We start from the raw sequence: 72089 nt of genomic DNA, 5'->3' as shown, positions 1-72089 counted from the left end.
CTCTTAATGTTGTGCCCGCGATTCTGTGAATGTCATAACTTGTGCAGAAACAGCCAACTAAAAAAAAAAGACTAGCATTTATTTTGTGCTTTTTCACAATCACAGGAGACTTCCGAACACTTTACAGCCAATGAAGTACTTTCTTGAGTGTAGTCACTGTTATGTAGCAACTAGGCAACATCAGTGGGAATGATATTCTCCCCTGGATGCTGGTTTCATTGGCACTTCCAGAAGAAAATCTACAACCATTCCTCCTCCCCTCAATGACTTTGTTAGAAATTGGCCAATGTCTGGTGTTCCCCTATATCCTGGTTGTGTGTAGTAAGTATCAAACTCCTGCCATCTCTGATAAATTTGCCATGTATACCAACTCCTACAAGAATGGACATTTGGAACAGTGAAATTTGTGCAATGTGCTGAAATTCTTTAGCTGATTCTTATGTGCCTCTCTCAGAGAGCACAATGTGAGAACTGACCTGGAGAAAAATTAGCAGCAGTATAAATGCAAAATAATTAAATTGAATTCATGTTTGTCTTGTGGAATTTACACATGTACATTGAAATAGGGACCAACTTTATTGGAAAATAAGAGCAGAAATTGCTGGGAAATCTCAGCGTATCTGTGGAGAGAGAATAGAGCCGGCATCCGAATCTGGATGAGCCTTCGTCAAAGCTGAGGGGAAGTAAAAAGAAGAAAAGGAAGAGAAGAATTTTAATTCTCTTCAGCTCTGACAAAAGATCATCCAGACTCGAAATTCCAGACTCGAAATGTTGGCTCTACTCTCTAAGATGTGGAGGTGCCGGCGTTGGACTGGGGTAAACACAGTAAGACTTCTCACAACACCAGGTTGAAGTCCAACAAGTTTGTTTGATAGCAAAATCTACTACTTTTGGAACATTGGTCCTTCATCAGGTAAGTGGGAGTTCTGTGTTAAGTGTCAGAACTCCCACTTACCTGACGAAGGAGCAGCGCTCCGAAAGCTAGTGGACTTTGCGACCAAATAAACCTGTTGGACTTTAACCTGGTGTTATGAGACTTCTTACTGTGTCTACTCTCTAAGCACATGTGCTATCAGACCAGCTGAGATTTTCCAGGATTTTCTGTTTTTGTTTCAGATTCAAGCATCCGCAGTAATTTCCCTTTATCCTTATTGGAAAATATTCTCAGTTCTCTCTCAAGAGGTAGATAATAATCATCTGAGAGATTGACATGTATACAGCTGCATTACTCATTGCAGGGATACCTATGGTGCAATAAAACCAGATAATAAATGGTGGGAATGTCTCCTGATGGATTGGTCCTTTCTGATCTCAATCTTTGGCTTTATAGTTGATTGATGGGCCTATAAAAGATTTCAAAAGCTTGAAGAATCTGGCAAAGTGAAAGTGTCCTGATACATAGCTGCATCAAAGGAGAACTGTGCAAGAGATTAAGATATATATGTACAAATTGGCACAGGAAAATCTAAGAGGCTTTTAAAATCTAATAGTCTATAGGGAAATGCCATGCCCCCTGGTTGAAGAGTCAAGTCAACTTAAAATTCTTACCAAGGGATGTGAAAATTTTCTTTTAACTGTAGGCTGTTGGAGTTTGGAATACCTTACCACCGAAAGTGATAGAGGCAGCTTTTCTCTCAGGGAGAAATCAGAATGATATTTGAAACGGGGAAGGAAAGAACATTCGACACTTGGGAATTATCTTTGGATTGCCTTAGCAAAGAGCTGGTTCTACCATACTGAATATGCCTTACAGAAAGGAATATAGAGCGGTCATCCCTAATATTATGAGCTCCCTCTTACCAGACTTGTACGTTGACTCTGTTCCAAGGTTAGATGAGTGAATGAATGAATTACCTTAGACATCATAGTGACCCCTGTTCAATTCCAGCCTTGGGTGGCTGTCTGTGTAGAGTTTGCATGTTTTCCCTCCGTCTGTGTGTGTTTCCTCCCACAATCCAAAGATGTGCAGGTTAGGTGGATTGGCCATGGTAAATGTGCAGGTTTACGAGTTAAAGGAAGAGGGATGGGCCTGGGTGGGATGCTCTTTCGGAGAGTTGTTGCAGGCTGACTGGTCTTCTCCTGTGTTGTAGGGATTCTATGATAATACGCTGGCCTAGTAAATATATAAAATTAGCAAAGGGACTGGAAGCTTACACCTGCCACAACATTTGTACGACAAGTACCTAATGTTTCCATGAAGATATCTCATTTAAGATAAATTAGTTAGCTCCTTTATAAACTAGCAGTATGAGGAATTCTAACAAATTGTTTGGTGCCATTGCTACCATCCCCAATCTGCTATTTCTGGCCATAATTAGGAAAGAAAAGGTTGTCTTTATATAGTCACCTTCACAACCTCAGGATTTGTGAATGCACTTAACAGCCTGAGAATTACTTCTAAAGTGTAGTTGCTGCAACAAGGTAGAAAAAGCGACAGCCAGTTTGTGCACCGCAAGCTCCAACAACCAGCAATGCAATAGTTGCTGGATGATCTGCTTTGCTGATGTTGAATGAGGGATAAATATTGACCAGGATGCCTGGGAAGAGACTTCCCCTACTCATCTTCAAAATACTGCAGTGGCAGTTTTTCTGACATTGACATGAGAAAGCAGGCAGCTCGCTGGTTTAGGCTTTAACTCGAAAGACAGCACAGCGCTCCCTCAGTATTACACTAGAGCCTCAGCATAGATTTTTGTGCTTCAGTGTCTGGAACGGGGACTTGAACCCACAACCTTTTGGTTTAGAGGCACAACACACAATGCCACATCTGTTTTAATTAAGACAATTGCAGACGTCTTTCGAGTCTCCTGTTAAGTACCTTGCACATAAATTAATGTACTCATTATAGATCTCTTTATAGAGGCCTATAAAATAATGGGGGGCATAAATCAACTAGATCTTTTCCCAAACGTAGGGGAGTCTAAAACAAGAGGGCATAGGTTTAAGGTGGGAGGGTGAGACACAAAAGAGTCCAGAGGGGCAATTTTTTCACACAGAGAGTGTCTGGATCAAGCTGTCTGAGGTAGTAGTAGAGGCAGGTACAATTTTGTCTTTTAAGAAAGCATTTAGTTTCATGGGTGAGATGGGTACAGAGGGATATGGGCCAAACACAGGCAATTGGCACTAGCTTAATGGTAAAAAAGAGGGTGGCATGGAAAAGTTGGGCTGGAGAGCTTTTTCCACGCTGTAAACCTCTAAATGCACGCTTCAGACTCACAGGCCAGAATTTTACCACCTCACCCACCACGGGAATCAAAGTGGGCGAGGAGCAGATCATGGAAAGATCAATAGAGCTTGGGCAGGATTTTATAGTTTCAGAGAAGAGGCTGTAAAATCTTGCCCACAGTTTCTGATTAATTGCAGTCTCAGCATCCGATATTATGCACTAGCTTCCCAAGCATCTTGAAGTGCAGTTGAAGTGTGGGCCTTATTTGATTTCAACGTAATTACATTTCCTGGCATTCGGAAATGTAAATTACATCCAAGTAAGGAAGGGTGAATAAGAATATGCTGCATATTCTACATTGCACTTTTTTAATCAGCCAGAATTGTTAGTCTTTGACACATTGCTGGTCCATTGCCCATTTTCATTTTCCATTGTAGCGATGGAACAATGAGTAAATAGTCTCTAATGAGCAGGAGAGGTGATGACAATGTTATAAGTGAAAGGAATTTTATTCATGGTTTTGCTTTCATGGCATGAATATGCATTGAATTAACCATGAGCCTGCATGGTCAATTAATTTAGCAAGTCGAATTTCTTGGATTCGTCGTCTATTTTGGAACTCCATATAAATAAGCCAAATCCCACAATATCAGGCATTATATAATTAACTGAATGACTTGACTCCTAAGGTTCTATGCATTGAAAAAGAATTAGAGGCAACAGTGAACATAACATTTAGACTTGAAGAGCATTAACATGTCAAATCCCAGCTGTGATGTGTGCAAGTTCATGTAAGGCTTGATTGTGCCGCTGCCTTGAGTGGTCCTAACACTGAAAGGATTCACTTGTAAGGAACAGCATGGTGCAACCAGTGGGAAAACAACAGTAACAATTTGATATAAATTGCCCCTGTGGCAAACTGTTTAAGTGTATTGAGGGCCCGGTAGGAAAAACTAAAAGGAAAATGGTAACATTATAAATTATTTATTTGGCACAAACTGTGGACATTTTGCTTCATTGGTAAGAGTTGGTCTTTTTATTTCCTGATCTAAATTTGTTCTCTTTTATGACTAGAAGCATTGAACTGAGTCACTCATGCATGTTATTGACTGAAATAGGGGGATGGCAGCATCATGATTGTTCTGCAGACTCAGTGGTGGGGGGGAGGTGAGTCGGGGGGAAGGATATTTTTTGCCTGGCTACGGAGGCTTGTTTCAATCCTCGAGAGATCAAATCTTTTTCAAAGGAGATCAGTGGGAATGTGTGGGACTAGGAGTGTTGTCATAAAGGAGGGTAGAGAAGACAAGGATTCAGTCGGGGCAGTGGAAAGGAGTGTGGGCACAAAACCTGAGTCATTCATTCACACTCACTAACTGGTTTTCCATTTAGGCGTGACCACCATACAGTCCAGGAGGACCAGGCAGGTATTATAGGAGTCCCCTGAGTCATTCAAGCTCACTAACCGGTTTTCCATTTTGCATACTGGTTTTGCTTAGAAGAATGCAGCCAGAACCATATCTGTGGCACCACAGGTGGCTCAGTTACACAGGAGGGGAGAAGGTAGAAGAGTGATAGTGATAGGGGATTCAATTGTTAAGGGAACAGGCAAAGATTTTTGCGGCTATAGATGTGAGCAGAATGGTATGTTGCCTCCATGATGCCAGGGTCAAGGATGTCGCTGAGTGGCCGGAGGACATTCTTATGGGGCAGCAGTCAGAGGTCATGGTCCAAATGTGGCACCAGAAGCATAATCAGAAACAGTCTTGAAAGCAGATTTTAAAGAGCTAGGAAAGAGACTAAAAAGTAGGACTTCAACCTCAGGATTGTTCCCAATGCCACAAAATAGCGAGTACAGAAATAGGAGGACAGAGCAAATGAACATGTAACTGGAGAGAAGGTTCAGGAGGGAGGACTTCAGATTTCTGAGACATTGGGACGAGCTCTGGGGTAAGTAGGACCTGTATTAGAAGAACAAGTTACACCTTCACAGAACTGGGAACAATGTAGTCATGTGAAGATTCAGTAGTGCTGTTGGGGAGGGTTTAAATAAGCTTGGCACAGAGGGGTAGGAGCGAGAGGAGGAATTCAAATAGGAGAGAAACAAAGAAAGTAATGGTAATAAAATCATAAAATTCTACAGTGCAGAACGAGGCCATTCAGTCCATCGAGTCTGCTCCGAACACAATCCCACCCAGGCCCTATCCCCATTACCCCATGCATTTACCCTAGCTTGGTCAATTTAGCATGGCCAATCCACCTAAGCTGCACATCTTTGGACTGTGGGAGGAAACCAGAGCACCTGGAGGAAACCCACGCAGACTCAGGGAGAATGTGCAGACTCAGGGAGAATGTGCAAACTCCACACAGACAGCGACCCAAGCCAGGGATCGAACCCGTATCTCTAGCGCTGTGAGGCAGGCAGTGCTAACCACAGTGCCACTGTGTCGCCCATAAGAAGAAAAGCGCTGTGCAAAATTAGAAGGCAATGAAAACAAATGCCACCACCAAATATGTTCAAAATGCAAAAAAATGTGAAAAGGGGTAAAATTAAATGAACTCTATCTGAATACAGGCAGCTTTTGTAACAATGTAGATGAATTGACAACATAATTGGAAATGAACAGGTTGGATTTAATTGCCAATACGGAGATACAGCTGCAATGTGACCAAGGCTGGGAATTGAATCTCCAATATATATTCAACATTTAGGAAGGATAGACAAAAAGGGGAATGAAATGGGTAGCATTGTTAATAAAGAACTGAGCCACGACAGATCAGCCATGATCTTATTGAATGGCGGGGCAGGCTCGAAGGGCTAGATGGCCTACTCCTGCTCCTATTTCTTATGTTCTTATGTTGTTATGTTCTTAGGACCAGCTCAGTAGCATTAGGACTTAAGAAACAGCAATTGTTGGTTAAATTTGTTTGTATGCCGCCAAACGGTTGTGGTACTGTAGGGCATGATATAAATCAGGAATTTGGATGTGTTGGAACATGAGTTATACTGTAAACATGGAAGGGCTACAATTTATATATAGATTGGGTAACGCCAATTTGCACCAAGACCATGGAGGGCAAATTCCTAGAATGTATACAAAATGGCTTTCCCGAACAGTATATTGAGGAATCAACTAGCAAACAGGCTATTTTAGACCTAGTGTTGTGCAAAAAAAAGGGGATAATTAATAACCTCATTGTAGAGGAATCATTAGGAAAGAGTAACCATAACATTAAAAAAATTACATTAAGTTCGAAAGTGATGTAGTTCAAAATGAAAATGATGGCAAGTTGTTTATGGTAGATTGGAAAAGTACATTAAAAGGCATAATGGCAGACTGACTAGCATTTAAAGAATTGATTGATGTTTTACAACAAATATACATTCCTTTAAAGTACAAAAACCCAATGGGAAAAGTGAGCCAAACCTAGCTTGCAAGAGGAATTATAAATTGTATCAGATAACTCGTAAAGTTGCTAAAAAAAATTAGCAAACCTGAGGATCGGGAACATTTTGGAATCCCGGAAAGGAGGGTCAAGTACCTGATCATGAAATAGAAAATAGCATTTGAAAGTTTAAGAAAGAAACTGGGCGTAAGTGCTTTAAAAGGTATGTAAAGGAAAAGGTTAGCAAAGATAAACGTGGGCCCATCACAGGCAGAGACAAGAGAATTTATAGTGGGGAATAAAGAAAAATAAGAAAACTAACCAAATCTTTCTAATGGAATTTTCCCATTGCGCCTGCCGCAAAAATCATAGCAGGCGGGGATGGACATGCGAAGTTCCATTGACTTTGGGCGGGATTTTCTGGTCTTGGGGTGAGTACAACTGAAAAAACCCAACCTTGGTGTCTATCTTCACAGAGGGAGATCCAATAAACCGGTCAGAAAAACTAGAGGGCAAAGCAACTATCAAGAACGGAGAACTGAAAGAGATCAGTATCACTAAAGAAGTAATACGGGAGAAATGATTGGGATTGCAAATTAGTAAATCTCCTGGACCGAATGATCTTCATCCCAGAGTGTTGAAAGAAGAGTTGTGGGGATAAATGACCACATTGGTGGCCATCTTCCAAAATTCCGTGGATTCTGGAACTGTTCCTACAGATTGGAAGGTAACAAATGTAACCTCAATATTTAAGAAAGGATGGAGAAAGGAAACAGGAAAATTAAGGGCTTTCGGTCTCTATCTTGTCTTCCAACAACCCCCCCCCCTCCACCCAGTGCCAACTGCTACATTCTTCTTGTCCTTTGACAATCTGCACCTTTGATCTACCATGCACACATTCCAATCTCTTAATGAAGACTCTTCGTATCTTTCTCAGCCTTCATCATCACCACTTACATTCCCTTTGTCCAAACACAAACCCCCCCCCACTCCCGCAAACCCGCCCCCAGCACAAATAATTGAAACCTTGTCTGTTTTTCTTTGTCTTCAGCTCTGATGAAGGGTCACCCGAACTCAAAACGTGGAGTGAGATTCTCCAACCTCTCGGCCGCTTGTTTCCCGATCGGTGGGAGGTGGCGCGTTATTTGTAGTGGCGGGATTCTCTTGAACCAACACTGTCAATGGCAATTCCCACTGATGTCACCCCACGCCAGTGGGAAACTCTTGGGCGTGAGTGCACTGCAGGCAGGACCGGAGAACTGCACCAACGTGAATGGCTGGGGAATTCCGGCTCTCTCCATAGATGCTGTCAGACCTGCTGAGCTTTTCCAGCATTTTCTGTTTATATTTTAGATTCCAGCATCTGCAATATTTTGCCTTTGGATTTACAAAAAAGGCAGCAAGCCATCTATTGTCACCTGAGTAAGACTGTAATCCCTTGTACAACTGGATTATAAAATAAACACTTGTATAAAATAAGCCACTTGCTATGACTATGATCATTCCAGAAATGGTTCATAATGGGAGATGATCCTTTTGCTTTCTGGTTTTCTACATCTTGACGGGCTGACTAGTCAGCTTTTAGTTTCCTCTCCCTTAAGATTCAAAGCATCATCATTATTAAGCAACTGCGACATATGTAGCATTTCTTTTTTGAAAGAACAGAAACAGGCCATTAAACCAAATATTTTTCTTCCAGTACCTTGTCTCGCATGAGAACAGGTTGAGCGAAGCCTTCAGGCGCTGTGAAATAGGTTTACCATGCTTTCCTGCTTACATTTGGGAGAGACAGAGATAAAACCTGAAGGATTGCTTAAAATAGTCCAAAAACACAGAGAAACAAACAGAATTATTAAAGTTTGGGCCTTTGAGGGCTGGTTGGAATTAACTGATTGAAAATCCATGCCTCTGTATTCACAGGAGAAAACTCAACCTTCACTTGATTTTCAGACACGTTATTAGTGGTTGAATGCCCATAGTCTCCACTTTGATTTAGGGTGGCACAGTGGCACAGTGGTTAGCACTGCTGCTCCCCCATAGCGCCAGGGACTGGGTTCGATTCCCAGCTTGGGTCACTGCCTGTGTTGAGTCTGCACGCTCTCCCTGTGCCTGCGTGGGTTTCCTCTGGTTGCTCCGGTTTCCTTCCACAGTCCAAAGATGTGTGAGTTAGGTGGGTTGGCTATGATAAATTGCCCGTTAGTATCGGGGGATTAGCAGGGTAAAGGATAGGGCCTGGATGGGATCGTTGACAATGCAGGTTCGATTGGCCGAATGGCTTCAGGATTCATTCTATGATGGTTAGAAAAGGTTAGATTACAGAAAATTATAACAGAGGGTAGTGAATGGACCTCAGTTTAGACAGGCCCAGTATTCAGGCTTTGCTTCTGGTCTTACAACAATGTAGGGTTCCCCCAACCCAAAAAATACTAGGTGGGGGTAAAGGATGCATGAATTTCAGGTGCCTTGTAATCTTCTTAAGCTTGAAGCTAACATATAATGTAAAAAGATCTTTGTCGGAGGGTCAATAATTAATTTGTGTTGGGAATTCTCCAGGGTCCTGTAAGGGGTTGAATCTACTCAGCAATGTAGGAATGGGTAGAAATTCCTCACATCAGGAGTTCCAGAATTCCTGTTCTCAGGTCTGAGGCTTCCAAACACGGATGCCATAGATGGACCCAAGCAGACAAGTTGGAATTTAATATTTTTAACCATCCCCTTACCAAAGGGAACCTGAGGCCATTATTATACAGTGCAGTGCGGGGCCTGTTCAGGGAGGCCCTGACATATGCTTTGTATATTGCTATTGCTATGAAAATAATAGCCACACAATCCGACTCAACAAACTTTGGCAGGATCACCGGTGGAAGTCCAGTATGTACATCATTCAACAATGGAGGAAGCATCTTATTGTATCACTCAGAAACATCTGAAAGACCATTATGTGCAGTGGGTTATTTCCAAATCATTGTTACGTAGGAAAATAATTAGCATTACGCACCTTTCCTGACCAAAACGATAGACAGGATATATGGATGTTCTGGACCACGTGCTGATTGAGAGGTCACTGGGCAAGATTTCTGAATATGAAACTCCCAATATGGGATACACCACCAATGACAAGCCCTGAGACAACCATTCCCGTAACCTCAAAAACCCCTAATGCTCTCCTGCTAGAAAATAGACAAAGATGATCATAGAATCCCTACAGTGCAGAAGGAGGCCATTCAGCCCATCGAATCTGTACTGATCATAATCTTACCCAGGCCCTATTCCTGTAACCGCACACATTTACCCTGCTAATCCCCCTGACACTAGGGTAAATTTAGCACGGCCAATCAAACTAATCCACACAGGTTTGGACTGTGGGAGGAAGCCGGAGCACCCAGAAAAAGCCCACACAGACACGGGAAGAAAGTGCAAACTCCACACAGACACTGAGCTCCACACGGAACTCACCCGAGGCCGGAATTGAACCTGGGTCCCTGGTGCTATGAGCAGCAGTGCTGACCACCGTGCCACCATGATGCCTGTGCCCCTGATCTGGGGCATTTGGCCTCTAATTATTCCCTGGATATAAGAAAATGCATTGCCACCCTACCTTTAGTCCCCAAGGCCACACATCAACAGAAGCTAAAGCATCTTCCCTTAAGGGCAGCAAATCTTAAGAAATTATTCAGAAAAATTTGTGCCTGTGAAAGGCCACATCATTGTCAAGATGGAACTGAGTGAGCAAACAGCGGAGTTGCCTCCTCCCGTGGTTCTGAGGAAACTTCCCAGCTCTCTTTGGGCTATCTTGGTTGGAGAAGATAGAGCACTGTAAACCAACTGATCGATGCCAACAGATCTACAGCACATCCTGAACAAATATAAGAGTGTATTCGAAGATACACTTGGCTCAATGGATGGAGTGCAGGTGAAATGCAAAATTAAGCCAAATAGCCAACTGAAAAGCCGTAAGGCGAGAGCGATGCCTTATGCAATTCGTTGGAAGGTTGAATCAGAGTTGACTATGATTTTCCAAAAATCCTTATATTCGGTAATGGTCCCAATAGATTGGAAATTAACAAATATCACAGCACCTTTCAAGAAAGGTGGGGGGTGGGAGGGGAGACAGAAAGCAATGAATTGTCTAACTTCAGTTGTTGGGAAAATGCTGGAAGCTATTAGTAAGGATGTTTTAACAACACACCTAAATAAACTTAGATTGACTAGAGCATAATGCAAGCAAAGTCTGTTGGATGGATGAAAAAAGTGACCAACTTACATGAAGTTTATTCAAATGGGGGCAGTGAAAAAAAAATAGATGAGATAGGGAGGAGCCTGTTATAGCCAGGGGGATAGATACAGCTCTCAGCAGCTGTGACAAAGGTTATGCGGCCTGCCTAGTGCCAGGATTAAGAAAATTCCACGCAGCTGGGGAATTGTTTCGGATTTTGCTGACAGAGGTTTTGGAACTAGTGTTAGAAGTATGAGTTTTTGTAAAATGGTTATTTTATGGTTACTGGTACATTATGTAATGGAACAAGCCATCCTAGATCTGGTCCTGTGTAATGAGACAGGAATAATTAATGATCTCACAATTAGGGATCTTCTTGGAAGGAGCGATCACAGAATGGTTGATACTAAAATATAGATGGAGCATGAGAAGGTAAAATCCAATACCAGCGTCTTGTGTTTAAACAAAGGAACTACAATGGGATAAGGGAGAAGCTGGCTAAGGTAGGCTGGGAACAAAATCTTTATGGTGGAACAATTGAGGAACAGTGGAGGACTTTCAAAACAATTTTTCACAATTTTCAGCAAAAGTATATACCAGTGATAAGGAAGGACTGTAGAAAAAAGGATAATCAGCCATGGATATCGAAGGAAATAAAAGAGCAAATTGAAAGAAAATGCATACAAAGTGGCAAAGATTAGTGGGAAATTAGAGGATTGGGAAATCTTTAAATGTCAACAGAAAGCCATGAGAAAAGCTATAAAGAAAAGTACGATAGATTATGAGAATAAACAAGCTCAGAATCTAAACACGGATAGCACAAGTCTCTACAAGTACATGAAATGAATAAGAGTGACTAAGGTAAACATTGGTCTTTTAGAGTATGAGAAGTGGGATGTAATAACTGGAAATGAGGAACTGGAAAGGCATTGAACAGATATTTTGTGTCGGTCTTCACAGTGGAAGTCACAAATAAATGCCAAAGAATGATGTCAAGAAGGCTATGGCACGTGAGACCTTAGAAATGATCATTATCACTGAAGAAGCTGTGCTGGGCAAGCTAATGGGGCTAAAGGTAGACGAGTCTCCTGGTCCTGATGGAATGCATCCCAGGGTACTAAAAGAAATGGTGGAAGAAATAACAAATGCGCTCGTGGTAATTTACCAAAATTCGCTGGACTCTGAGGTGGTTCCTGCAGATTGGAAAACAGCAAGTGTTACGCCACTGTGATCTCCCACAGTTCTGCCTGTCAAGCCTATGTGATCTAGTTGCCATGAAGGCCGGGAGCCCAGGTGAAGTTTCATGGAAAGCCAAGTTCCAGTTTTCACAGCTGAGGAAGCAACTCCTTGTATTTGTGCACATAGACTCAGGCAGTCAAATTCAGAGACCCTAGAGACAGAGAGAGATGGAAAGAGAGAGAGGGGGATACTACTGGATGCAGACAAAGGGAAACTATTGCTGTGAGTGTAGAATACTGATAAAAATGGAACCCTGTTTAAAAAAAAGGACCCGTGAAGAAAGTTGAAATCTGAGAAATTGCCAGATTATTTCTTGCCGCTGGAAGTCCATTGAGGTGTGCTCAGGAAGATTGAGTGAAGGAACTTTTAAAAGGATTCTGGGAAACTTACCCAAGCAAAGCAGGGGAAAGAGATCCTGTTGATAAGTGGGAAGAAATTCGGGAGTTTAGAAGCATAACGTTACTGCTGAGAGTGCAAGGAAATGTATTAATGTGATGTTGGGTTATTGGCCACATTAAGAATTTAATAAGGAATATATTTCTGCAGCTTAGTGTATTCATTGCCTTCTAAGTAATATTTAGTCAATGTTGATTTTATTGTGTTTGTTACAGTAAAAGTTGCAAAAAAATGAAATTTTGTTGTGTGGTGCTTTCAGTTGGTGACTGGGAGATACATATCTCTTGGTAACAGTTATTGGTCCCCCTAAGTTTCCTAACACTAGGAACCAAGTTGATAAGCACAATCTCAAAACTAATAAGCCTTACTATCTGAGCCATATGCAAATTGGCGTAGAGTCAAACAGTTCAGAGAGTTGAATGTGTAGCAACTTAGGACAGGGATGAGGAGAAATGCTTGAGGATCCTTTGAATTCTCTAGCCAAGAGTTCAATGGATGCTCTGTTATTGTATATATTTAAAGGTGAGATCAGTAGAAGTTTACACTTTAAAAGAACCACAGGATATGTAAATTATGAATTGAGCTCAAACATTAGTCATGATCTCATTGAACCGTGAGACAAGCTTGAAGGATCATTATCTCAGTTGCTATTTCTTACATTCCAATTACATTTCTGCTGCAATGGATCTGAATCATAGAGTCCCTACAGTGGAGTACTGTGCGCAGTTCTGATCACCTCACTATAGGAAGGATGTGGAAGCTATTGAGAGGGTGCAGAGGAGATTTACAAGGATGTTGCCTGGATTGGGAAGCATGCCTTATGAAGATAGGTTGAGGGAGCTGGGACTCTTCTCCCTGGAGAGACGAAGGTTGAGAGGTGACCTGATAGAGGTTTATAAAATGTTGAGAGGAATAGATAGGGTGGATTCTCGGAGGCTATTTCCCAGGGCTGAAATGGTCGCTACGAGAGGACACAGATTTAAGGTGCTGGAAAGCAAGTGCAGAGGAGATGTTAGGGGTAAGTTTTTCACTCAGAGGGTGGTGAGTGAGTGGAATCGGCTGCCATCGGTGGTGGTGGAGGCAAACTTGCTGGGGTCTTTTAAAAGACTTCTGGATGAGTACATGGGATTTAATGGGATTGGGAGTTACAGATAGTTCTATGGCCTAGTAGATATAGATATGATCGGCGCATCTTGTGGGCTGAAGGGCCTGTTTGTGCTGTAGTGTTCTATGTTCTATGTTAAGCCATTCAACCCGAAGAGTCTGCACCAACTCTCTGATAGAGAGAGTCATAGACCCTATCCCCATATTTTTACCCTGCTAATCCACCTAATTTATACATCCTGGGACAATAAGGGACAATTTAACATGGCCAATTAACCTAAACCATACACATTCTCTCCGTATCTGCATGACTTTCCTCTGGGTGCTTTGGTTTCCTCCCACAGTACAAAAATGTGCGGGTTAGGTTGATTGGCCATGTTAAATTGACTCGAGTATCAAGGGATTAGCAGGGTAAATATGTGGGATTACGGGAATAGGGCCTGGGTGGGATTAGAACTATCCTGGCTGGAGACAATATACATCTCTTTAACCTGTGCTTAACCCTCTCTCCACTCACATTGTCTGTACCTTTAAGGTTTAATTACCTGTAAAGACTCACATTCCAACCATTATGTTGTAAATTGAGTTTGTGTCTTTATATGCCCTGCTTGTGAACAGAACTCCCACTTCCCTGACGAAGGAGCAGCACTCCGAAAGCTAGTGGCTTTTGCAACCAAATAAACATAAGAACATAAAATAAGAACTTAAGAAATAGGAGCAGGAGTAGGCCATCTGGCCCTTCGAGCCTGCCCCGCCATTCAATAAGATCATGGCTGATCTGTCGTGGCTCAGTTCCACATTCCCGCCCTCTCCCCATAACCCTTAATCCCCTCTCTTGTCTTAAAAATATTTAGCGAGGTAGCCTCCACCACTTCAACGGGCAGAGAATTCCAGAGATTCACCACCCTTTGAGTGAAGAAGTTCTTCCTCAACTCCGTTCTAAACTGCCCCCCCCTTTATCTTGAGGCTGTGCCCCCTAGTCCTACTGTCCTTTCTGAGCGGGAAGAGTCTCTCCACCTCTATCCTATCCATCCCATTCATCATCTTATACGTCTCAATGAGATCTCCCCTCATTCTTCTAAACTCTAACGAGTACAAACCTAGTTTATTCAGCCTCTCCTCATAGCTCAACCCCCTCAACTCCGGCATCAGCCTAGTAAACCTCCTCTGCACTCCCTCCAAGGCCAAACCTGTTTGATTTTAACCTGGTGTTGTGAGACCTCTGACTGTGTTTACCCCAGTCCAATGCCAGCATCATGGGATTGTGTCATGCAGATTCAATTGACGGAATGGCTTCCTCCTGCACTGTAGTGATTCTATGATACGATATTTAGAATGTAGGAGGAAGCCCATGCAGATATGCGGAAAATGTGCAAACTCCACACAGACAGTGATCTGAGGCTGGAATTGAACCTGGGTCCCTGGCACTGTGAGGCAGCAGTGCTAACCACTGTGCCACTGAGCTGCCCTTCTGGTAGAAAACCATAATGAGTATCTTCGATTTCTGTATTAACACATCTTGTGTTTGAAATGCTTTGACTTGAAATGATTTGTATGATTTGATGCAATAGTGCCTGGAAGGGTTTTTGGTGGCTGGCTGTTGTTTTTGTCCTTTGTTGAATTATTCAACAGGCTCCCTGCAGGTTTTAGTACATTGCTGCAACATGTTTAACGCTGGTTACAATATGCAGAGAGATTGTGCCTTCTCATGCATTAAGTTTAGTATGTTACAGCAGTTGCAATGTCAAGAAAAGACCCGTCCTGGGTAGAGATGGAATACATTGAAATGTTGCTTAGATATCATTCACCAAGATTCAATTGGGAAAGAATTAATTGTTTTGAGTAATCACAATTGCTGGGGAACTTTCAGGTTCTTAAACTCAGAGATAAGACCCTTTCCTAACATTTCATTTGAAGTTATCCTTTCTCACAAACACCCTGGTCAGAGGGAATAGTCTTTTCCAATTCATCCTTTTCTGATTCATACTTTAAAAGACTATTCAATCTTCGTGCCTGCCCCTGTGTCACTGGGACTGTCGTCCGACTATTTCAAGTCTCCATTCACCTCTAGTGTCTCATTACTGGTGAATGTATTCTTATACAGTCTGTGTGTCTTTTACGCCCTTTCTCTAATGGGAAAAGGAAACTCAGAATTTTACCTGCACGCCTGCCCTGATTCCAGGGGTGGTGGGGAGGGTCAGAGAACAGCATTCTCCGTTGGCCTCAGGCGGGATCGTACGAATCTTGGGTGGATGTGCCGATAAAACTCGGTCCAGTAATTCCAAGCAACAAAAACAGAAAATGCTGGGAAATCTCAGCAGGTCTGGCAGCCACTGGAGAGGGAACAAGGCCAATGAAGGCGTATGGCCTTCATCAATCGTGGCATTGAGTGAAGGAGTCGGGAGATATTGTTGCAGCTTTATAAGACCCTAGTGAGACCACTCTTGGAATACTGTGCTCAGTTCTGGTTGCCTCATTACAAGAAGGATGTGGAAGCTATTGAAAGGGTGCAGGGGAGATTTATAAGGATGTTGCCTGGATTGGGTGGCATGCCTTATGACGATAGGTTGAGGGAGCTCGGTCTTTTCTCCTTAGAGAAACGAAGGATGAGAGGTGACCTGATAGAAGTGTATAAGATGTTGAGAGGTATAGATCGGATGGATTCTCAGAGGCTTTTTCCAAGGGCTGGAGTGGTTGCTACGAGAGGACACAGGATTAAAGTGCTGGGGAGTAGGTACGGAGGAGATATCAAGGGTAAGTCTTTCACTCAGAGGGTGCTGGGTGAGTGGAATCGGCTGCCGTTGGTGGTGGTGGAGGCAAATCCGATAGGGTCTTTCAAGAGACTTCTGGATGAGTACATGGGACTTAATAGAATTGAGGGTTATAGGTGAGCCTAGTAGGTAGGGATATGATCGGCGCAACTTGTGGGCCGAAGGGCCTGTTTGTGCTGTAGTTTTAGATGTTCTATGTTTTGGGTCTGGAGAAGCTCTGACCATGTGTGGAACATGTCAGAGTGGTGGATGATGCCCAGTGGCCTGTTTACTTCTCACCTCTTACTTTCAGCTTTCACCACAGGCTAGCAGTATAACTACCGAGTGAGCCAAGTGCATAAGCTCTCTTGCGCAGTACAGAGCCCTGTCGTGAGCAAGTCCAATGTTGTCCTTCTCCATGGCAAAATATATATTGTGGGTACCTTACAGATCCAGGCTAAACACCAGGGACTTGAAGGGGCCTGGTTTCAGACAATTAGCGTACAGCATGTGGTTATGCCTTGGTGCCCACATACGAGACCCCAAGATATTGGTAAATAGACCCCCCCCATGCCTGTTGCGTAACTGGGGGGAAAAGGCAGCAAAGGAAGTAAACCCTGACTGATAATCCAGGATGGAGGCCCATAGGCAGTAATGTGTCATCTAGAATCACAGAATCCCTACAGTGCAGAAATAGGCCATTCGGCCCATTGAGTCAGGGTGGCACGGTAGCACAGTGGTTAGTACTGCTTCCTCACAGCGCCAGGGACCCAGTTTCAATTCCTGGCTTGGGTCACTGTCTATGTAGAGTTTGCACGTTCTCCCCCTGTCTGTTCTGGCTTCCTCCAGGTGCTCTGGTTTCCTCCTACAGTCCAAAATAGGTGCTGTTTAAGTGTATTGTCTATGCTAAATGCTCTCTTTATGTACCCGAATAGATGCTGGAGTATGGCAACTTGGGGATTTTCACAGTATAGAGTCATAGAGGTTTATAGCATGGAAACAGGTCCTCGACCCAACTTGTCTATGCCACCCTTTTTTTAAATCCCTTAAGTTAATCCCAATTGCCTGCGTTTGGCCCATATCCCTCTATACTTACATTGTAAGCTTACTTGTGACACTCATAAATAAGCTTTAAACTTTAAACTTTAGCATGCACCAACAACAATCCCACCAGGTGCTATCCCTGTAACCCCACACATATACTCTGCTAGCGCCCTGACACCAAGGGCCAATTTAACATGGCCATCCAACCTAACTCGCACATCTTTGAACTGGGAGGAAACCGGAGCACTTGGAGGAAACCCACGCAGACATGGGGAGAACATGCAAACTCCACACAAGCAGTGCAGAGGCCAGAATCAAACCCGGGTGCTTGGCACAATGCTAACCACTGTGCCACCACGCCACCCATTTCAGGCAGCTTTCTGGCAACAGAGCTGGTGCTAGACAGTTCTGATTTCATCCTTTTCTTTGGACAATAATAGCGATGCTGACAAGGGGGATCCTGATGTTTGGGCCAACCAGAGTCTCCATACTATTTGCCCAGGCTTGTGCCTTGAATATGACATTCCAGCTTTATGCTTTGTATTGTCACAGCACAAGATGAAACAGTCACCAGTTATAAGCTCACACTTGATTTGCACAGAATGTAAGCACCAAGTGTCAATATTTGGGTTATCCTTGCTCAGAATCAGAGCCCCCAGAGTCAAGCAGTCAGGAGTTGTGTGGAAAAAACAGACAGCAAAATAAATGACCAGGCAATAAACAAAAGAGCCCAATGGAAGGAAACAATCTTCAGTCTAGCTGGTGTCAATGAGTCATAGAATCCCTACAGTACAGAAGGAGGCCATTAGACCCATCGAGTCTGCACTGACCACAATCCCATCCAGGCCCTATTCCCCCATAACGCCACACATTTACCCTGCTAATCCCCCCGATGCAAGGGGCAATTTAGCATGGCTTGAAATACTAATCAAATCCAAAGATGTGCGGGTTAGGTTGATTGGCCATGTTAAATTGCCCCTTCATGTCAGGGGAACTAGAAAGATAAATTTGTGGGGTGACGGGGATGGCACCTGGGTGAGATTGTGGTCAGTGCAGACATGATGGACCAAATGGCCTCTTTCTGCACTGTACATTCTATGAATCTAGAATCTCCTTTGCACTGTCTGAAGTGTGGTAAGTTTTGTTTTGGTGGTATCATCACTGATGTCAAATGTCACAGGATATTAGCAGATGTAAAGGTTCTGTTAGGGGCATGCATTCATTACAATAAGCCCCTGAGTGAACACTCAAAGATGTTTTGAGTACCAGTGTCTTTTTCTCTGTGTTAAAAAGCTTCTGAGGAGTCCAGGCAATGTTGAATAAAATATGATTTATACTGATCTAAATGAGCAGGAAAGGAAGAACACAATAACTGATTTCAGTTTATTAGAATTCCATTTATGATAACTATGACCTTTGAAAGTGTACTGGGCTTTGTCCGCACGCAAGCATAATTAGTACGACCGAATACACTCTGAATTTGTCTGACAGGGCGACACAGCTAAGTCCTTCAGTGGTCCCCAGGCTGCTGTTAAAGTTCTGAAATAAGTCACTATGTTTTTAAAGTTGTCCCAGTTCACTGTGACTCTGAAAACATTGGCGTATGTATGTATGTATGTGTGCGTAGAGCAGATAACTGGCTCTAATTATGGAACATTAACCCAATTTCAAAATTCGTAAACTGCTGATTTTACTGGTTTCCAATCATAATCACCAAATTGGATTATAGCATTAAAAATCACCCATTAAACTTTGCAATTAGTGCTTCAGAATTACACAGGCAAGCTACAGTTAGGAGGTAGACATTGACTGAAATCTTCAGAGACATCAGTATGGCCTAGAAATCAGATCTCAGCTTATTCTAAAGGTTCTATTATGGTGGGCATCATGCACGTGCTCATTGTATGAGTCAGACTTGTGCCAGCCGCCATATTGGTAAAGGTTCTTCTGTAGCTGTCCTGGAAGGTGCCTGAAGCAGGCACTGAGAGCTTTCACACATGGAAATATGGGGAATATGGTTTCCAAGGCCTTCTATATGTGACATCAATTTTAAACACATGGACTGCACACTGGTTATAAAAGAGTGATTCTTTATTCAAACTTTTATGAACATTAGTGGAAAAGCTTAACTTAGATGAATGAGCAGTTTACAATTAATAATTACAACTGATTCTCCAGATTCACCAGGTAACTGTTGTAAGATTAACTCCTGGACCTGAATTTTATGTTCTGAAGAGTGGTGCATGCAATGTTGATGGTTGGGGGTCCTTAATGCTGCGATTCTTCATTGTTGGATTCTGCTCTTGCTTCTTGCTATTGCATAGCTCTTCTCTCTCTTTCTCCCTCTGTCTCTCTGTCTCCCAAGTTTCTGGCCTCCCTAACTTCTCTAACCTGTGCTCTGATATCCAGGCTCTGCCCTCTCTGTTTGAGCCTGGGCTTTGACTTCTGTCTCTGCCTTCAGTTTGCTAAGGACAGTGAGATCTTTCAAGGAGGCGAGGTTTCAGAGGGTCATGTGACCCACTCAGTCAACCGGACTGAAGCGCACAAATCCTAGACCTGAGCGTAGGCTGTCCCAGGCAGTCTGAAGACTGGAATTGAAGGAATTGGTAGCATCTTTCTCACTCTCTGTGTATATTTATCCCTGTTAATAAATAGTTACTCTACTCTTTCCAGGATATTATAGCCACCTTTTCTTGTCTCCAGGGAAGAGGCCCACAGGTTCAGTGCCCAGTGTCCTCCCAAACCAATTACCTGTGCAGACAGGGACCCAAATCTCCCACTATCAACATTCTGGACTTTACCATTGACCAGAAGCTGAACAGGATTAGAATTGTACTGTGGCTACAGGAGCAAGTTGGAGACTGGAGCCCTCCAGTGAGTAACTCAACTCCTGACTCCCCAAAGCTTACCCGCTATCTACAAGACACAATTCAGCAGTGTGAAAGAATACTCTCCATTTGTCTGGATGAGTGCAGCTCCAACAACACTCAAGAAGCTCAACACCATTCCGGATGAAGCAGCCCCCGCTTGACAGGCAACCAATCGCTAAACACTCAGTCCCTCCCTCGTTGACGCACATTAGCAACCATCTATAGGATACACTGCGGGAAGTCACCATGGCTCTTTAGACAACACCATCCAAACTCATGACTGCTACCATCAAGAAGGGCAAGAGTAACGGACACATAGGACCACCAACAGGAAGTTCCTCTCCAAGTTACTCACCATCCTGACTTGGAACCATCATGCCATTACTTTGTAGTCCTGAAGCCTAAACCCAAAACTCCGCCCCAGCAGCACTGTGGGTGTACCTGTGCCACATGGACTGCAGTGGTTTAAGAAGGCAGCTCACCACCATCTTTTCAAGGGTAATTAGGGATGGGTAATAAATAGCGACCCAGCCAGCGAGGCCAACATCCCATGAACGAATTTTTAAAAAGTACCCGGCAAGTGGGTGATGACCGACATCTGACCTCGTTCCAGAGCTGGACACTGGGACACCGAGGTTTCCCCTACCCACGTTTCCATTAGATTGCACATGACCATAGCATGCACTTTGTATGATATGTTATAAGTTTGTCAGGTGCTTAACAGGGATACTAGCTGGGCACCCCCCCCCCCTCCCTCCCCACCCCCCCCCACCCCCCACCCCGGGGGACTCGTTGAAGGATGGCATTAGAAAGATTGAATTGAATTCAGGGAAGCGACAGATGGAGGGGGAAGATCAGGACTATTTGGCATAGAGGGGAATTGGGAATTGGTTGGAATGGGGGTGCTATGTAGGGCTGGCAATAATCTTCAGGACAGCTGAGGTAAACACGTGTGCTGCTCTAATGAGATGCATGTCTTTGATTGGCAATATGGTTTCTATAAATTATCACAGCTCATAGTTTCTGTGAGAAATAGATGAAGAATGTAGTAGAGGAGGCTCGGATTGAATCATATTGTTGGGGCATGATGAGCTTAGCATTGACCTGTGGCTGTAAGTGTTGTGTTGGACTGTACTTGAAGCAAGCCCTGGATGTATGGTGTGGAAGACATTCCATATCATGAGACCGCCTTCATAAAATTCATCAACCAGAAAAGAGCAAGCACAGAAAAATTGAATTTCTCTTTTGGCAGCTGTTAATTATTTAATGGAAATCCACGTCAACCCTCGTCCTATTGATTCAGGAGTTCTTTTATGTGATTTCAGACTACCTACAGATTATCTACAGATATCTAGGCAAGACTTTTAATTTCTATTCCCAAAGATTTCAAGCTGACACAATCTGATTGGTGCTTTGGATTTCTGGGAGTACACAGGAATCTGAAGAGTCCTCCAGTAATGGGGAGGGGGGAAGATGGGAAGAAAGAATTGAAATCGGTGCATTATCAGCAGCTTGGCACAGTCTACATGAAGCTTTGAAGAAGGCAGCTGTGTTGTGCAATCTGCACACACACACACAGCTCAGAATCCAAATAGCCTGCGGTTCAGCTCCCACGCCTGTTTAATATTAATTTTATGTCTTACAGGGCACAATTTGCTGCTTGAAAATTTTGCTTCTAATGTTCTGACTGACTTAAACAAGATAGCAAAAGGCTGGCAGTGAAATTGTGCTTCGAAAACAGGGCAGCGAGGGCAGTAGTGAATAGACATACTCAATTCCATTTTTCTAGCAACTTCACTGGACAAGAAAATAAAGTGGGATTTAAGTCAAGTTCCCAGTTTACTATGGCTTGGTTCACACTATCACTGAAAACCAATTTCACACTCATTGGAAAGACTATAAAGGAATAGCACTGATACTAATTCACCAAAGCATGGAAATCATTTTACCAGGTTACAAATACAAACTACATTTGCTGGAATCCTACCACCTAGTCTGCTATGGGGATTGGAGAGGGCGAGGGGCGGACAATGGAAAGGTCTGTGACCTTAGGTGGGATCTTCCAGGTTGAGCAAGGCTGTAAAATCCCACCCATTGTCTCATTTCTTTAACTACTTCATATGCTGGGAAATGGCAAAGGAGGAATGAGAGTTTAAAGTTTACTCATTCGTGTCACGAGTAGGCTTACATTAACACTGCATTGACGTTACTGTGAAAATCCCCTAGTCACCACACTTGTAATGCCATGAATATATATAAAATCATGTGCCTAATCTCAATAAATGAACATGTTTACACTATCCTACATGAGTGATTGGTATTTGTATATAATTATAAAAAACATGTCATGAATATGGTAAGCACAGTAAGAAGTTTCACAACACCACGTTAAAATCCAACAGGTTTATTTGGTTTCATGAGCTTTTGGAGCATTGCTCCTTCATCAGGTGAATGGGCCTAATGAAGGAGCAGTGTTCCCAAAGCTTGTGATACCAAATAAACCTGTCGGACTTTAATCTGGCGTTGTGAGACTTCTTACTGTGCCCAACACAGTCCGACGCTGGCATCTCCACATCATGAGTATGGGTAGAGGGGGGTCTTATGGAGAGTTTCCCACTCTCTCTTAATTAAGCTCCCAGCTTCCCACATATTGAATCAAAAATATTCACCCATGTTTACAAATCTTTCCAGCGACTCAATCCTCCAACCTTCTTTGACATTACTACTGCTTTTGCTCTGCATTGTCTTCCTGATCACTTCCTCTTGGCTACTTCTTTCTTCAACTCCACAGCCTCCTATTTCTTTGACCCTCCTTAGAACATAGAACATAGAACACTACAGCACAAACAGGCCCTTCAGCCCACAAGCTGCGCCGATCATATCCATACCTACCAGGCCCATCTATAACTCTCAACCCCATTAAATCCCATGTACTCATCTAGAAGTCTCTTAAAAGACCCCAACGAGTTTGCCTCTATCATCACCAACGGCAGCCGATTCCACTCACTCACCACCCTCTGAGTGAAAAGGATACCCCTGACTTCCCCTCTGTACCTGCTCCCCAGCACCTTAAACCTGTGTCCTCTTGTAGCGACCATTTCAGCCCTGGGAAATAGCCTCTGAGAATCCACCCTATCTATACCTCTCAACATCTTATAAACCTTTATCAGTTCACCTCTCAACCTTCATCTCTCCAGAGAGAAAAGACCTAGCTCTTTCATATTGGAAGCTCTCCTCCTATTGCAGCTTAGTGGCCATTTTCACTCTGATGAAGCACATTAGGGTGAAATTGGCTCTTCAGTCATAACAGGTCATAGGTTTATTTTACATTCTGTCCAAAATTGCAGGAGGTCAAGTGGGGTGTTTGACAGATTGCTTGTTCACTGTTGCTCATTTCACAGGACCCTGCCACAGACTGATCCACCCTCATGTGTTATGTCGAAATCTCATTCTTGTTTCAGTAGAAAGTTCTAGATGTGAACGTAATAAAACTGTCATGATTCATAATAGCTGTTACTATAATGCTATCAAAATCCTAACATTGTATTTATTTATTTATTAGTCACAAGTTAGACTTACTTTAACTTTTACTGTAATAAAGTTACTGTGAAATTCCCCTAGTCACCACATTCCAGCACCTGTTCGGATCAATGCACCTCACCAGCACACCTTTTAGACTGCGGGAGGAGGCCAGAGTGTCCAGAGGAAGCCCACACAGACACAGGGAGAATGTACAAACTCCACACAGAGAGTGACCCAAGCCAGGAATTGAACCCGGGTCCTTGGTGTTATGAAGCAGCAGTGCTAACCACTGTGCCACCTCACCATCCTTTATTAATAAACAATGAAAAATATTATTTCTTGAATGCTATACAGACAAAGGCACACTGTTCATCGAGAAGGAAAGGAGAGAGTGCAAAATGTAGTGTTATGTTCATATCTGAGGTGTGGAGAAAGATCAACTTAGTGCACAGTAGGTCCATTCAAAAGTCTGATGGCAGCAGGGAAAAAGCTGTTCTTGAGTCAGTTGGTATGTGACCTCAGTCTTTTGGACTGCAGGAGGAAACCAGAGCACCTGGAGGAAACTCACACAAACACAAAGAGAATGTGCAGACTCTGCACGCACAATGACCCAATCCGGGAATCAAACCAGGGTCCTTGGCACTGTGAGGCAGCAGTACTAACATGTCTCAATACTGAGATTCCACTGTGATCTCTCTGAACTTTTCCGTATTTGAAGAGGTTGTCTGTAGCCTTCGTTATGTGAAGATAACTATTCACAAAGATTAGCATTGAAAAGGTCACATCAGATTCACCAGGGCTATTCACAACATCCATTCAGCTAACCACAGCTTTATTGAAAAGAAACATCAATTGTTGTTTTTGCTCTGCACCAACAGCTGGCTCTCCTGGCCCTTTGCCAAAATAATTTATCCCTTCCTCCTTTTACAAACTGATCCAAATAAAAGTTCCCTGTTTTGTCTCTTCCCACTGCAATCTTGATGTGGAGGTGCCAGTGTTGGACTGGATTGGGCACGATAAGAAATCTCACAACACCAGGTTAAAGATGATCAGAGGGTTAGATAGGGTGGACAGTGAGAGCCTTTATCCTCGGATGGTGATGGCTAACACGAGGGGACATAGCTTTAAATTAAGGGGTGGTAATTATAGGACGGATGTCAGAGCTATGTTCTTTACTCAGAGGGCAGTATGGGCGTGGAATGCCCTGTCTGCAGCAGTTATGGACTCGCCAACTTTAAGGGCATTCAAATGGTCAGTGGATAGGCATATAGATAACATTGGAATAGTTTAGGTTAGAGAGTCATTAGATTGGTTCTACTGGTCGGCGCAACATCGAGGGTCGAAGGGCCTGTACTGCGCTGTAATGTTCTATGTTCTATATGCTATGTTCTAAAGTACAACAGGTTTAATTGGAATCACAAGCTTACAGAGCGCTACCCCTTCATCAGGTGATTGACTCACCTAATGAAGGAGCAGCGCTCCGAAAGCTCGTGATTCCAAATAAACCCGTTGAACTTTAATCTGGTGTTGTGAGACTTCTGACTGTAACCTTGACTTTGCTAAAGTAACTTGTTTTGCTATTCATCCCATTTGTAACGGTTGTAACTGACATTGCAATGACTATAACAAGATGGACCTGTTAGAATATGAGCTCCTTGATTGAGGTGGTTAATGCTGCCCAATCCGAGAGTCAAGGTGTACTCTCTACACTGAGAAGTACCTGTCTGAGTATTACTAATTAATGATAATAATTCTAAGTTTTGTGAAGAGACACCAGCCTCAATGGAGTTATTTCAGACATCAATTGTGATATTTTCTGTTTCCCATCTCTGGATTTCAGAAACTCGTCTGGTCCTGATGGTAGCCCTCGCATTGTCCTTAAGATGCATTCCACTAAACCTTTCAGCTTTATCTCTAATATTCCTCACTCCCAATGTACCCTTCCCTTTGCTTGGACACTTGATCATTTCAACTCCAGAAATAATAATTTATCTTACCCTTTGAATGCTGCCTGGTTGAAAAGGAAATAATAAAATAAAATTATGTAAGCATCTTTCACAATGGATAGGTGTCCCAAAGCACTGTACAGCTAATGAATTACATTTTAAATTATGGGGTTGGATTCTTTGCAGTCCAAACACATGGTCAAAGTATACCTAGTAAGCTGTAAAAATGGCAAGTGGGAAACAAACTTGTGCTGGCAATTTTCACTGAAATGGGCTAAGGAGTTAGGTCAGGAGCCCAGATGCTGATGTCCCAGTATTGTTGGCGTTATAGAAACTTAGAAACGAGAAGCAGGAGTAGGCTATTCGACCCTTCGAGCCTGCTCCATAATTCACCTTGGTCGTAGCTGATCATCAAATTCAATATCCTGATTCCCCTTCCTCCAATGTCTCCTGATCCCTTTAGCCCCTAGAGCTAAATCTAATTTCTAGATTCACAGCATTTTGCCTCAAATTGCATATTGCAGAAGAAAGCATTTAGATCCTCTTTGATGGAGTCGAGCTGGTTTAGGTGAACAATGTTAATCACACAAGTACAGAGATTTCATGAACTATGTGTGAACCATGGTTTGGAGGTGGGAACCACATTAAAGACCAGTAAAAAATATTATTATAAAATGCTTTTGCCTAAATTCTGTATGTTTTTAATATAGTGAGTAAAATAAGGGCTTTATTTTGAAAAGGTAAGTGACCATTTGGTAATGTGACTAACCAGCTTGTTACCTCTATAAACTGGAAAGCTGTTTTGTGAAAGTTGTGAAAGTTAAAAATATCGGATGCATTTGGGTACATTATCCATTGGATAAAGTTATTGTTTTCATTCCTGGAATGTGGGCTATACTGATTTGGCCAGTATTTATTGCCAATCATTAATTGTTCTTGAGAAGGTGGTGGTGAGCTGATTCTTGAACCACAGTAATCCATGTGGTGTAGGAATACCCACAGTGCTGTTAAGGAGAGAAATTCTGCTTTGTACAACTCTGAAATCCAGATGTGCTAGTGTGAAATGTCCCCACTGCTTTGGTTTAATTCTTGAAGTTCACCTCAGCTATTCTTTTGGGCTGTTTCACAGCTTAGGCATATGACTCATTTTCTGGCAGAATTCAAAGATTTTCATGGCTTCTGCTCAGTAGAAATTATTTATCTGGTTCTGCAAAGTGATTTCATTACAAGTGTTTGACTGATTTGCCTCCTACTAATAGATTTGGCTCAGCAGAGGTTGTTGACACAGCTATAAAGAGGAATATGAGTTGGTAAATTTTGACAGATTAATGAGCCTTTATGAGGATAATAATGTTTAAAGTGAAAATTAAAATAATGTTTCTTTATTTTCATATATTGATGAGCTTTTCAAACATGTCTGAATATTATTATGAGATCCAAGATTTGTGTTTACAGTGGATCCTGGATAAATGGTTTGGCAGTATGGCCTACTTTCAGTTGCCAAATTAAAAACATATAGGGAGCCATAGCCAGGCCGTGCCAGGTGGCACAGTGGTTAGCACTGCTGCCTCACAGCAGCAGGAACCTAGGTTCAATTCCAACCTTGGGTCACTGTCTGTATGGAATTTTCATGTTCTCCTTGTATCCGTGTGGGTTTCCTCTGGGCACTCTGGTTTCCTCCCACACGCCAAAGATGTGCAGGTTAGGTGGATTGGCCATGCTAAATTGCTCCTTTGTATCCAAAGAAGCGTAGGTGAGGTAGATTAGTCATGGTAAATGCATGGGGTAGCAGGGATAGGGTGGAGTGGGGCAGGGGGTGTGGTGAGAGAGGGCCTGGGGAAGGTACACTGTCAGATAGTGGGTGCTGTGACTCAATGGGCTGAGTGGCCTCTTCTGTACAGTGGGGATCCTATGAATGTTGAATATCATGGAGGCATCTGTAATCATTGGGTAAATGTGAAACATGAAGGATAGAATTGCAATTGGAATGTAATGGAATAAGTTGGAACCAGAGTCAGTTCTTTTGGGCTAATTCTTGCACTTGTTTTCTAAAGATTGGAATAACTTAATCTGTATGTTCAGTTCATTCCAAATGAAACCATACAAAACAGCCTTCTATGCCGACGTACTAAAATTCTTTCATTGAAACTACCACTTAATTCAAGATATTTCTGAGTAGAAATGTTTTTTGCATTAATAGTAGCCAGTCGTATAAAATGAAAATGGCTTCATACTTTAATTATCATTTTTTATTGAATTGTTGCACCAATGTTGCAGTTTGGGATAGACTGGGACTTTTTTTCTTGGAGCGTAGGAGGCTGAGGGGTGAACTTATAGAGGTTTATAAAATAATGAGGGGCATAGATCAGCTAGATAGTCAATATCTTTTCCCAAAGGTAGGGGAGTCTAAAACTAGAGGGCATAGGTTTAAGGTGAGAGGAGAGAGATATAAAAGAGTCCAGAGGGACAATTTTTTCATGGTGAGTGTCTGCCAGAGGAAGAAGTAGAGGTGGGTACAATATTTTCTTTTGAAAAGCATTTAGACAGTTACATGGATAAAATGGGTATAGAGGGATATGGGCCAAATGCAGGCAATTGGGACTAACTTAGTGGTTTAAAAAAGGGGTGGCATGGATATGTTGGACCGAAGGGCCTGTTTCCATGCTGTAAACCTCTATGACTGTATGATTCAGTTCTATTTTGAAGTTAAAAAATCCCCAACCAACTTTGAGAAAATATTCTTGTTTTAAAAAAACCTTGAGGTTTTGAGAAGCTATTACATTGGACATGCACCATTAAGCCTTATTCTGTCAGTTTAATAATGTGGCACATATCATTCATCAGTCCTTCACCAGGAAAGTCACACTTCAGAAAATGAAAGGGGTATTTTAATGGGACTGCTTCAATAGTTTAATGAATGAGCAGGCTACAGTACCAACCTTTTTTCTTTGTTCTCTTCTGGCTGTGCAGCATAATTGCGCTAGTTGCATTGAAACTTGTCATTGCATCAATTACGCAGAACAAAAATGACACTTGTTCAAATGTAGCAGTTTTTTTCCATTAGGATCCGATGGGTGGGGGGGTTGGAGTCACGCAGGGCAGACCCGACAAAGCTGATCGGTTTTATTCACTGAAGCTTTTAGTGAACCAATTGGACCCCATGGAATTGGCAACAGTCTGGCAACTTCATGGCCACTTTCACTGATGACAGTCCATATTCAAACTGAATTCAAATTCTCAAATGGCTGTCCACTGCCCAACCCCACTCTTTGTACATCAGGAACCTATGTGCAATATCTGTATTGTGTTTCAGTATGATCTTTCGACTAACTAGAACCAAGACCTTTCATAATCTTGAAGCAATGGGCTGAATTTTCCTAGTTCTATTGGAGGCAGGGGTGCTGGATAAATAAAGGGATTTTATTCCTGCCTCTGGGAGACTTTCCTAGCAGCAGGTTGGGAACTGGTTCAGCTGTTCTGCTCCACAGAATCTTAGAATCATAGAATCCCTACAGTGCAAAAACAGGCCATTCAGCCTATCGAGTCTGCAATGACTCTCTCTAATAGAGAATCTTACCCAGACCCTATCCCCATACCTCCATATATTTACCCTGCTGATCCCCCAAGTCTATACACCTTTGGACAGTAAGGGGCAATTTAATATCTAGGCAAAGTACTGCGGATGCTGGAATCCGAAACAAAAACAGAAAATGCTTGAAAATCTCAGCAGTCCCACAGCAACTGGGGAGCGAGAATAGAGGCATCATCTTGGGTCTTGAAATGTTGGCTCTATTCTCTGTTCTGAAGGAGCAATTTTGCATGGCCAATGCACATCTTTGGGGTTTGGGAGGAAACTGGAGAACTTAAAGGAAACCCATGCAGGAATGGAGAGAATGTGCAGACTCCACATAGATAGTCACCCAATGACGGAATTGAACCTGGGTCCCAGGCGCGGTGCGACAACAGTGCTTACCATTGTGCTACTTAACTGTGCCATTCCAATCATGTTGCATAGCAGCTCCTGTTATCCAACTGTGGCTCATCAATCATACCAATCTGTAAGCCTTAGGACATCTGTAACTTGACTGGAACACCACATCTGTGGCCTGCACGTCTTTCCAAGGTAATGGAGATGCTACAGCACTGCTTTCTCAAGAGTACTTTGGGATGGGCTTGCCTATGATGCCCACAATCTATGAACAACTATTTTTAAAATCCTGTACAGACCCAGCGTGATCATTCTTAGAACGTGCTGCAGTCTCGCAAACAGGTACTTGTGTACTGTTTTTTAAAAAAAAATCACAATTTTAGAACAGTTTTTTTTCAGTACTTAAATCTTACGATTAAATTAGAAATCCAACATTCAATTCCATTTGTAACTTCTCAGATACCCCCACACTTTTCTTGCCCACATGCAGCAAGATCTGGACAACATGCAGGTTTGGGCTGACAAGTGGCAAGTAACATTGGTACCGCACAATAGGCAGGCAATGGCCATCTCCAACAAGTTTGACTCTACCCCGTGACATACAAGGTCATTGTTATTGCTAAATCCCCCCACTCTCAACATCCAGGGGCTACCATTGACCAGAAACTGAACTGGCTTAGCGGCATAAATATGATAGGTAGAATTTTCTCGTCACCCATGCAAAGGGTCCAAAATATTGAATGTGGGCGGGATTTTCCGGTCTTGGGGTGAGCGCATCCGGAAAGTCCTGCCCAATAGCTACAAAGGCATGCCTGAGGCTAGGAATTCTGCAGGAGGTAACCTATCTCCTAACTCCCCAGTGCCTTTTCACCATCTACAAAGCACAAGTCAAGTATTGCACGAATCTGTGCGGCTGCAACAACATTCATGAAACTCGATACTATCAAAATTGCTTGCTTAATTGACACCCCAGACACCTCCTTAAAATTCCTCCTTAACACTGCTGTCAGAGTGCGTATACATTATAGAATCATAAAAACCCTACAGTGCAGAAGGAGGCCATTCACTCCATTGAGTTTGCACCAACTCTCCAACAGAGCGTCTTACCCAGTGCCATCCCTGCAACCCAACATAATTACCCCACTAATCCCCTTAACCTATATTTCTTGGGACGTAAGGGACAATTAGCATAGCCAATCTACCTAACCTGCATGTCTTTGGACTGTGAGAGGAAACTGGAATACCTGGAGGAAACCGACCCAGACACGGGGAGAACGTGCAGACTCCATTCAGATAGTCACCAATGCTGGAATCGAACCAGGATCCCAGCCGCTGTGAGTCAGCAGTGCTAACCAATGTACCAGATCAGATATGATCTATACACCAGTTCAAGAAGGTAGCACCTTTGCAAGGGGTGGCACGTTGGCACAGTGGTTAGCATTGCTGCCTCATAGCACCGGGATGCAGATTCGATTCCCAACTTGGGTTACTGTCTGTGGGGAGTCAGCACATTGTCTGCATGGATTACCTCTGGATGCTCTGGTTTCCTCCCACAGCCTGAAAGATGTGAATGTTAGGTGCATTGGCCGTGCTAAATTCCCCCTCAGTGTACCCGAATAGGTGCCGGAGTGTGGCGACTAGGGGATTTTCACAGTAACTTCATTGCAATGTTAATGTAAGCCTGCTTGTGACACTAATAAACAAACCTTACTTTGGGATAGACAATAAATGTCAGCAACTTCCACATTCTATGAACGATAGAAAGAAAAGGGGAAAAGTGGAAGTAATCTTGACCAACCAGCTATGCTTTGAAGCTGTTTATCTGGCATCGTCAGAATTAAATGTGATGTTTCCTGAGGTACTGGAGCAATTAATAGAATGATTTCCCAGTACCTATTGTGGCACAAACGTACGACAAGGGGACGATAAAGCATTTGGAAAAATGCACAATGTTCATAGCCGCGAGTGACATTTTCATATAGATGGCTGCACTTACTGTGCCCAACAGTACTACCAGGAGTTTTATATATTTCTTGCAAATAAAGAGCTCAATGCCCTCTGCCTACTTGATTTGAGAAATCTGTAGGTGCCACTTGCTTTGAAAGGTAGTTACAGACATTAGTTGAAAACATAGGGAAAAGAAAGGCTTTGTGAGTGATTTAACAATTCAAGATTTAACAATTCTTAAAAAAGTGTTTGAGGCTTGGGTCAGCTAACCTCCCATGGCCAGAGAAAGCTGTGAAGCCATTTGAAACAAGGCTAAGTTTGACAGGAAAACATTTTTTTTACTGAATTGTCAGGTGTTTGCATCTGACACTGATTCAGCCCCAGGGCAATGAAGCTGGCTGGTTGACTAGCCGTCGGCTTTTCCCATCTATATGGCTGGTAATTAAACTTTGATTCATGTGGTTTGGAGGGGGGAGACAGGGGAATGATCAAAGGAATGTTTTGCAGTTCAAAAGTTAGGTTGATTGGCTATGTTAAGAAATTGTCCCTTGGTGTCCTGGGATGGGTAGCTTAGAGGGATTTGTGGATATAATATAGAACATAGAACACTACAGCACAAACAGGCCCACAAGTTGCGCCGATACATCCATAACTACCAGGTCATAGAACTATCTGTAACTCCCAATCCCATTAAATCCCATATCTCATCCAGAAGTCTTTTAAAAGACTCCAGCGAGTTCGCGTCCACCACCACCAACGGCAGCTGATTCCACTCACTCACCACCCTCTGAGTGAAAAACTTTCCCCTAACATCTCCTCTGTACTTGCTTCCCAGCACCTTAAACCTGTGTCCTCTTGTAGCGACCATTTCAGCCCTGGGATATAGCCTCCGAGAATCCACCCTATCTATTCCTCTCAACATTTTATAAACTTCTACCAGGTCGCCTCTCAACCTTCATCTCTCCAGGGAGAAGAGACCTAGCTCCCTCAACCTATCTTCATAAGGCATGCCTCCCAATCCAGGCAACATCCTTGAAGGGATATGTAGGGATATGGGGGTATAGCCTGGGTGGGATTGTGTTCGGTGCAGACTCGATGGGCCGAAGGGCCTCTTTCTGCACTGTAGGGTTCTATGATTCAATGAAAAATAGTGATTGTGTAACCCCGAGATGGACGCATTTGTAAGCTGAGAGTACAGGGCAGAATGCACTTGCGTAAAAGCTTGCAATACACAGGCAATGGCCTAGTGGTATTATCGCCAGGCTATTAATCCAGGAATGTCCTGGGGACCCTATTTCAAATCCTGCCATGGCAGATGTTGGAATTTGAATTTAAGAAAAAGGTCTGGAATCAAGAATTTACTGATGACTGTGAAACCATTGATGTTAGTCGAAAAAACCCATCTGGTTCACTAATGTCCTTTGGGGAAGGAAATCTGCCATTCTTACCTGGTCTAGCCTACAAGTGATTCAGCAATGTGATTGACTCTCAACTGCCCTCTGAAATGATCTACAAGCCATCAGGAAAGGCATTTGGGGATGGGCAATAAATGCTGGCCAGCCAGTGACACCTATGTCTCACAAATGAATAAAAACAAGCAATTTTGGAAGTGAATTGCACTGAGGAGATACTATGGTTTCAAACCCATTCAAACCCAACTTCCTCATGTTCTATTTTGGTGACACAACATGTTAACATGTTACTTGCTAGTGGAAGCTATCTTTCTCCCAACATCACATTGTTCAATTGCTGACCACTTAAAGGAACTCCTTGGTAAGTGGCTCTTTGTTCACTGACAGGCAGACATGCATTTTTTTTATCCTTAGAGGTTAAGTGGTTTATTTAACTGCTATGCAGCTGGGGAAGGGTCATTATTGCAGAGGCATTCTGGATTAGCTGCTGATATCTGATTGTGCTGAGAAAAATCAAAGGATTCATTAGTTAGAAAGTCACGCGCTTTTGCAGTTTTGTTCCAATTTGGAAATATTTGGAGATAAAAATTGACAGGGACATTTCACACCTGGATAGAACTCAAGAAAGGAATAATTTCAAAAGGGAACCATTTTGGCATCAATCTCTATATTCATCCAGTTTATTATAATTATTCTAATTCATACTCCAGTGACTTGATTCATTTTATTTTGCTGTTGTCTAGTGAACATTCATTTCTGAAATTATCCCCCATCACCTGAAGACTGAAGAATATTTTGAGACTATCATTTAATAACTGCACACTGCCAAATCAGTGGTGCAAATCAGGAATTTAGGTGGGTTACTTTGCACCATTTTAAAATTGGCCCCTTGTGTTTTGCTGCATCCTTTCATTTTGATATGGAAGTTCAGGGAGTCTCACATTTCGCTTGCTTAGGATTTAACAATGGCAAACTCCAAACTTGCACAGGTAAATCTGTGAACGTCCCCTGTCTCTTTATTGTAAGGCAGTATGATTCCTGATAAATTCAGCGCAGTTCCTACTGACAACATGTATACAATAGCTATTCAGGAGGCTAAGGAAACTCAGTATGTCTGTTATGACCCTCACCAGTTTTCACGAATGTACCAAAGAAAGCATCCTTTCTGGATGTATCACAGCTTGGTACGGCTCCTGCTCTGACCAAGACAGCAAGGAACTACAAAGGGTTGTGATCATAGCCCAGTAGATCAAGCAAACCAGTCTCCCATCCATTGTCTACACGTCCTTCTGCCTCAGAAAAGCAGCTGAGATATATTCCTTTCTACTCCTTCCATTGGGAAAAAAGTACAAAAATTTGAGATCACATACCAACTGACTCAAGAACACCTGTTTCCCCTCAGACAATTGAATGGACCTACCTTATATTAACTTGATCTTTCTATGACTGTGACATTATGGCCAGAATTCTCCGGCCGTTCATGCTGGCGAGATCCTCCGGTCCTGGCAGTGTACCCCCGCCAACGGGTTTCCTGCCAGCGAGGGTGATGTCGATGGGAATTCCCATTGACAGCAGCGGAACTAGAGAATCTCACCACCAACAAACAATGCTCCACCTGCTGGCAGTGAGAAAAACACGGCCGGGAGGCTGGAGAATTCGCTCTAACATTTTGAATCCATTTGACTCTTCTTCAGAACTGAGGAGAGGTATAAATGTAATTAATTACATAGTTGGAGAGAGAGGTTGGTAGATGGTATGGGAAGCAGAGAGAAAGTAGGAGGTTTGCCTCAAAATTGTTTTATAGTATAGAGGTGTGTCATGACATGTAAAAGGTTGAGAACCACTGCAATACACGTATCTACTTATGTGCTCTATACTATCGTTATCTACCTACATACAGTATGTACCATCTCTCTTCTTATGTCTATCCATCACCTATATTGTTACTAACTGTAATTTGGCATAAAATTTGGCTTTGAGTTTCACCAACCTTTACAGATGAATCATAAAAAGCATTCTTTCTGGTCATATCACAGCTTGGTATGGCTCCTGCTCTACGCAAAATTGCAACAAACTACGAAGGGTGAATGAAACATACTCCGTCACGCAAACTAGCTTCCCATCCATTGACTCTGTCTACACTTTCCACTGCCTCAGAAAAGCAGCTAGCATAATTAAAAATCCCATGCACCCTGGACAGACTCTCTTTCACCTTCTTCTGTCGGAAGAAAGATACAAAAGTCTGAGATCACAGGCTAACCGACTGAAGAACAGCTTCTCCCTGGCTTCCATCAGACTTTTGAATGGATGTACCTTGCATTAAGTTGATCTTATTGTACACCCTAGCTATGACTGTAACACTGCATTCTGCACTCTCTACTTTCCTTCTCTGTGAACGGTATGCCTTGTTGGTATAGTGAGCAAGAAACAATACTTTTCACTGTATACTAATACATGTGACAATAATAAATTGAATTTAATCAGATCAAATCAAAAATACAGAGGATGTAGTTTTATAAGCAGGGCAATGTTAAGTAATATACAACATCTAATTTTGCTGCCAAGATGAAGTTACATCCTTGAAATGAGAAACTTTCTGGAGGAACATCTTAGCTTCTTTGTTACCTCTGTATGAGGTTGTGGCTTGAGAAAAATGTGAATGCCCTCCTGTTCTGCTCTAAAGTTATTAGTGAGATAGCCTTTCGAAAGTCTTTTTCATTTGAAAGATTTTTTAATGAGCTCGTGATATGCTAAGAACAGCTTTACATAAAACTAACTTTCAATGCAAGTTATAATCCCTAAATTGGATGTCTCAATGAATTATTGTTTTGGAACATTGAAATAAAAGTATAGATGTTTTAGAAATTCATCATGTTTTGCACATCAGAGTGCTGTGCTCAGAGCCATAAATTGAGTCTCTCTGCTATACCTTAATTGTTATCCACATAACAGAATGTCCCTATTCAACTGTCTGAGAGGAAATTGTACTTAAAATGCATGTAAAAAATGACTTCGTAATGTTGATTGCTTGTGAGTGTCTCTGTCACCATGACAACCAGAATGAAATTTGGCACATGCTCAAAAGACCCAAAGTGTGAGCGGCAGAGTGAAAAATTATTGAGTCATAATTCAGGCTCACGAAATATTTTATAAGCCAGATAGGATGTTCTTGCTTTCTTTTGTGTCCAGCATAATTGCGGGCCTCTTTCTTTGAGAAAGGAAGGATCGATATGGAAATCCTTGTATGTAACTCTTCCACTGGTCACTTGGTAATTGTACCACATGCTGCTTCCGGGATTGGACCCCAGTTGTATCACAGCTAGAGCTGTTTTGTGATGCTACAATCTATATCTGTGTCTTTCTCCTGCATTATTGAGGCAAAGGGAGGAAGATCAAGTGGCACTCTTACTCCTCATTGTTATTTAGAGAGTCCTGCTGGCAACTGTGCAGGAACATGAGGTGCCATCAGGATTATCCCAGTTCTGAGGTCCGTTTTGGTTTTAGAGCACACCTTGTGCTACATTGGAAGACTATCTTATCTAAGGTGCTGACCACGAGTTGCTACTTATTGTCAGAATCTGTTTGAATGTATTTCTACAGTAGAAAGGGCCTATCTTCTTCAACATGAAAGATGGATGGCCTAAAGGCCGATCTACTCAAACTTTTTTTTTGAACTCTTTAGCAAGGATGCATAAGGACAATAACTCCTCCAAGAAAGTTCTCCAGCAGATGATTCTGTCAATTCGAGACAGAAGCTGAAAGAGTCTTCCACCTGTTGGGAAGTTGCTTGAGACTTTTCACCAGAGGGTGATATGGTGTGGTAAGTGGCCAGGGAAAGCTACCGAGGCAAAGAATTTTATCTGTTTGAGGCAATTGGAGGCATTCTGGAGAGCAAATGAATTGATAGATATGAAGAAAATGTGCCATTCAGTTGTTATATTGAATGCAGTTGTCCTGTTCTGAAAACCCCTAGTGTTCTGACATGCATATTTAAGGTACAATTAAGATTGGGTGGCATGCTGGCACAGTAGTTAGCACTGCTGCCTTACAGCGCCAGGGACCCGGGTTCAATTCCCAGATTGGGTCACTGTCTGTGTGGAGTTTGCACATTCTCCCTGTGTCTGCATGGGTTTTTTCCAGGTGCTCCGGTTTCTTCCCACAGTCCAAAGATGTGTGGGTTAAGCCATGCCAAATTGCCCATTTGCACCAGGGGGTTAGCAGGATAAATAAATGGGGTTACGGGAATAGGGCTTGGGTGGGACTGTGGTCAGTGCAGACTCGGTGGGCCGAATGATCTCCTTCTGCATTATTGGGATTCTATGAAATATCATATACTACAACAGGCACTAGGCTTTTAGCAGTGTGGATTCATTTCTCCAAATATTTCTCCTTTAGGGAGATGGAGGATCATGTTTCAGGAAATTATAGCATCACGACAGTTGACTTTGTACTTTCTCTTCATACAACAAAATGATAAACATAACAATTTGCTATCTCTTGAGCAATATTAGTCCGTAAGAATAGGCAATATTTGAGTAGTAATGCCTTCTGTTGAGCTATAACATTCACAGCGAAGAGGAGATGTTTTTGTTGCTATTCGTATCTTGAATACTCAAGATATTAAACAACATACCTTCTCATTCCTAAAGTTTATTTATCAGTGTTACAAGTAGGCTTACATTAATATTGCAATGAAGTTACTGTGAAAATCTCCAAGTAGCCACACTCCAGAACCTGATTAGGTATACTAGGGAGAATTTAGCACGGGGAATTTAGTTGGGAAGGTTTTAAGAATCATAAGAGAGTAGTTAGCTCAGGAAGAGTTAACTTGTATATTAATATTAGATAACATGATTTGTATTTGCTGTTGTATAACTATTTATTCCAGATGCCCTTGATTTTAGAGTTGGTAGAGAAAGCAAGAAATATTTTATTTCTCCGTACTGAATTCCTTCATCTTGATGAATGTGCTTCAAAAAAGCTATATTTGGGTACAATTGCAACTCTCAAATTAATTCCAGGAGTTAAATTAATTCACATGCTTTCATTTTACTGAGTGTGTCACAGATGTGTAATGAAAAATAAAAAAGGCTCACTGTGTGACTGCAGGCTTCTACTGGCACATAGTACATCATTCAGGTGAAAAACTTTTACACAAACTTCTCCATACTTCTTAATAATTCTTTGTTTAAGAAGGGTAGCAAGAATAATCCAGGCAATTACAGGCCGGTGAGCCTTACATCAGTGGTAGGGAAATTATTGGAGAGGATTCTTCAAGACAGGATTTATTCCCACTTGGAAATAAGCGGACGTATTAGTGACAACCAACATGGTTTTGTAAAGGAGAGGCCGTGTCTCACTAACTTGATCGAGTTTTTCGAGGAATTGACAAAGATGATTGATGAGGGCAGGGCAGTGGATGTTGTCTACATGGACTTCAGTAAGGCCTTTGACAAGGTCTCTCATGGCCGACTGGTGCAGAAGGTGAAGTCGCATGGGATCAGAGGTGAGCTGGCAAGGTGGATACAAAATTGGCTCAGTCTAAGAAGACAGAGAGTTGCAGTAGAAGGGTGTGTTTCTGAATGGATGCTGTGACAAATGGCGTCTCTCAGGAATCAGTGTTGGGACCTTTGTTGTTTGTAATACATATAAATGATTTGGAGGAACGTGTAATTGGATTGATTAGTAAGTTTGCGGACAACACAAAGTTTGGTAGATTTGCAGATAGAGATGAGGACCATCAGAAGATACAGCAGGATATAGATCAGTTGGAGACTTGGGCGGAGAGATGGCAGACGAAGTTTAATCTGGACAAATGTGAGGTAATGCATTTTGGAAGATCTAATCCAAATAGGAAATATACAATAAATGGCAGAATCTTTAAGAGTATTGATAGGCAAATGGACCTGGGTGTACAAGTACACAGGTCACTGAAAGAAGCAATGCAGGTGGAGAAGGTAATCAAGAAGACATACAGCATGCTTGCCTTCATCGGGCCGGACACTGAATTTAAAAATTGGCAAATCATTTTACAAATTTATAGAACATTAGCTAGGCCACACTTGGAATATAATGTTCAATTCTGGTTGCCACACTACTAGAAGGATGTGGAGGCTTTGGAGAAGGTACAGAAAAGATTTACCAGGATGTTGCCTGGTATGGAAGGCATTAGCTATGAGGAGAGGTTGGAGAAGCTTGGTTTGTTCTCACTGGAACGACAGAGGTTGAGGGGTGACCTGACAGAAGTCTACATGATTATGAAAGGCGTGGACAGAGTGGATAGTCAAAAGTTTTTTTCCCAGGGTAGAAGAGTCAATTACTAGGGGGCACATGTTTAAGGGGTGAGGGACAAGGTTTAAAGGAGATGTATGAGGCAGATTTTTTACACAGAGGATGGTGGGTGACTGGAACTCGTTGCCGGGGAGGTAGTGGAAACAGATACGATAGTGAGTTTTAAGGGGCGTCTTGACAACTACATGAATAGGATAGGAATAGAGGGATATGATCTCCTGAAGGGTAAGGGGTTTTAGTTAAGTCAGGTAGCATGGTCGGTGCAGGTTTGGAGGGCTGAAGAGCCTATTCCTGCCCTGTAATTTCCTTTGTTCTTTGTATGTAAACTATTCTGAGACTCTTTAATTACATTGATCTATAATGACCCAAAATTATTATCAGGGGCTATTCATATGGGATGCTGGCCCTGGCTTCAGTGGGTGGGACAGGAAGATTCCGCTGGCAATAAGGACCAGAAATTCACGGGCCATTACTTTAAACAATTTACTTTTGTATTTGTACTTTTGTATTTGTATGTTAGCAATAAGGTCTAACTTATATTTAAGCTTAAATTATGTTTCTGTATTTGTGTGAAAAGAAAGCTGATCCAAAGGTGGATGACACTTTAATATGGCCCGTGAGGCTGTCATGATCTGATGGCATGACTGGGTAGGTGGGAAATTGTAAAGAAAGGAAACATGAAGGCTCATGGGCAATAGAGTACTGAAAGGAGAGGCTGAATCACTGGAAGAGGATCCTTGGTGAAGACTTCAAAGAAAGCTTTGTTTTGGGGTAAAATTCCAAGGTATGTTCTTTGAGAACAAAGATTGATAGCCCTTCTAGGGAAGATAGCATTCTAGAATGACTAGTTGCCTTACAGTGTGGCAAACATCTAGGGAAATTAGGGGAGGTGATTGCTTTGTGGTATTATCACTGTACTATTAGTCCAGGAACTCAGTTAATGTTCTGAGGACACTAGCTTGAATCCCAGAATTCCACAGATGGTGGAATTTGAATTCAATAAAAAAAATCTGGAATTAAGAATCCACAAAACCATTGATAATTGTCTGGTTCACTAATGCTCTTTAGGTAAGGAAATCTGTCATTCATACCTGATCTGGCCTACATGTAACTCCAGATCCATAGCAAGTTGGTTTACTCTCAGCTCAGAAATGGCCCAACAAGCCACTCATTTGTATCAATCATTCCCTAACAGTGTTTTGAGAAGACTGCTCACTAATACCTTCTCAAGGCAACAAGGGATGGGAAAAAATGCTGACCAGCCAATGACATCTGCATCCCAAAAATGAATAAATAATTGATGACAGCAAAGAACAAAGAAGATTACAGCACAGGAACAGGCCCTTCAGCCCTCCAAACTGCACCAACAATGCTGCCCAGCTAAACTAAAACCCCCTACTTTTCTGGGAATCATATCCCTCTATTCCCATCCTATTCATATATTTGTCAAAACACTCCTTAAAAGTCACTGTCATACTTGCTTCCACTACCTCCCCCAGCAGCGAGTTCCAGGGACCCACCACCCTCTGTGTAAAAAATCTGCCTCGTACATCTCCTTTAAACCTTGCCCCTCACACCTTAAACCTATGCCCCCCAGTTATTGACTCTTCCACCCTGGGAAAAAGCTTTTGACTATCCACTCTGTCCATCACTCTCATAATTTCAGAAATCCATAGGATGTTTAGATGGCATCTGTCAATTGGTCTGAGATGTATCGGTTTACATGGACTGTATTCTTACTGAGAAGATTAAAGTATGATATAGATTTTGTCCTTGTGTTATCCTTATAAACGGATCAATTTGTAAATTAGAGTGGGCTAAAAGCTGTGTAAAGAGAGTTTACTTATTCTTGTTTAATAAATGCCTTATTTTTTGTAATGTTGACTCCCATGATTATTCAGTTGCCACCTTCCAGATATCTAAACAAAAGAAAAGTTAGCATCTAGAAAGTTGTGTTTCACCCTGGGATTGAACTTATCCAGTAGTAACAGCAGCTGGGAACATGACAAATGTTCCATTGAATTCAAGTAGATTAATTAGACAAAAAGGAAATACTGTAAACCCTGGAATTTTGAAACAAAAACAGGAAATGCTGAAACACTCTGAAAATCAATCAACATCTGTGGCGAGAGTCACAGAAGGTGGAATATAATCCCCTCCCCATCGTATATTTGGTGCCACTTCAACAGGCAAGAGGGTGGTGGGTGTGACCTCTCAGTCTTCTTACCTCTGCCCTGATTGGGGTGGGAGAGAAACATGGTGGCACAGTGTTTAGCACTGCTACCTCATAATACCAGGGACTCAGGTTCAATTCCAGCCTTGGGTGACTGCCTGTGAGGAGTTTGCACGTTCTCCCCGTATCTGTGTGGGTTTCCTCTGAGGGCTCCTGTTTCCTCCCACAGTTCAAAGATGTGAAGATTAGGTGGACTGGCCATGCTCAATTTGTCTCTTAGCATCCTAAGATATCTAGGTTGGATGGATTAGCCCTGGTAAATGTGCAAGGTTTCGGGGATAAGCCGGAAGGATGGGCCTGGTAAGATATTCTTTTGGAGAGTTGGTGCAGACGGAATTGTTGCTAAATGCACTGTGGAGATTCTCTGGTTCTATTGGATGCAGAATTTATGCCCTTGGGGTCCTTAATCCAGGGAAGTCCTGCCACTGCCCAGCGAAGTCCCTGATTATCACTTAACGTGGTGGACCTTCTCAAAAGCAGGTGATACAGGATTCACTAAATGGCAGAAACCCCCCACCCAGTGCCTACACTACATACTGCCTCAGATTTGGATTAGTGTCCTTTTATTAAAAACATAACAAGAACATAAAAACTAGGAGCAAGAGTAGGCCATCTAGTCCCTTGAGCCCGCTTCAATTCAATGAGATCATAGCTGATCTTTTCATGGGCTCAGCCCCACTTACCCACCCACTCACCATAACCCTTAATCCCTTTACTGTTCAAAAATTTATCTATCCTTGCCTTAAAAACATTCAATGAGGTAGTCTCAACTGCTTCACTGGGCAGGGAATTCCACAGATTCACAACCCTTTGTGTGAAGAAGTTCTTCTTCAACTCAATCTTAAATCTGCACCTTATTTTGAGACTATGCTCCCGAGTTCTAGTTTCACCTACCAACAGAAACAATCTCCCTGCTTCTATCTTATCTATTCTCTCCATTATCTTATATGTTTCTATAAGATCTCCCCTCATTCTTCTGAATTCTAATGAGTATAGCCCCAGTCTACTCAGTCTCTCCTCATAAGCCAACCCCCTCAACTCCGGAATCAACCTAGTGAAGCTCCTCTGTACCCCCTCCAATGCCAGTATATCCTTTCTCAAGTAATTAGAAACTATAATTGAAGCTTTTGTTTTAGTCTGAGCTTGAATACTCCAATTACTCTTGTTATAAATGTTATAGAATTACCTCCTTGATTTAGATTGGTGTTTCTTTAGCAGATTTTTTTCACACATTTCAGAGCATTCATTCAACTTTAGAACAGGCAAATTGAATAGAAATTATCAGCTAAATCCCAAAGACTAAATTCAGAGACTTTAGATTATCCTTTTATCTTCAGATAAACCTTATCTCCAATGGACTAGTAATTGTAGGCTATAGTTTCATAGTGAGCTGCTAGATTTAAAGATCAGTGATGAGTAAGTAATATTCAACAATATTTAAGTATTAGTAACAATTAAGGAGGCTAAATTGTGAATGTTGTCAAATCCATAATTAGAATGAGGAGTAGGCCATTCAGCCCTTCGAGCCTGCTCCGCCATTCAGTTTAATCATGGCTGATCATTGAATTCAACACCCTAATCCTGCCTTCCCCCCCCCATCCCCTTCCCCATGATCCCTTTAGCCCCAAGCGCTCTATCGAATTTCTTCTTGAAATTACACAACGTTTTGGGCCCGAGTACTTTCTGTGGTAGGAAATTCCACACATTCACCACCCTCTGGGTGGAGAAATTTCTCCTCACCTCAGTTCTGAAAGGTTCGCCCCTTATTCTCAAACTATGACCCCTCGTTCTGAATTCCCCCACCATCAGGAACATTCTTTCTGAATCTACCCTGTCTAATCCTGTTAGAATTTGATATGTTTCTATGAGATCCTGTCTCACTCTTCTAAACTCCAGTGAATTTAACCCTAACCAGCTTAGTCTCTCCTCGTATGACAGACCTGCCGTACCAGGAATATCAGTGAAGCAATCTTGTAGCTTGTATTACATATCCTTTATGTCTGCCATGTCGATACAAAATATGTTTTAGTCCCAAAGGCTGTGTAGAATTTCAAAATGTTAAAACGATGCGGAAGTGAATTTATAAAACTGTGAACCAGAAAGTGCTCTCCTTCTAAAACAAAACACCTCAATTACTGTATTGGGAAAGTGCCCAGGAGGAAATTATTTTGTTTATTAGCGGCTTCTTCTGCTTGAAAGACTGACGAGGACAACATAAGCGAAGCAAGACCTCATTCCAAAATCTACCATGAGCTTTATTTTAAGAAATGTATCAGCTTACACCCCATGGAGGCAAAAACCCATGGCAACAATTTGCCCCAGACTAATAATGGTATGAGAGAATGATAAATCATCAGAACCTAATGGTACCACCTCAATGTTTTAAAGGAAGGAAATGAGGAAATTGCAGACTTCCCAGTAGAGTCATAGAGCGCAGAAAAGGCCCTTTGGCCCATCGATTCTGCATCAACAATAATTACCATTGAAGTCAGGCTAATCCCATTTTCCAGAACTTGTCCCATATCTTGTATGTTATGATGTTCCAAATGCTCATCCAAATACTTCTTAAAGTTGGAAGTTTAAGGCTTCTACTACCTTCCCAGGCAGCGCATTCCAGGTTTCCACCACTCTCTGAGTGAAAATAAATCTTAAATCCCGACTGAACCTTCTTCCCCTTATCCTTAAGCTTTGCCTCTTGTGATTGACTGCTCAGCCAAGGAGAACAGCTGCTTACTGTCCATACTCCATATAATCTTCTACACCTCAATCATATCCCCCCTGAGCCTCTCTGCTCTAAAGAAAACAACCCAACCCTATCCAATCTCTCTTTAGAACCATAGAATACCTACAGTGCAGAAAGAGACCATTCAGCCCATTGAACCTGCACGACAACAATACCACCCAGGCCCTATCGCTGTGACTCTACTTATTTCCCCTGCTAACCCCTCTAATACTAAGGGGCAATTCAGCCGGGCCAATCCACCTAACCTGCACAACCTGAACCTCAAATGTTTCATCTCAGGCAACATCCTAATGAATCTCCTCTATATCCCCTCTACAGCCTTCTGAAAGGTTGTGATACCAAATAAACTTGTTGGACTTTAACCTGGTGTTGTGAGACTTCTTCTTAGGGGCATTTAGAGATGGACAACAAATATTGGCCTCGTCAGTGATGGACCCATCCCAAGAAAGAACAAAGAAAAGATGCTTTGGCCATAATCCTCCAAACAGATTGTTCCTTTAGATCAGAAAATTTCAAATATAATTCCATTATTGAAGAAAGGTGAGGGAAGGAGAAATCAGGAAATTATAGACTTGTTAGTTGTATGCAAATTACTGCATGTATAATTAAGGATACTTTGAGAAAACTGAGCTGATTAGGGCAAGTCAATCTGGATTTGTAAAGGGTAGGCCATGTCTAACAGACTTAATTGAACGCTCCACACAAGGGATTGTTAGCTAAAATTAAAGTTTGCTCAATTGATGGAATATTATTGACCTGGTTAGGAGATTGGTTAGGCTGTAAAAGACAGACGGTCAGGATAATGGCTATGTATTTCAATTGCAAGGCAATGATTAGTGGTGTCCTATAAGGATTGGCACAGAGGTCAATTTTACTTGTGATATTTCTTAGTGACTTTGGTAACAACAGGGAGTCATTCATGAGTCCAGGTTTGCTGATGACACAAAGGTTGCTCATATAGTAATTAGCATAGACAAGAGCATAAAATGATGGGCGATTGCTGAATTAACTGAATGGACAGAACTGTGGCAGATGCACTTTTAAAAAATTCATTTGTGGGACATGGGCATCACTGGCTGGCCAGCATTTATTGCCATCCCTAATTGCCCTTGAAGAGCGGTTGAGGGTCAACTACATTGCTGTGACTCTGGAGTCACACATAGGCCAGACCAGGTAAGGATGGCAGATTTCTTTCCCTAAAGGACATTAGTGAACCACATGAGTTTTTCCAACAATTGACAATGATTTCTTGGTCATCAGTAGATTCTTAATTTCCGATATTTTTTATTGAACTCAAATTCAAGCATCATCTTCAAACCCAGGTCCCCGGAACATTAGCTGAGTTTCTGGGTTAATAGTCTAGTGGTATTATCACTAGATTAGCTCGATTCTCTCTCCACAGATGCTGTCAGACCTGCTGAGAATTTCCTGCATTTTCTGTTTTTGCTTCAGATTCCAGCATCCACAATATTTTACTTTTATATTAGGTCCAAAGAAATTTTGGGGTCCATTCACACAGGTCATCAAAATATATCAGTCAGGTATATAGGGGGTAAATTGAACTATGATACAGGTCAACCATCATCTCACTGAACAGTAGAACAAGATCAAAGGGTTGAATAGCCTTCTCCTGTTGATCTATCCCCTTTCCTTGGTCAATACCTCTACCTTCCTGGCTTAATTCCTTCTTTGCATAGGCATAAGATTTCATTGGATAAATAATCACACATAAGCAAGCAATTATATGGAAGCGTGAAAGGTTTCTGTGATTTTTTTTCCTTTGCTTGGAAAATGAGCAAAACATATCTTGGTTCATAAATAATTATATTTAAACTTCCAAATTCTGACACCTGACTTTTACGCAAATAATCCATCAATTTGATTTATTTGGTTGTCAACATTTGGATTTTGACAAACCTTTTGAAGATTTCTAATTGGAAAGGCATTTAATGGAAAATGCATCTGGTGCTTGACCTTGCTAGTCCCCTGCGTTTATGCATGATCTACTTTGCAACATAATCCCCACTGAGACAAAGGTGTAAATTATCTATGGCAGGTGCAGCTAAATTGGATTTGATATGGAGAATAGGGGCCAAATAGGACTGTAACTTTCAGAAATTATATAGAATTGCACAGAAGCAGTGGCGCACTCCATACCAGCTTTTATGCTCCATTCAAGCCTTCTTCCATCCTCCTTTATCATACTCTATCAGCGTGACTCTCATTTCTGTTCCTCCTCATGTATTTAACTACCTTCCCCATAACCGCATTCACACTGTTTGCTGCAACTAGTCCCTGTGGTAATAAATTCCACATCCTCACCATTTTCTCAATGAAAAAATTCCTTCTGAATTCCTCGTTTTGATTTCTTGGTGACTATTATATGTTGATACCTCTAGTTTACCTCTTCGCAAAAATGTAAATGTTCTTTCCTGACTCTATCCAAACCTTTGCAGAATTTTAAAGACCTCTATTAGGTCACCACTAAGCTTCTCTTTATAAGAGTGAAGCGTTTATCCTGTTAACAAACAGAATCTTAAAGTTCTGGTATTTTCGGTGTAAGTCTTTTTGCTCTCTCCAGTGCCTCTATATCTTTTACGGTGACCAGACTTAGGGGCACACCACCACCTGCAGGTTTCCCTTCATAGAACATAGAACATAGGATGCTACAGCACAAACAGGCCCTTCGGCCCACAAGTTGCGCTGATCACATCTATACCTACCAAGCCATAGAACTATCTGTAACTTCCAATGCCACTAGATCCCATATACTCATCCAGAAGTCTTTTAAAAGACCCCAGTGAGTTTGCCTCTACCACCACCGATGGCAGCCGATTTCGCTCACTCACCACCCTCTGAGTGAAAAACTTTCCCCTAACATCTCCACTGTACTTGCTTCCCAGCACCTTAAACCTGTGTCCTCTCGTAGCGACCATTTCAGCCCTGGGAAATAGCCTCCGAGAATCCACCCTATCTATTCCTCTCAACATTTTATAAACCTCTATCAGGTCGCCTCTCAACCTTCGTCTCTCCAGGGAAAAAAGACCTAGCTCCCTCAACCTATCTTCATAAGCCATGCCTCCCAATCCAGGTAACATCCTTGTAAATCTCCTCTGCACCCTCTCAATAGCTTCCACATCCTTCCTGTAGTGAGACGACCAGAACTGCGCACAGTACTCCAAGTGGGCTCTGACAAGGGTCCTATAAAGTTGCAGCATTACCTTCCGACTCTTAAACTCATCCCTCGATTAATGAAGGCCAATACACCGTACGCCTTCTTGACCACATCCTCCACCTGCGAGGCCGATTTAAGAGTCCTATGGACCCGGACCCCAAGATCCTTCTGCTCTTCAACCCAGCTAAGACTCCTACCCTTGATATTGTACTCCTGCATCCCGTTGTCCCATTCATGTCACACACCACCCCAACTTGAAACAATATCACATTTCTTCACTGTCCATTGGGTCAAAGGCCAGCACTTTGGCTGTTCCTACAACATTTGGGCTGCAGTGATTCAAGAAGGCAGCTCACCATCACCTTCTCAAGGGCAATTGGGGTTGGGTGATAAATGTTGGGCAGCCAGTGATGCCCATGTCCCATGAATGAATATAAAAATAAGCTACAGACAAAATACCAAGGGTGGGGTTTTCCTGTCCTGTGTGCCATGGGAATTGTAGCGGGCAGGGCACAGACCACGTGAAGGTCTGTTGACTTTGGTTGGGATTTTCCAACCTTGGGGTGGGCAGGGCTGGAAAATCCCTCCCCAATGTAGTCAGACTCTGGCTTGATACAAGCTTATCATTGCTTGTCAACTTTTCATTTCTATTCCTTGGTAATCAAACCTCAGTTCTTGATCTGTTTTATTTTGGTCTTTTTAATATTGATCACTATTTTGTGTGGCTTGCCTATGTGTACTCTGAATTTCTTTGAGCCCATTTAGCTCCTTATTATGTAAGTTACATAACATTTATCCATGAGGAAACTTATTCATCAATTATATATATAAAGTCCTGCCATTCGCTGGGGTTACATTTCATGAAACGCCACAAGTAGCAATATGGTGAAACATGAGGAACATGCTTTTCTACTGGAGTCAAGTAGGTTCTTGTTATGTAAGGGCAGCATTGCTTTGGCCAGATTCTCCAAAGCAAGTTGTAGTACCCATCTACAGCTGACAGGGGGAACCTCTGAGCATTACAGAGCATATTGAAAGCGTTTAAAAGAGACAATTCTCACTTAAGAAGAGATTGAATCAGCTCAAAACTGGCAGACGAAATGGGGTGAACATTTCAGAATTGAACAGAGTAGTTTTTGTAGAACTGGACCAAAAGATTCAGATATTTTCAAACTGCAACTATCTCAGGCATCATTCTTGTAAAGTTTATTTAATAGTGTCACAAGTAGGCTTACACTAACACTGCAGTGCCTAACCAGCACATCTTTCGGACTGTGGGAGGAAACCGGAGCACCCGGAAGAAACCCACGCAGGGAGAACGTGCAAGCTTCTCAGCAGCCAGTCACCCAAGACTGGAATTGAATGAGGTCCCAGTGATAACCACTGTGCCACCATGCCCCCTCACCCATCTTGGAAAGGGTTAAGTGTTCAAGACCAGAACTTACACCATCCACCACGTTCCCTTCCCCTCCACCCCCACTAAAATATATCATGTTCTCTGCTCCATCATGGCTGTTATCTCCTTGGGGAAAGAGGAAAGAGGAAAGAGGGGAATGAAAATGTGAATAGGCCAACAATTGCTCCCACAATGACAACGTAGTCTATAAAGGCTTCAGAGTGGGTAAACAAATAAACAAATAAAGAAGCCACAAAAGCTGGGACTTTGTTCTTAAAGTTTATCCATATCTTTTTGTAATTTGTTTTCCTCAGTATCAACCACCTCCATCCATTTGGTGTCGTACAGAAATTCCAAGTCATTATTATAAATTGTTTACCATTCTGATTTTACTATTCTGAACAACCCTCTGGGAGAAGGAATGTCTTCACCCAAAGGGTTGTGAATCTGTGGAATTCCCTGCCCAGTGAAGCAGTTGAGGCTACCTCATTGAATGTTTTTAAGACAAGGATTGATAAATCTTTGGACAGTAAAAGAGTTAAGGGTTATGGTGAGTGGGCGGGTAAGTGGAGCTGAGTCCACGAAAAGATCAGCCATGATCTTATTGAATGGCGCAGTAGGCTGGAGGGGCCAGATGGCCTACTCCTGCTCCTAGTTCTTATGTTCTTATGAATAACAATTCTTGACTCCGACTCTCTGTTTGCTGTTATTGCAGCCAGCGAGTGTCCATCCATTCTGCAGCATCCACAGGATTTTGCTTCTTTTACCCATTCTGCCGCTTGACTTCTGAATCCACAGGTTCCAACCTTATTCGTTAGTCCAATACATGGCACCATGCCAAAGAGCTATTGGAATTCTGGATTACACCTGTCTACTCTTGCTGTTACCTCTTCAAAGGATTCATTGAGGCTGGCCAAGCAGTCCTTTCTCTTTTGCAATCCATGTTGATTATTCATTGCTTTAATTTTAGATTTTAGATGTTTTTTCTCTTTTCGTTCTCTCAGTAGGAAAACCATTATCTTTCCGATAGCCAATATTAAGCTGACTGGCCCATCGCACCCTAGACATTCACTACCTTCTTTCTACATAATTGTTCGAATATTAAGGAAAAGATTGTAGATGTTGTAATAAAAACAGAAACTGCTGCAAAGAAAACACTTTTGTGGAGAGAGAAATAGAGTTAGCAGCCAAAATTTTCCAGGCCCATCCACCGATCCCTAAGATTGCAACCCCCTGCAGCGCATTCCACAGTGGCCAAGAGTGCTAAACCCCGTAACCATTGGCAGGATCAGAAGACCCCACCGTCCCACCACTGGCCAATCTGCCACTGGATAATATATAAACATAGGGGTGGGGGAGGGTTTGTGGGGGTGGGGGGTGCATTGTTTGTGGATGATGGTGGGTACAGAAAGAAACTGATAAAAAATAATACAGTTTATATTAGAGATGTCCATATGCTATTTCTCCTGGGCTGCTTGTAGCAATGCTCTAGAAAATAATCCTCAAACGCTACACAGAAAGTTGATACCCTACACAGCATCCCTGTTTTATAGACCAACAATGCAGCATTCCTTCAGTGCATCTCAGTTTAGATTACCGAGCCGGATTCTCCCGTCCTTGTTGGCACAGTAGCTGGGTGTGTACAGCCGGAGAATTCCAGAATCTCCCAGAGTGGATTCAAATTCACGATCTTTAGACTTGGAGCCAAGTATGCTTTCTTTTTTTACATATTTGTTCATGGGATATGGGTGCCGATGGTTTGGCTAGCATTTATTGCCCATCCCTAATTGCCCTTCAGCTGACGACCTTTAAGAGTCAACCACATTGCTGTGGCTCTGGGGTCACATGTAGGCCAGACCAGGTAAGGATGGCAGATTTTCTTCCTTATAGGACATCAGTGAATTAGATGGGTTTTTACGGTAATCGACAATGGGTTTCATGGTTATCATCAGACTTTTCATTCCAGATTGTTATTGAATTCAAATTTCATCATCTACCATGGTGGGATTCGAACCTGGATCCCCAGAGCATTACTCTGAGTCTCTGGATTACTAATCCAATGACAATACTGCTGCGCCACAGCCTCCCCTCTACCATTAAGACTTCATAAACAAACTCAATAATGGCTCTAATATAATCAAATGAATGGCTAGAAAGAAACAAAGAGGCAGATGTCTTGCAGGTATGACAGCATCTGTGGGGAGAGAATAGAGCCGATGTTTTGAGTCTAGATGGCCGTTTGCCTTAGCTCTGACAAATGATAATCTGGACTTGAAACGTTGGCTCTATTCTCTCCCAGTAAGAAGTCTCACAACACCAGGTTAAAGTCCAACAGGTTTATTTGGTAGTAAATGCCACAAGCTTTCGGGGCTCTGCCCCTTCGTCAGGTGAGGAGGGCAGAGCCCCGAAAGCTTGTGCGTTTATTACCAAATAAACCTGTTGGTCTTTAACCTGGCGTTGTGAGACTTCTTACTGTGTTTACCCCAGTCCAACGCCAGCATCTCCACATCTATTCTCTCCCCACAGATGCTGTCAGACCTGCTAAGATCTTCTAGCATTTTATGTTTTTGTTTCAGATTCCAACATCCACAGTATCTTGTTTTTATTTTATGCTTTTCCAAGGTTATGTTTCTAGGACTAGCCTTTCTTAAAAAAAACGAACTCTGTGACAATCCTTTGTTACCCAGTTTTTCACTCCTCGGCTTTCATCCTACAGGAATTGTTAACCTCATGTGAAATGAATAAAGATAGAGTTTTATCCAACTTCAGTTTAACCCTGTCGTCGATCTTTGTTCTTTCTTGTTAAACCAAGAGCCTGTCCATCCCTTGTGTTTCAGCGGGGAGTACAAAGAACCCTCGTGACCAATTTAAAGCAGATCCTACTGCGTGGGCTTGATCTCGATGTGGCAGATCACAAAGCTCATTGATCGCCTTTCTTTCATTTCCACTGGAATTCAGCCTAGCTCTTACAAAGGGTTTGAGGGAGTCCATGTTCGGGAGGGAGCATCTTTTCTCTATTTTGCACAGAAATACTCCACTGTGTGAATTGTGTTTTACCTTTTCTGTTGGGATTGATAGAATCTCCCTGCAGAAGAACTTTATACTCAAAGTGAAGCTTTATTTCTTTGCAAAATAAAGAGGGTGGTGAGGGATTGGAATGCCCTGCCTGCTGCAGTTGTAAATGCGCCTAGTTTGGGGGCGTTTAAGAGATCCGTGGATAGGTTTATGGATGAAAAGGGATTGGTTTAGGTTAGAGGGTCATTGTTTTTTAACTGGTCGGTGCAACATCGTGGGCCGAAGGGCCTGTTCTGCGCTGTAATGTTCTATGTTCTATGTTCTGTTACTTCAGCTGCAGCGACTGCATTCAAAAGTTCCACCCTGACTACCAGCTGCAAACTAGGGTTGCCAACCTTCCAGGGTTGGCCTGAAGTCTCCAGGACTCTGCTGTGTGAAACACTGCAGGAATATCATAGGGACATTAAAAAATATAAAACTTCCTTTCAGTACTTTCCTTTACAAGTTGTGGAGATATTGAAAATGTGAGGATAAAAGGGCTGTTTGGGTGACAATCAAACCTCATTCAATTGGGTAGTGAGTCTTTTTTTAGTTTTCCACTTGGCGTATGAAGGCAGTTTACTTATAAGTCATAAGTCAGCTGACATTAACGCCGCAATGAAGTTACTGTGAAAATTCCTTAGTTGCCTCACTCCGGTGCCTGTTTGGGCGCACTGAAGGGGAATGTAATATGGCCAATGCACCTAACCAGCATGTCTTTCAAACTGTGGGAGGAAACCGGAGCACCCAAAGGAAACCCACCCAAACACAGGGAGAACATGCAGACTCCCCAGACAGTGACCCAAGCCAGGATTCGAACCCGGATCCATGGCATTCTGAGGCAGAGTGCTAACAACTGTCTCACCGTGCCTGAGCTAGATCTTCAATGAGTAAGTGCCTCGGAGTAGAAGGGTGGGGCGGGGGAGAGATTGCAACTACAAGGTTCCATCCCTCTGCCAAAGGTGTTTTCCCAGCATGAAACTGTATAGTGATGTGGAGATGCCGGTGTTGGACTGGGGTAAACACACTAAGGAGGCTCATAACAAGATCACCAAGTCTCTAAAAAGATCGCGCATATCGACACAAGCATCAGATTTCTACAAAGATGCAAGAAAGCAAGTCTTTAACCTGGTGTTGTGAGACTTCTTACCAGGTACAGTGACATGGAGTGGCACAGAGAGTGACCCAAGCTGGGAATCAAACCCGGACCCCCGGCACTGTGAGGCAGCAGTGCAAAGTGGATGGGTGTGCTGGCCAACAGGAGCGTGGCGGCAGGCCATGTGACAAATCCTCCAGGAATACAATCAATCACAGTTGGCAACCTTACTGAACACTGTCCATATGAAAAGTAGATAGCTGAACATCGCCTAGTTTTGAGATCCTGCGCAGAATCCCTCCCATCTTGCACAGAAGCTCTGGATAAATCACATGGAAATAAATCCTGACATTTGAAATCATTTCATTCCTTAACAACCTACACGACTGTTTTGTACATGAGAAGTCTGAGTGTGCACTGTCAAAATGAATGCTCTTTGAAGAGTCAGTTTGGAATTAGTAGAAAAGGTCAGGGGTCTGCACATTAAATTAAATTCTGTAATGGGATAGGGAGAGGAAAAGAAGACAGCAATCCTTTGAAATGGGGATGAATCTTTCTTAGCACAGGACATTGAACCTTCAAAACAACTAATGTTTTCTTAATGCCAAATTCAAAGCCTGACCACCTGCTGCCAGCCTGTTTTGTAATCATTTTATCCTACGTCCCAAAGTCAAAAGTTCTACGAAAAGTCAAACTTTGTGATGGTGAGCATTTGAATCAGTGATATAGCTTTACTTTTAGATCTTTCACATCAAAGTTATGGATGGAAATATGCATTGTGTCCTTTATTGAACTCCAAACACAACAGCCTTTTCATTTTGCTCTTAAACTTTGATCAACTCTCTTTTCCAGCGTCCAATATTAACAGCAAGTTGTCCATACTGAGGGTCTCAAATATATCAACACGAGAAATGGTTACTTTGGTGGGCACTGCTGAATAGTGTAGACAATACTGACTTTCAGCCCTTACCATGCATCCAAATGAATTCCATCAAACATTTAGCACTCATTTGAACATGTTTCCTTTTGATCCTGTCAATAGCCAGGTTCACCTTTAGGAAATCTCAGTCGTCAATAATTTAGCAAATAGGAGCTTAGCAGGAGTAGGCAGCATGGTGGCAAAATGGCACAGCGCCAGGGACCCGGGTTCAATTACAGCCTCGGGTGACCACCTGTGTGGAGTTTGCACATTCTCCCCATGTCTGTGTGGGTTTCCTCCAGTGCTCCGGTTTCCTCCCATACTCCAAAGATGTACAGGTTAGGTGAATTGGCCATGCTACATTGCCCTTCAGTGTCTCAAGGTACATAGGTTAAGGGAATTATAGAATCATAGAATCTTCGAATCTCTAGACAGCAAAAGGAGGCCATTTGGCCCACTGAGTCTGCACCTACTATAATCCCACCCAGATCCCATCCGCACCACACCATTTATTTACTCTACCGATTCCCCCTGAAAATAAGGGGCAATTTACGGGGGAAATATGTGGGATTACAGGGATAGGGCTTGAGTGGGATTCTCTGTCGGAGAGTTAGTGCAGACTTGACGGGCCGAATATCCTCCTTCCATATGTGGGGATTCTATGATTTGACCATTTGGCCCTACTCTGCTGTTCAATAATCTTCCACCTTAACTTTTCCTCAAAGGCACATTGATTCTCATTGGATCCAAAAACCTATCGATCACTGTCGTGAGTAGAATTAATAATTGGCATTCCATGGCTTTCTGGCTTTGAGGATTCCAAAGATTCACAATCCTTTGAGTGAAGAGATTTCTCTTCATCTCAATCCTAAATGTGTCTGTAACCTGTGGAATCCCCATCCAGGGGAAACATCCTTCCAGCATTTATCCTTTCAAGCCTGAAATGAATTTTATGTTACGATGAGATCTCCTCTTATTTATCCAAACTCTAGGGAATCGGATTCCCAAAACTCTCCTCCTGGGAAATTTCCATCATCCCATTTATGAATGCAAAAACCAAAATACTGCAAATGCTGGAAATCTGAGTAGAAAATGCTGGAACTGCTCAGTAGATTAGACCCCGGATTGGACAGAGGAACAGAACTGTTGGATTAGCAGTCAGAATCTGGGATGGGGCTGAACCTGGAGATCTGGAAACAAACTTGGAAGAACGGGCTCCCCTCGCGCACTAGCAGGATGTGATTAACATTTTCTTTCCGTGCTTCCCAGCAACATGCCAGCAAGATTGAGAGGCTGACCATCAGCTGAGTAGGCCTTTGGTAACCAGCTTTGGCCTACTCTGCTGTTCAATAATCTTTCACCTTAACTTTTCCTCAAATATACCTTGAAGGTATATCTGACCATGAAGCAGAGAGGTGCGAGGTCAGCAATTAAGGCTGGGAGAACGATTGGAGCTCAGATCTTTTGTTTAAGTTTATTAATTAGTGTCATAAGTGGGCTAATTTTAATACTGCAATGAAGTTACTGTGAAAATTCCCCTAGTTGCCACATTCTGGCATCTGTTCTTTACACTGAGGGAGAACTTAGCGTGGCCAATGCACATAACCAGCACGTCTTTCTGACTGTGGGAGGAAACTGGAGCACCCGGAGGAAACCTGCGCAGACACGGGGAGAATGTGCAAACTCCGCACAGACGGTGACCCAAGCCGGGAATTGAAGTCAGGAGTCGAACTTAGGTCCCTGGCACTGTGAGGCAGTAGTGCTAACCACCGTGCCACTGTGCTACCCATGGTGAGAGGAGGGGGACAGGATTTGCTCTAATGCCTTTTAGATCTACCTCATGTGAAATCAGAACTCTTGACAGGCTTTTTAATTTTGGTGTTGCTATTATCAGTAGTTTGTTAAACCTGTGTTGGTCGCCACACCGCTGTGGTTATCCTTTTGTTTACAGGATTATGAGGATCAGCATTGGCTATTTCTATATTGGAATTTACAGGAATTGTCAATTAGCTGCTTGATGTTGTAAACCTTGCAACTCATTGACCCAACCGTAGGTGCAAGATCCCATAGTGCAATGAGTGAATAATCATAGAATCCTTACAGTGCAGAAGGAGGCCATTCGGCCCATTAAGCCTGCACCAACAACAATCCCACTCAGGCCCTCTCCCTCCAATCCCAAATACTTACCCTGCTAACCCCTCTGATACTAAAGGGCAATTTAGCATGGTCAAGCCATCTAACCTACACATCTTTAGACACTAAGGGACAATTCAGCATGACCAATCCACCTAACCTGTGCTTCTTTGGACTGTGGGAGCACACGGAGGAAACCCACGCAGGCACAGGAATAACGTGCAAAAAGTGCAAGGCCGGAATTGAACTCGGGTCTCTGGCATTGTGTTCGCCACTGTACCCCCGTGCTGCCTGCTCGTCCTCTTTCTTAAGTTCTTGATGACTGAGATTTCCGAAAGTTGAACCCTGGCTATCGACAGGATCAAAAGGTCCCATATTCAAACGAGTGCTGAATTTTTGATGGCATGCATGTGGATGCATGGAAACTCCACACGGACAGTCATCCGAGATTGGAATTGAACCCGGATCCTTGGAGCTTTGAGGCAGCGGTGCTAACCACTGTGCCACTGTGCCGCCCCGTGGTAGAAAATGCTGGAAAATCTGAGCAGGCCTGACAGGCAAGCGAATCGAGCCAACGTTTCGAGTCTAGGTGACCCTTCGTCAGTGAAGGGTCATCGAGATTCGAAATGTTGGCATTTAATTCAGAACCCCGTATTGTTCATCAGGTTGCCTATCACTCTCCTGTTTACTAAGCTACAAGCGTATCTTCTTTAAATTCTTGTACTGTAGCTTATTTTATGATTGTGCTATTATATCTGTATTTTTTTTAAAGACAAGGTTCCATCTAGTGTCTCCTGCCCAAGGCTGAATCTAACTCCAAGCTATTCACCCTCATCTGTCACTTAACAAAAGCACCTTGTGATTGAGATTTTTATACAGCTGTAAACCTCTGTTGGTTTCAAATGCTCCTATCCTTATGTGACTTGGAAACTATTTGAGAATTATTAGGCCCTTTTATTCAATGAATATTTTCGCTTTCTGTTGTTCAAAGTATTCTCTCAGGTAAAACATCATGTCCTAATTCCTCACGAGTGGATTCACTGAGCCCGATATATTAGACCAGGATAACAAAATTAAAACTTTTCTTTAGATTACTTCAGTGACTGGTATTATCTGTTCTAAGAAGAACTTAATTTTAGGCTTTAAATGCTAAATAAGCCCATTAAGCAACAACTGAGAAGGCGATTAAACCATAATCTTGCTGCTGCTTCAAATTTTACTGCCTCCTTACATCGTAAAAAATAATAAATTGTTTGTATATGAAACTATGAAATAATTGCTTTTTGAATTTGTTGTCCTGTAGGAAGTGTGCAGATCATTGACATTGACACCATTGCGAGCAGCCAATGTGGTTGAGTATTTCAGAAACACTTAACACCCTTGTTAAAGGGGCAATTCTCCCAAAAACATTCTAAGTGTTGAAGTTACGTAAAAGTTGGAGTCAACCCCACTGTTCTTTTCAGATGGATTTTAAGAATGAATCTCCCACACACTGTGCACAATGGTGTGCACTATCCTGAATATCATTAAAAATCAGAGAGTGGAGCCTATTCCCTCTGGACAGACTGGCAGCGTGGTGCTGGGTGGGCCATTGAGCATGCGCTGATCTGTCAGCACCGAGATCGGCACATGGGTAGTAGCCCCACGCTGCCAGCCTACCGATCTAGCTCTGGGACCCCTCATTGTGAGCCCTCTGATTCCACCATGCCCCGATCGCTGGCCCCCCCCCAAAGTATGCCAGCCTAGCGTTGACACCCCCCCCAACCCCTGCCTCATCTCGATTCCCCCCCCCATAGCCTCGATCGCTCGATTTACCCCCTCCACCCACTGCTACAGCCAGCCTCCATCCCCTCCAGAGTCCTGACGCTCCCCCCTCCCCGCAGCAAGCTGACCTCCCCCACGCCCCCCATTCTGATGCCCAGCCCCGATCACTGGCCTCGCTCCCTCCGCCTGCGATCCCTCTGCAAAGTAACAGCTGGTCCTCCCCACCCCCACTGATCCCTACCCCAGATGCCCAATACCCATTAGACCCTGCCCCCTTGGCAGTGCCAGATGCCCAATGGGCAGTGCCAAGATGCCACCTTGGCATTGCCACATTGTCCCTTGGGCAGTGCCAAGGGGTCTAGGTTGGTACTGCAAGCTGGCAATTCCCAAGGGGCACTTCCTCACCCTGACCTATTGGGGATTCTCAATGGCACCCCCTTCACTCCAGCAGGGTCAGGTTACTAGCTCCCCGCAAGAGGGGAGCTATAGTAAACCCTGCTGGAGCGAACCACTCCTGGTGGGGGCAGAGGGGGAGGCTAGGGGGTCCATAGATTTCAGTCCTGAGCCCTCTAACGGGATTTAAGTTTTATGTAAATGGGGATTGCCATAATTTATACAGCTCCACAGCAGAAATCGGCACAGAGCTGATGGCACCGAAAATCACGGAGGCCGGATTGCCCAGCAGAGAGCTTGCAAAATGGCCTCTGTATGAGTCTCCCATCCCATTGCACAGAAAAACAGCACAGCAGGCTGGGAGAATCACCCCCACATTTTCACAAACTTCATTAATGAACACAAAAGGTATTTATTACTCAGAATTTTACAGCAGCCTCATGGCTGTAGCTAGCTCCCAAAATGTATTTTTCCCAGAAGCCTCTCTCACCATGGGATGATTCCACACTCTGAAACCCAATTGGTCACAAAGACCATGTGACACTTACTCTGCTGTGTTTCCCTGAAAGGGACAATCACCACATTGCTTCCCCTTCAGTCCTTCATACAATCTTTAATGACTAATTCACTCAGTCCCAAATATTAACTAAACATTATGTACAAGAGTTGGTCAATTATAAATGATGTCTCTGTGAGGAGCCTTGACACATATCCTATTAGCCAACAGTCATTCATCTCAGGGACACAACCACGAACCAAAACTGTATGAAGAGCCATTATAAGTCAATATCAGTATTTCAGATGTGTTGAAGTGCACTAACAAGTTTGAGGAATGCAACAATTGCTTCTTTTATCACTTTGATCTTGTCTTCCTCAGAGAATAATCTTTGTAGATCTATACGGTGCCCTAGGTAGGTTACTTCATGGCTTGAAAGGTACATTTCTCTTTTCTCGAGGTGAACTCCAGCCTCCTGAAATCTCTTTAACACCTCCTAGAATTTTGCTAGATGCTCAGCCTCTGTTGGTCCAGTTATTAGGACATCATCAGGGTGCACTACAATGCATAGTGGTCCCTGTATCAGGCTATCCATTGCCCTTTCGAATATTGCACTTGCTGAAGACAGATCAAGAAGCAGGTGTGTATACTGGAGTAAGCCTTTGTGTGTGTTTATCATGACATACCCCCAGAAAGCATCATCATTGGTACGCATGATTCATATCCAGCTTTGCATATAATTGACCTCCTACCACCTTTGCATACAGATTATCAATTCCCAGGATTGGATCTTTATCCAGCTTGGTGACCTGATTAAATATTAGCTTATAATTGCTGCAAATGTGGGGGCTGTTTTCTGGTTTCAGTACATGAACTACAGGTGCTGCCCATTCTGAGAACTGAACTGGCTGGATAACATCAAGTTCTTCCTAACTGTTAACCTAGAATCCATTTTCTCTTGTAAGGTGGTGTACAGTACTGGTCTTGCCCTAAATAATCAGAGAGTTGCCTCTGGATCCATATAAATCTTTGCTTATAGTCCTTTGATTTTGCCTAATTCATCACAAGAGATGCTCTCATATTTTCTTATCTATTCAGGCAGTCCTTCTCCCTGCACTTGAAAAATTTCAGCCCAGTTTAAGCTGATTTCTTTCAGCTAATCGTGGCTTAGAAGGCTTGGCCCTTCACCCGTCACTATAATCACTGGGAACTGGGTAGACTGTTGTCCTGGGCTTACAAGTACCATTGTGCAGCCTTTTATTTTTTATTGCTCCTTCAGTATAAGTCTTCAATTTGGCAGAAGTTCTCTTCAAGTTCAACGGTTGGGCTCCCTCCCTTAGGTACTGAAATGTGTGCTCACCCATCACAGTGGCTGATGCCTCTGTATCCACTTCCATGATAAGCGCTTCCCATTTACCTGGAGCGTTACACAAAGAGGGTCTATTTTGTCTGGCTTTAAAAAGTGGATACCAGAATCATGGGTGCCATGCTTTTCCATATTGTATACTTGTAACATCTTAGTTGATCTTGCGATCTTGATTTAGCTGTAGAGTTGCATGTAAGCCAAACCAGGTAAGTATGGCAGATTTCCTTCCCTGAAGGGCTCTAGTGAACTAGATGAGTTTTTATGACAATTGACAGTGGTTTTATGGTCATCATTAGGCATGTAATTCCAGTATATTTTCTGTGTATCTGCATGTTTAAGTGTATGTGCATGCACGTGAGTGTGTGTGTATATACATGCATGCATGTGTGTTTATATGTGCATGGGCATGCATGTGCATGCATGCGTGTGTGCATGCATGTGTATGCGTGTCTGTGTGTGTGTGAACTCTTGAGCACATACGTATATAGGAGTTGGAACATTTTTGTTATTTCTAATTAGATTGAGTGTCTTGTACAATAAATGCCACTTTTTTCTTCTAAAAACTTTCAGGAAACCTGTCTGTGTTGTTTTTTTCAGTCATAACAAATAAATAATTAAACGTGTACCACATTGGCAAACATATTGTTCTGTAAAATATCCCTGTTGTGGTCAAACAAGGAGTGGGAAAAAGAGGGGAGTCATTCTCCTCTTCACCTGATCGTAACAAAGTGATTTGATGCCACAACTAAACAGTGAAGTTACTTCTACATTGCTCTAGCAAAAAAACAGGCACAGAAGTAATGGATTGAGCACCTTTTGTGCTTTAACTGCCTACCTCTCCAATATGTCACATCAAGAATGGCAGAAAATGCCATTATAGTCCGAATTCGTCATATTATTCTCTGTGTCATTGAGAAAGGCACTATGATCAAGCCTGAAAGTTGCCTTGTTTGGGAGGTAAGGTTTATCAGACTAGTTAACAACACTGGTCCACCCTTGAAGAACACCTTAGACAGGCTAATTGTGGATTAGTTCGTGGAATTGTAAAATCTTAGGGCACAGAAGGAGGGAATTCCTTCAAAACTATTCAAAAATGATTTAATTTAGTCCCACACTCCTGCTTATTCCACCAGTTCTCTTCATGTTGCGTCCATTGACTTTCTCCACCAGGAAACTCCAGACGGAGGGGAGGAGGAGAGAACTAAATTGAAAAAAGTGATGAAATAATATCTAATGGAGGGGTTTGGTGGCACAGTGCTTAGTACTGCTGCCTCACAGCGCCAGAGACCCGGTTCAATTCCTGGCTTGGGTGACTGTGCGGAGTTTGCGTGTTCCCCTCGGGTCTGCTTGGGTTTCCTCCGGATGCTCCAGCTTCCTCCCATAGCCTGAAAGATGTTCTGGTTAGGTGCGTTGGCCGTGCTAAATTCTCCCTCAGTGTAACCGAATAGGCACGGGAGTGTGCAGGCTAGGGGATTTTCACAGTAACTTCATTGCAGTGTTAACGTAAGCCTCCTTGTGACAATAACAAATAAATTCTAAACTTGATATAAACTGTTCATAAGCAGCACTGATACTTCTGTTGCTTATCCTGAAAGTTCCATTGTACATGCTTATTCAAATAGAATTGATTGAGAACAGAGTGTGGTCTTGATAAAATAAACAGCCTGATTGAGCTTCTTGTATTTAAAAGTTCACATCATTAATACTTACGTGTTGTGAATATGATTCTAGCTGTGCCTCAGAATGATTAAATGATTGCAGTTAGATCTTCTTTTCCTGTTTTGCTAATCACGGGTTTTCAAAAAATGTTTGCTGCTGGTTACTACTTGTTTAAGTTTAAAGTTAATTTACTAGTGCCATAAGTAGGCCTGCATTAACCCAGTGATTTAAAAATGCTTTATTTCACTTTACTTCGTACATTTCATTCACTGCAATGAGTTACGGTGAAAAACCCCTAGTCGCCACACTCCAGCTCCAGTTGGGGTAAACTGAGGGAGAATTTAGCGCAGTCAATGCACCTAAACAGCACGTCTTTTGGACTGTGGGAGGAAACCGGGGCACCCAGAGGGAACCCGCGCAGACATAAGAACATAAGAACATAAGAAATAGGAGCAGGAGTAGGCCATCTAGCCCTTCGAGCCTGCCCCGCCATTCAATAAGATCATGGCTGATCTGTCGTGGCTCAGTTCCACTTTCCCGCCCTCTCCCCATAACCCTTAATCCCCTCTCTTATCAAGAACCCATCAACCCGCTTCTTAAAAATATTTAGCGAGGCAGCCTCCACCACTTCAACGGGCAGAGAATTCCAGAGATTCACCACCCTTTGAGTGAAGAAGTTCCTCCTCAACTCCGTTCTAAACCGCCTCCCCTTTATCTTGAGGCTGTGCCCCTTAGTCCTACTCTCTTTTTTGAGCGGGAAGAGTCTCTCCACCTCTATCCTATCCATCCCATTCATCATCTTATACGTCTCAATGAGATCTCCCCTCATTCTTCTAAACTCTAACGAGTACAAGCCTAGTTTATTCAGCCTCTCCTCATAGCTCAACCCCCTCAACTCCGGTATCAGCCTAGTAAACCTCCTCTGCACTCCCTCCAGGGCCAAAATATCCTTGCGCAGGTGCGGCGCCCAAAACTGCACACAGTACTCCAGCTGCGGCCTCACCAATGCCCTATACAGCTGCAGCAAGACCTCCCTACTTTTATATTCAATCCCCCTCGCTATGAAGGCCAGCATCCCAACATGGGGAGAACGTGTAGACAGTGACCCAAAGCTGGGAATCAAACCTGGGTCCCTGGTGCTGTGAGGCAGCAGTGCTAACTTGATTAGCGATTCAGAAGTTAGTTGATCACATTGCTGCACATGTGCCCAAGATTTGCTTACGTATGGAAAAAGGGAAAAGGCTACTGTGTGCAGTTTTGGTCACCGCACTTACGCAAGGATATTTTGGCCTTGGAGGGAGTGCAGAGGAGGTTTACTAGGCTGATTCCGGAGTTGAGGGGGTTGAACTATGAGGAGAGGCTGAATAAACTAGGCTTGTACTCGTTAGAGTTTAGAAGAATGAGGGGAGATCTCATTGAGACGTATAAGATGATGAATGGGATGGATAGGATAGAGGTGGAGAGACTCTTCCCGCTCAGAAAGGACAGTAGGACTAGGGGGCACAGCCTCAAGATAAAGGGGGGGCGGTTTAGAACGGAGTTGAGGAGGAACTTCTTCACTCAAAGGGTGGTGAATCTCTGGAATTCTCTGCCCGTTGAAGTGATGGAGGCTGCCTCGCACAATATTTTTAAGACGCAGGTTGATAGGTTTTTGATAGGCAAGGGGATTAAGGGTTATGGGGAGAGGGTGGGAATGTGGAACTGAGCCACAACAGATCAGCCATGATCTTATTGAATGGCGGAGCAAGCTAGAGGGGCTAGATGGCCTACTCCTGCTCCTATTTCTTATGTTCTTATGTTCTTCCCAGGTCAGAATTTACAGTTACACGGGGCAAGCTTAATTCTGATCATTTTTGCTAACAAAACTTAAAAACGCGAGGAATACTTGCTTCTTGAGGAAGAAAAGTCAGCTGGCATCCAAACTGTTGTGACTTTCAACAAGGAGAACAAAGAAAATCACAGCACAGGAAAAGACCCTTCGGCCCTCCAACCCTGTGTCAATCATAATGCCTGGCACAATGGTACAGTGGTTAGCACTGCTGCCTCACAGCGCCAGGGACCTGGTTTCGATTCCAGGCTTGGGTCACTGTCTGTAAGGAGTTTGCACATTCTCCCCATGTCTGCTTGGGTTTCCTTCGGGTGTTCCTCCCACAGTGGTAAGATGTGCGGGTTAGGTGGATTGGCTGTGTTAAATTGCCTCTTAGTGTCAGGAGGACTAGCTCGGGTAAATGCATGGGGTTATGCGGATAAGGGCTGGGTGGGATTGCGGTCGGTGCAGACTCGATGGGTCTCCTTCTGCACTGTAGAGATTCTATGATTTTATGATTCTATCCAAACTAAAACAAGAAACCTTCTGCTCTTACTCAATCCGTATCCCTCTATTCTCTCCCTATTCATGTACCCATCCAGATGACTCTTAAATGTTGCCAACGCGCCTGCTTTCACCACCTCCAGGCACCCACCATTCTCTGCATCAAAAACCTCCCCCACACATCTCCCTTGAACTTTCTCCCTAATGGATTTAAGTTTTGATTCTGGCTTTGCACTTTGCATTGTTCATCCCAGTGATTTGAAAATGCTTCATTTCACTTCAGTTTGTACAATTGATTCACGAAATGTCAGATAAGCAAGAAGTGCTATTTGCTTTGAAATGAAGGGATAGAGCTGCAAACAAGAATGTAGGTCTTAGACATTCAAAGGGAACTTGTTGAAATGTTAAGGTGTGAGCTGGAATTGCTGAACCTCGTCCGTTGTCAGTCTTCGTTGGAAGGTAACACAGGCAGCAGGATCACAACTCTTGAAGTATCTTCCCGCAGGTGTAGTCTCTTTATCCCATTGTATAAAAACAGGAAATGCTGGATAAACCCAGCAGGTCTGGCACACACCATCTGTGGAGAGAGAAGCAGGATTAATGATCCGAGTCTGTATGACTTTCCTTCAGAGCTCCAACTATTCAGCTGACTCAGACTACTGGGGGCAGAGGGAGGGCAAAGTTGGGAAGGTGCCGATAATCGTGGGGACTTGGGGAATGGAGGTGTAGAAGGTGTTGATAATGGGGGGGGGGGGGAAGGGGAGAAAGGGCTGATGATCGAGAAAGGTAGTGGGGGTGATGGTGGAGAAGGTGCTGATGATGAGGAGGGAAGAGGGACTGATGATCGGAGGGGGGGGGGGGTGGTGGGGGAGGAGAGGGGGGGTCAGATCAAGAAGTGCCAAACTCCGACTGGGAATGGAGAGGGGAGCCCCTAAGACTTCCGTGGTCAGAGGGACGGGGGGATGTTTACTCAGAACCTGATCAGGGTGCCCCTCAAAGATGACACACCAAACTCTGAGCAGCTGGGCTTTGCTGGCATGTTGAGGCCCCGTCCCAGTATGATGGCGTGAATCATGCCCCTTAATTTTCTTTTGGCAGGGCATTGTAAGGTCTGGAGAGAGAAATGACTGGTTTCTCTGGAAGAAACAAACCGACTTTGTCACAGGAAACAACACTCATTGTTTGATAAGTTTTCACCATTATGTCTATTTCTCTCTCCACACATGCCGCCAGGCCTACTGAGGCTTCGCTGCATTTTCCATTTTTATTTTAGATTTCCAGCATCCGCCGTTATTTTGCTTTTATCCCATATTGCTGACAAATGGAAGAGCAGGTGTGTGTTGTTAGTTGAATCTGCTCTTAACATTCAGACTTCAAACAAAAAAGATGTTTTCTTTCTTTCTTTTGGGATGTTATTTCATCTTTGATGAGGGATAAAGCAAGGGCCGACATGGAAATTGGGCAACCTCCACTCACATTGGAATTGTGACCATTCACATCCAGGTCCCCCATGTAAAAGTTGGCTGCAGGTAACAATGGAATGTGTGAAGCCACAGCTGCCTCAGCAAGCTTGCCTCTTGTAACAGATTATACGCAGCTTACAATGTTATTGTGCCCATCCTTCAATACATTTGAACTTCAAAGAGAAATGAAGAACCACGTATAATCTTCCAAACCCACCGAGTGCTGAGAAATTACTTCCTGAATTCTTAAGGCAATCAAGCGAAGCTCCAGGATTCCGAGGTTAATTCACCCTCATCAGCTACGTTTCACAGCTGAGATTTTTATGTTCCCAACAGGAGATAAATTCTAGATTATTTGCACATCTATATTGTTCCAACTACTGAAGTATTCAGTCAGTGTGTAACCATTAACAGCTTTGCTATCAGCTTTGCTCAAAGCACTTTGTTGGAAATTGAAACCAGCTATTTTAACTTATAAATGGTACAAAGGAATAGATTTTTAACTTTAGTGTCGTCAAGCGTGGAGTTTACAGAGATTTGGATTTTGCAGGCTGGGGGGAGGGTTGGGTGACTAACGGTGTGCACTGCTTCCCCCACTCTCTCTACTTACTCACCCCCCCAGTTATAAAGACAATCAGAAATCCACCTGAAGAAAAGCAACCCCCACCAACCTCTCTCCCAACCCCTAGCAGCAATAAAACAGTGTGGCAACGACAAGAAAAGTGTTGGGTTCCTGCCCCTCTCTGGGAGAAGCAACAATGGGATTAAAGATTAGAGTGCCAATGATGGAAGGCCAATTAAGAGAAAGCTCGCTGTGAGGTTTTAAAAGAGGGTTTTCTTTTCCCCGATCAGAGAAGGGTGAGATTCCAGGCCACTGGCATTTTTAAAAGAATGATGTTTTGCCATATGGCTGGGGTCATTTGAAAATAAAAGGATACATCAAGTCAATGGTCTCCTGGGTAAGAAGGGTATTTGAAGAAACAGCTATGGCACACAGCTCTGTCAACAAGAATGGAAAGAGCTTACGTGCAGACAAGGCCCAGGTGAGGTCAGGGTTGCTTATTCAGAGAAGTGACTAAGCTAATCTTGTGCCAGTTTCTTAAACACTGTGTTCCCAGCCATGGTCACAGGAACCGAAGATAATCATAGAATCACTGAAACCCTACAGTGCAGAAAGAGGCCATTTGGCCCATCGAATCAGCACTGACCACAGTCGCACCCAAGCCCTACCCCCATATCCCTATATATTTCATCCGCTAATCCCCACATCTCAGGGGCAATTTTAGCATGGCCAATCAACCTAACCTGCACATCTTTGGACTATGGGAGAAAACCAGAGCACCCAGAGGAAACCCACACAGAGACAAGGAGAATGAGCAAACGCCACACAGACAGTGACCCAAGCCGGGAATCAAACTCAGGTCCTGGAGCTGTGAAGCAGCAGTGCTAACCACTGTGCTACTGTGCCACACAGTACAAGAATAAATCCCAAAAACAAGATATGGCGACATATCATGCTAATGATGGATTAGAAGGAGACAATTTCTATTGGATAAGAACGGACAATAAGCTATATCATCATTGGTGGACTATGTATGTAAATTAAGGATTAGAATGTTCCTCATTTCTTATTTGTTTAATGTACTATAACTGCAAATTATCTGTCTTAATCGATGAAACGCCTCACAGTGCATCCCACTGTATGTCTGCACAAGTAATAGGGCTTGGAAGTTTGAGTATTCTTGGTGCCAAAGTCTTTATTGTACCCAAGTCAAATACAAAGGAAAAATATAAAAATGCATAATATAAAAAAGTATATATATGAGTAGCCTCAAGTCTCCAGTGCCTGCAGGAGAAATGAAGAGTCAATTAGGATCTAAAGGCCCTTTCAATTGAGGAAATGAATCGTGGAGTTCCAGTGCAAAGAATCTTCAGTACTTTATACAAAAACATAAAATCGGAAATGAGTTGCTTGTACCAGTTTTTCTCAGTACAATAGGAGGTAAAACTTTTAATTTTCTCCGGAACTTGGTTCATTCAGCAAAAGTCAGGAACCAAAATTACAATGATTGGCAAAGATCCTTGAAGAGCATTACTCATCAAAGCCACTGTTGACTGTGGAACAGTGCAGGTTCTATAAGACCATAAGACACAGGAGCAGAATTAGGCCACTCGGCCCATCGAGTCTGTTCCACCATTCAATCATGACTGATGTTTTTCTCATCCCCATTCTCTTGCCTTTTCCTCATAACCCCTGATCCCCTTATTAATCAAGAACTTATTGATCTCCGTCTTAAAGACACTCAATGATCTGGCCTCAACAGTCTTGTGCGTCAAAAGAGTTCCACAGATTCACCACTCTCTGGCTGAAGAAATTCCTCCTCATCTCTGTTTTAAAGGGCTGTTCCTTTAGCCTGAGGTTGTGCCGTCTGGTTCTAGTTTTTCCTACTAGTGGAAACATCCTCTCCATGTCCATGCTATTCAGGCCTCATAGTATCCTGTAAGTTTCAATGGGATCCCCCCTCATTCTTCTAAATTCCAACGAGTACAGACCCAGACACCTCAACTGTTGCTCATACATCAAGCTCTTCATTCTAGGAATCATCCTTATGAACCTCTGGATCCTTCCAAAGGTCAGTACAACCTTCCTTAGATATGGGGCCCAAAACTGCTCACAATACTCCAAATGGGGTCTGACCAGAGCCTTATACAGCCTCAGAAGTACATCCCTGTTCTTGTATTCTAGCCCTCTCGACATGAATGCTAACATTGCATTTGCCTTCCTAACTGCTGACTGAACCTGCACGTTAACCTTAAGAGAATCTTGAACAAGGATTCCCAAGTCCCTTTATGTTTCTCATTTCCTAAGCATTTCTCCATTTAGAAAATAGTCTATGCCTCCATTCCTCCTTCCAAAGTGCATAACCTACACTTTTCCACAGTGTATTCCATTTGTCACTTCTTTGCCCACTCTCCCAACCTGTCAAAGTCCTTCTGCAGCTTCCTGTTTCCTCAATATTCCCTGTCTTGCTACATATCTTTGTATCATCTGCAACTCTTCTACTGAAGGAATCAAGTGGATGGCAAAGGCATTGTGCTGTTTATGGCAATCTTAGAAAAGCTGGCCCAACATTGTGAATTTGGTGAGTCATTAGAAGATTCTCTTTGAGATCATCGAGCCTGTGGTCTCTAAAATGAGGCAATGGCTATTTAAGGAAGATTGCTTATTGAACATTGAAGGCAGCTGTAGAAATTGCAGTGTCAATGGAACTGGTTACTAAAGTGGTTTCAAAGTTTGGTGCAAGAGTTGGGAACTGCTCACAAGAATTCAAAACAGCAACAAGAATGTCACAGATGTACTTTTTGGGTTAAGACAGCCAAATTCAAACACATCATATATAACCAAAGAGGAATAGACATCCTCCTGATCAACGTTCTCATTAACTGTGTATGATTAATAATGCATAATATTGCATCTAGAGTATTATTAATCCTATGCATAGCATCATAGTAATTTGTTGTCATAACCACAGAAGTAAAGGGGGAGGGATGTTATATATTTAAAAGAGTTACAGTTTGCTTTTAGTGCTGATCACAGGATTCATGGTGACGTCATTAGGGTATTTGCAAAAGTTGCTTTTACTTTCAGTTTTATACTCTGTGTAGAGCAGAGAACATCTCTTCTAATAAAGCCTATTGTGTGTTAAGTTCAATCTATGTGTGCAAAGCGAGTTTTTTTTTGTGTAAAATCCACAATCTCTATCATAGTTAAGACATTACAAAGAGAACCTCTGCAGTTACCCCCATCTCTGGCTTTCCTCTGGGCATGTTGGACAGCATGGGTTTGGCTTAGATTGTCCTCAGAAAAATGCTGAAATAAGTTTTAGTGCTTTTATTTATTAGTCACAGTAGGCTTACATTAACATTGCAACTAAATTACCGTGAAATTGACCTAGTCGCCACATTCCAGTGTCTGTTCAGGTCAATATCCAGTGTCTGTTCAGCTCGACAGACTGGAGGGGCTGATTGTGGACAAGTCCCCAGGACCGGATGGAATGCATCCGAGGGTTCTGAAAGAAATGGCGGAGGTGATAGTGGATGCCTTGGTGGTTATTTTCCAGACGTCGCTGGATTCCGGGGAAGTGCCGGAAGATTGGAAAACGGCTAATGTTACGCCGTTGTTTAAGAAGGGTGCCAGGCAAAAGGCGGGGAATTATAGGCCGGTTAGTTTAACGTCTGTGGTAGGTAAAATGTTAGAATCCGTCATTAAGGAGGAAATTGCAAGGCATCTTGAAGGGAATTGCTTGATAGGGCGGACGCAATACGGTTTCATTAAAGGGAAGTCGTGTCTGACAAATTTACTGGAGTTCTATGAGGATGTGTCTAGGGCAGTGGATAGAGGAGAGCCGGTGGATGTGGTCTTTCTGGATTTTCAGACGGCGTTTGACAAGGTACCTCACAAGAGGTTATTGCAGAAGGTCAGGGGACATGGAGTTGGGGGTAGGGTGTTAGCGTGGATAGAGGATTGGTTGTCAAATAGGAGGCAGAGAGTGGGGGTCAATGGGTGCTATTCGGATTGGCGGTTGGTGACTAATGGGGTGCCCCAGGGGTCGGTGCTGGGGCCTCAGCTATTTACCATTTATATAGATGATCTGGAGGAGGGAACCGAGTGCAGGGTGTCGAAATTTGCTGATGACACCAAGATTGGGGAAAGGCAAATTGTGCAGAGGGTGTGGAGAGTCTGCAGAAGGATCTAGATAGGCTGGACGAATGGGCCAGGAAATGGCAAATGGAATTTAATGTTGGCAAGTGTGAGGTGGTCCACTTTGGTAGGAAGAATGGTAGGAAGGACTATTACTTACGGGGCGAAAAACTGCAGCAGGCGACGGTGCAGAGGGACCTCGGGGTCCTTGTGCATGAGTCGCAAAAACCCAGCTTGCAGGTGCAGCAGGTGGTCAGGAAGGCGAATGGGATGCTGGCCTTCATAGCGAGGGGGATTGAATATAAAAGTAGGGAGGTCTTGCTGCAGCTGTATAGGGTATTGGTCAGGCCGCAGCTGGAGTACTGTGTGCAGTTTTGGGTGCCGCACCTGTGCAAGGATATTTTGGCCCTGGAGGGAGTGCAGAGGAGGTTTACTAGGCTGATACCGGAGTTGAGGGGATTGAGCTATGAGGAGAGGCTGAATAAACTAGGCTTGTACTCGCTAGAGTTTAGAAGAATGAGGGGAGATCTCATTGAGACGTATAAGATGATGAATGGGATGGATAGGATAGAGGTGGAGAGACTCTTCCCGCTCAAAAAAGACAGTAGGACTAGGGGGCACAGCCTCAAGATAAAGGGGAGGCGGTTTAGAACGGAGTTGAGGAGGAACTTCTTCACTCAAAGGGTGGTGAATCTCTGGAATTCTCTGCCCGTTGAAGTGGTGGAGGCTACCTCGCTAAATATTTTTAAGAAGCGGGTTGATGGGTTCTTGATAAGAGAGGGGATTAAGGGTTATGGGGAGAGGGCGGGAAAGTGGAACTGAGCCACAACAGATCAGCCATGATCTTATTGAATGGCGGGGCAGGCTCGAAGGGCTAGATGGCCTACTCCTGCTCCTATTTCTTATGTTCTTATGTTCTTAATATACCTAACCAGCATGTCTGTCAGACTGTGGGAGGAAATCAGAAGAAGCCCACACGACATGGAGGGAACATATCAACTCCATACAAACAGTGACCCAAACTGGGAATCGAACCCGGGTCTCTGGCGCTGTGAAGTTTGTGCCACCATGCTTGTTTCTGCATGGTGTGGTCAACTGCTGCATTTCCCCAAGGGGGGCAGTCTGCAGTGTCCAAGTTTAAGGTTTTATCTTTAAGATATTGTTGTATTGATTACACTGGCCACCTTGATGTCGCTGGCTTTCAGACAGTCCCCCATAGATATTCTGCTTGGGGATTCTCTAATCATCAATGTCACAAATCTGAAATGATTCAATAAATCAAATGTAATTTTGCTAAAATGGTGGACAAACATTTATACTGGTGGACTGATGACCTGCTAAGAAGGGTGCCCACTTAGAGGCAGGGGCAAGTTGTGTATCTGGACCAGTAATCATTTCTGAAAAACAAACTGCTTTCGGGCTACAGATTCCTTTGGGGAAATAAAATTATAATTCATTAAAAATGTACATTTAAACTCAAAATATTTGAGTAATTGGATAAAACAGGAAACATTTTCCTTTACAAACTTGGGTTTATAAACTTAGAGGCAGGATTAGAGGGAGACGATGGCTCTTATCGTGAGATTATTAATCCAGAAACTCAGCTAATGTTCTGGGCACCAGGATTCGAATCTCACCATGGCAGGTAATGGAATTTGAATTCAGTAACAAATATCAGAGATTTAGAGTCTACTGATGACCATGAACCATTGTTGATTGTCGGAAAAAGAACCTATGTGGCTCACTAATGTCCTTTAGGGAAGGAAATTTACCGTCCTTACCTGCTTTGGCCTACATGTGACTCCAGAGACACAGAAATGTGGTTGACACTCTGAACAAGGGCAACTAGGAATGGGCAATAAATATTGTCCGGCCAGCGATGCCCATATCCTAAGAGTGAATTAAGAAAAGGATTATTTGGCTGTGCTGGCCTCATTCTCCCTGCATCTGCATGGGTTTCCTCCAGGTGCT

Source organism: Carcharhinus amblyrhynchos, chromosome 6, assembly GCF_965287045.1.
Source record: "Carcharhinus amblyrhynchos chromosome 6, sCarAmb.v2.hapA, whole genome shotgun sequence".
NCBI lineage: Eukaryota > Metazoa > Chordata > Chondrichthyes > Carcharhiniformes > Carcharhinidae > Carcharhinus > Carcharhinus amblyrhynchos.
Note: the sequence above shows the minus strand (reverse complement) of the source record.